This window comes from Zea mays, chromosome 9, assembly GCF_902167145.1.
Source record: "Zea mays cultivar B73 chromosome 9, Zm-B73-REFERENCE-NAM-5.0, whole genome shotgun sequence".
Lineage (NCBI taxonomy): Eukaryota > Viridiplantae > Streptophyta > Magnoliopsida > Poales > Poaceae > Zea > Zea mays.
This window is the reverse complement of record NC_050104.1, coordinates 150,199,456-150,271,544: the sequence shown is the minus strand read 5'-3', so window position 1 is coordinate 150,271,544 and position 72,089 is coordinate 150,199,456. Positions and strand designations below refer to the sequence as shown.

General features: G+C 44.8%; 3 protein-coding genes across 3 annotated transcripts; 2 read left to right on the top strand and 1 right to left on the bottom strand.

The window, feature by feature from the left end:
* Window positions 1-25,891: 25,891 nt before the first annotated feature.
* LOC103639380 (protein indeterminate-domain 16) lies at window positions 25,892-29,774 on the bottom strand. Its single transcript, XM_008662131.3, has 3 exons — window positions 29,398-29,774; window positions 28,768-29,245; window positions 25,892-26,835 (listed from the first exon to the last, which is right to left on the bottom strand). The coding sequence occupies exons 1-3, from the start codon at window positions 29,582-29,584 to the stop codon at window positions 26,154-26,156; spliced, it is 1,347 nt and encodes a 448-aa protein (XP_008660353.1). The 5' UTR covers window positions 29,585-29,774; the 3' UTR covers window positions 25,892-26,153.
* Window positions 29,775-34,247: 4,473 nt separating this feature from the next.
* Window positions 34,248-34,945, top strand: LOC118473412 (uncharacterized). Its single transcript, XM_035962710.1, has 3 exons — window positions 34,248-34,341; window positions 34,439-34,591; window positions 34,659-34,945. Exons 1-3 carry the CDS (start codon window positions 34,248-34,250, stop codon window positions 34,943-34,945), a joined length of 534 nt encoding a protein of 177 aa, XP_035818603.1.
* Window positions 34,946-36,910: 1,965 nt separating this feature from the next.
* On the top strand, window positions 36,911-37,943 carry LOC111590170 (uncharacterized). The gene is made up of 3 exons (XM_023301100.1): window positions 36,911-36,994; window positions 37,100-37,750; window positions 37,839-37,943. Exons 1-3 carry the CDS (start codon window positions 36,911-36,913, stop codon window positions 37,941-37,943), a joined length of 840 nt encoding a protein of 279 aa, XP_023156868.1.
* The last annotated feature ends 34,146 nt before the right edge of the window (window positions 37,944-72,089 follow it).

Here is a 72,089-nt window from a genome sequence, read left to right as displayed (position 1 = left end):
GCCGCCTCGCTCCTTTCCCCCCTTCGCGCTCGCCCACGCGCTCGACCCATCTGGGCTGGGACACGTGTGAAAGTCGCCTAGAGGGGGGGGGGGTGAATAGGCGAAACCTGAAAATTAAAACTTTATCCCCCAACTAGATCCCTTGATTAGTGGTTAGAACAAGATATACAAATATCGGAGAATAGAAACTAAGTTCTTTCTTGAAAAGAGTATTGCTAAATAATGCGGAAGTGATAAATCAATACAACTAGTAAGTTATAGAATAACAAAGCAAGAAGCCTTAGATGAGAAGAGCACTAGGACAAGTTCTTTCTTGCAACGAGTTGCTTCACTAAATGGGAATTTAACTTGAAGCAAAGCCAAATGATATTAGCAAATAAAGGTGCAAGAAAACTTAGAGCAAGGGAAAACAAACAAATCACAAGCAATAAAAATAATGGACACGGGTGATTTGTTTTACCGAGGTTCGGCCCTCGAAGGCCTAGTCCCCGTTGAGGAGTCCACTTAAGGACGGGTCTTTTTCAACCCTTTCCCTCTCTCCCCCGATCACACAAGGATCGGTGAGCTCTTCTTCTTCTCAAGGATCACTCTCGATCCCACAAGGACCACCACAATCTTTGGTGTCTCTTGCTAGCTTTTACAAGCCTCCAAAACTTTGGAGGAAGTTCAATGGGAGTCAAAACTCCACGCGCAAATGAACACAAAGATGAAGCACACACTATCTCTCGATGAATCTCACAAGGCACTAGTGCTAAACTCAAATGAGTAGCTCTCTTTTGCTTGCTCTCTCTTTTGTGGCACTTGTGTTGGTTGTAGTGGTCTAAATCTTGTGTATAGGATGGATCAATGAATATATGTGGTTGGAAGGGCTTGAGTATGTCAACTAGATGACTTGGAATGTTGCTTGGGCTCCCACACCTTGAAGTGGCCGGTTGGGGTGGTATTTATAGCCACCAACCAAAATCTAGCCGTTAGTGAAGGCTGTCTGTCGTATGGTGCACCGGACAGTCCGGTGCACACCGGACATGTCCGATGCGACAGCCACGTCACCCAGCCGTTGGGGTTTCGACCGTTGGAGCTCTGACTTCTGGGCCCGCCGGGATGTCCGGTGGCGCACCGGACATGTACTGTAGAGTGTCCGGTGCGCCACAACGCGCGTGCCTGACTACTGCGTGCTCTGACGCGCATTAATTGCTGTTGCAGGTGACCGTTGGCGCGAAGTAGCCGTTGCCCCGCAGTCACACCGGACAGTCCGGTGTACACCGGACATGTCCGGTGAATTATAGCGGAGCAGCCGTTGCTGTTTCCCGACGCTGGCGAGTTCAGGAGGCCGCTCTTCCTTGGAGCACCGGACACTGTCCGGTGTACACCGGACAGTCCGGTGAATTATAGCGCGCCAGCTCTGGGAATTCCCGAAGGTGAAGAGTTTGAAGTCGGTCTTCCCTGGTGCACCGGACACTGTCCGGTGGCGCACCAGACAGTCCGGTGCACCAGACCAGGGTGCCTTCGGTTGGCCCTTTGCTCCTTTGTTGAACCCAATATTTGGTCTTTTTATTGGCTAAGTGTGAACCTTTGGCACCTGTATAACTTATACACTAGAGCAAACTAGTTAGTCCAATTTATTTGTGTTGGGCAATTCAACCACCAAAATTATTTAGGAACTAGGTGTAAGCCTAATTCCCTTTCAATCTCCCCCTTTTTGGTGATTGATGCCAACACAAACCAAAGCAAATATAAAAGTGCATAAATGAACTAGTTTGCAAAATGTAAGTGCAAAGGTTGCTTGGAATTGAGCCAATATAAATACTTACAAGATATGCATGGATTGTTTCTTCATTTTTAACATTTTGGACCACGCTTGCACCACATGTTTTGTTTTTGCAAATTCTTTTGTAAATTCTTTTCAAAGTCCTTTTGCAAGATAGTCAAAGGTAAATGAATAAGATTTTGAGAAGCATTTTCAAGATTTGAAATTTTCTCCTTTTGAATGAAATGCTTTTCCTTTGACTAAACAAAACTCCCCCTCAAATAAATTCTCCTCTTAGTATTCAAGAGGGTTTTAAGATATCAAGTTTTGAAAATACTACTTGCTCCCCTTTAGAACACAAAGAGATACCAATTTTGAAATTTTCCAACCAATTGAAAATCATATTTTAAAATTAGGTGGTGGTGGTGGTGCGGTCCTTTTGCTTTGGGCTCATACTTTCTCCCCCTTTGGCATGAATCGCCAAAAACGGATACTTTGAGTGAGATATAAGCCCTTTTCCTAACTATTTTCTCTCCTTTGGCAAATAAAACATATGAGTGAAGATTATACCAAAGATGGAGAGACATTGCGGAATGATGGCGAAGGGTAGATAATACCGATAGAGTAGAGTGGAAGCTTTGTCTTCGCCGAAGACTCCAATTCCCTTTCAATGTACCTATGACTTGGTTTGAAATTCACTTGAAAACACATTTAGCCATAGCATATAAAAGAGATATGATCAAGAGGATATATCAAATTAAGCATGATCATAGTTCTATATAACATAGATTGCTCCCCCTAAGTATGTGCATGGAGAGGAACACATATTTTGGCCTTAAATGCCAATTGCACATAATTAGGTTAATGAGGACATATCTATATCATACAGATTGTGAAGTGCATTGTGTCATAGTATAAGTGTGATGCTCATGATAATTTATGCACTCATGAAAGCATGTTGTAAACAATTTAAGCATTTTCCCTTAAGGAATTCAAAAAGACTTAAGGACCATCCACCTTTGAAACAAAGGCAGCTTATCCTCGTTACAAGGTTAAGCTTTAAGCTCTTTGACAATAAAAGTACTTCATCTAGCTTTTCCAGAGATGCACTAAAGCAGGAATGAATTTTGGGAAATTTAAACTAGGTATGAAGCAGGGATAATACATGGGCATGCTTTCTCTTCCTTTCATACAAGATATGCAAAGAATGTATAGACAAGGAAGATTTAGGTACAAGTTTAAATGAAAGGAGACAGTTTTACCTTTTTGTACCTTCACATAGGGACGCTCTCTTCATTGTGCTTTATCCTTAGTCTTTAGATGCTTAAGACCTATACTCAATGACAATATATGGAAATATTTTGCACAAGAGAGAGTTCTACAACTAGTGATCTTTTCAAGTTATTGTTAGCATATATCAAATGGATCACAAGTTGCATAAATGTATCATGAATTCTCCTTTTAACTTAGTGCATATCAAGAGAGATATCGATTGATAGAATATACGACACTAAGAAATATGATTGTTGATTGAAGTTATTCAATGATCAAACAAATAATAGATGTGATCAAGAGAACAACAAACGCATGAGATTATTAATTAGGCTTAGAGTAGGAGAATCCAGCAATTATGCTACTTTAGAGTGAAAGACAAGAATTTAAAAAAAAGTAGCATACTTCATGAGAAACTCATTCTCATGCAAGAGACTATATGAAACAACTGAGATAAAGTAATAGTCTCAACATAATCAAGATAAAAAGGCTCCCCCTAAAGATATGCATCAAGTATTTGAATGAATTGAATGGATGCATTTACTTCAAAGACAAATAGAGAGAAGCATTATACATTTTGATCAAGGCTCATTAAATTTGTAATATACAACTTGAGCCTAGTATTCTCAATATGAAAGGGTTTAGAATACTCACAACCACACCATTGATTGTTTCGTAGAAGTAGGTGGTGTTGTTCTTGATGTTCTCCTCTTTCATTTGAGAGTCCTCCCTTTGCAGTGGCTTCTTTTTCCTTTCAAACTTATTGAAAATACTCAAGAAGAATGTTAGTAATACAAGGGAGTATATAATGATGGATGATTTCTTTTAGATGGGAAATAAGCATAATTCATCATCCATGAGTCACATAGACATGAAGTAAATTCCTTAACGTTAGTGCACATTAACAGAAAAGAGGAATGAGCACCTTTTTAATCATTTTTGATCAATCAAAGGAATTTTACTTTTTCATATTGAATTTAGTTAATCATTACTTGGAAGCAAATCAATATGATAATGGATATAGCAAAGGCATGAATTAGATTCTAATGAACAAGCGCATTTATGAAAATGATATTGAATGCACACTTAGTTAATTTCGGTCCAATAAAGAATCTATTCCTCACAAGGGTAGAATATGATAATTTAGATTAAATACCCATTGAGATGGGAACCAAACTTAAGAAGATGAGTTCCCATACCTTTGCTTTTACCTTTCTTTCTTTGGGTGAAAATCCACCCATGAGGCTTGCGCACTTTCTCTCTTGTAGATTTTCATAATTGAACTCAAGAGAAATGTTAGTAGCAACACAAGCACTAGATTCCATTTTTGTAATCATTTTGATAAGAAATGAGAAGCTAGATTACCAAAACATGGAAACTCCATAGCATGAACTAGATTATCCATCGATGATGTTATGCTCAATTTTAACTCATAAAACAAGCATAAATAATCCTTTGAGATTAGAGGAATAAATCTAATTCATGATTTGGAAAGCGATAAATGTAAAAGAATCATATCCAATTTGAGCAAGTAAAAATACATCATGAAACATTTGGATTGATTTTTCTTTTCATGTTAGATTACATGCTTCCAAAGAGAAACTTATTCTCTACAAGTGAGACTATTTGGGTTACTTAGATAAAATCATTAGTCTCACTATTCTAGTTATAGAGAGAGTTTTCCTTTTACAAGTGTTCTAAGGATTTGAATTCCTTACATGACACCTTATTCCTTTAAGAACATGAAATATCTCTCTATATCTAGAATCATGGCAATAACAAGATAATTAGAGGAAGAATATGCCATGACATACTAGCGATAAATTAAAGCATGTAGATTGCCATAGTATGGAAATGATGAATGTGCAATCTACCATATGAGAGGAGATTCTTCAAAGAATGGCAATATCAATTTAAAGACATTTGAAGCGCTACACATTTATTATGTAACTTCACAAGACACATAAGAGATAATGATTTAAAATACTTGCACTTAAGAGCATAGAAGTTACCATCCTTTGACTTTCCTCCATGTTGTAGGCCTTGACTTTTCACACATGTAACTTCTTTTATTTCCTACAACATCAATATCTTTCTCGAGATGATATGAGTTTAAGACATAGTAATATGAGGAATAACCTTGGGTCAATCATGGATATAGATCATTAAGGATTGATAGCTTGAGTTGATAAGAATTGAATGAACTCTCTCAAGCACCCCAAAGACTTCATATCATCTCCTTCTCCTACAAAGCTTGTCAAGCATATTTTGGTACCCATCGCTTGATGGGTCCATCACGGTTAGTCAACAAAGATCTAGGAACCCAAAAGTCCTTTGTGTTAGCACTAGGTAAACTCATTACCTTTCTAGCACAAGTTGCAATTTTGTGTTGCCTAGTTACATGAGAATCAAATGACAAGTTAGGAGTGAAATTGTTACCAGTGGGACAATCCTTGCATAGATGTCCCTTTTTTCGGCATGTGTAGCATAGGCGTTTTTCAAGTTTTGAAATTTTCTTCTTTCCTTGTTTGATGCCTGCTACATGGTTAGTAAAAACTTTCTTTTCTAACCCTATGCCTTTTTGTTTTAAATGGGGACAAGATCTAAGCAAGTGTCCCTTCTTGGAGCATTTAAAACAAAGTCTATCATCTTTGTTAATAATCAAGCCATTTTTAATGTAGGGACATGACCTAATCAAGTGCCCTTCTTCAAAGCATTCACTACACCTCTTAATGTGAAGTGTGGCTTGATCATTACCTTGGATGTTACCTTTTGTGGAGGCGTGGTTGAGGCTTTTGGAGGAGGCGTTGAATTTCATCTTTTGTTTCTTTCTCTTGGCAATCCTCAAATCCTTGACATTTTCTTCAAGGGATGTAGTGCATGCCACGGTTGTTCCCGTCTCAAGCTTCTTCACCATGTGATCACGGTTATCTTGAGAAGGTTGGGCAATGCACTTCCCTTTTAGTTGTGTCAAGCTCATTTTTAGCCTCTCATTTTCTTCTTTGAGCTTTTGATATGAATCATCATTTGTTCCTGCAAATTCTAGCTCAAAGGAAGATTTGCTTGTCGACGGACAACAAGCATTAGCACATGGTAATATAGTATCAATTTGAATACATGTGCATGAGTGAGGTTGTTGAGATTTTAAGTTTTCTATCACAACCTCATGAGCAATGTTTAATATGATATGATCATCTCTAAGATTTTCATGAGAGCATAGGAGCATATCATATTTTTCTTGAAAAACTAGATTTTCAACCTTTAGCTTTTCTACTTGGTCCTTAAGCAAGGTATTCCTATTTACTAATTGAGCGATACAATGTAAAGCGTTATCTTGCTCAATTGAAATAGTTTCATACCTTTGGACCAAATCAACATGAGAGCATTTTAGCTCCTCATGTTCTATAGTCAACTCGTCAAAGTGTTGCATCTTCATGGAGAGAATACTTTCTAGCCTTTGACGAGCTTCGCCTTGCTCTCTAGCTCTTTCTAGAAGCTTGAGCATGACTGCCTTATCTTCTTGGCTTAGGCGAGCGTAGAGTTGCACAAAGCTTCTTTCTTCCTCCTCATCCTCATTTGTGATTCCGCTATCATTTGTATTAGCCACACAACACATGTGGGAATTGAAATGGGAAGACAAACCTTTTGGAGAGGTGGATTCATCGTTTGGTCTCCACCGTTCATTTTCTTCTTCTTCCTTGCAAGGGTTAGTATCACAAATACCAAAGGAAGTAGAAGCACAAAATGAACTATCATGTTTGGACTTATTAAATTTGCTTTTAATGCTAGTCCAAATATCATGCACATCACAAATGGGTTTGTCATATTTTATTATGAAGGCATGATAATCTTCTTTGCTGAGGGATTTACTTAAGATGTCATAAGCTAGATAGTTCAAGCGTATACATCTTAAATCTTCTTCGGAGGCATTTTCCCTAGCATAGTTAGGAGGAATAATACTCTTGTCTAAAATTTGTTCTAATTGTGGGTCTACCGTTCTAAAAGCATTTATCACTCTAGTAGACCATGAATCATAATTAGAACAATCCGAAAGTAATATCTCAAGAGTTACCTCCTTGTTCTCCTGGGTCTTCTTGTTCTTTTGGGATCTTCTACGAGCCATCACTTCGAGTTGTTAGACTCAAGATGAAGTGCCTAGCTCTGATACCAATTGAAAGTCGCCTAGAGGGGGGGTGAATAGGCGAAACCTGAAAATTAAAACTTTATCCCCCAACTAGATCCCTTGATTAGTGGTTAGAACAAGATATACAAATATCGGAGAATAGAAACTAAGTTCTTTCTTGAAAAGAGTATTGCTAAATAATGCGGAAGTGATAAATCAATACAACTAGTAAGTTATAGAATAACAAAGCAAGAAGCCTTAGATGAGAAGAGCACTAGGACAAGTTCTTTCTTGCAACGAGTTGCTTCACTAAATGGGAATTTAACTTGAAGCAAAGCCAAATGATATTAGCAAATAAAGGTGCAAGAAAACTTAGAGCAAGGGAAAACAAACAAATCACAAGCAATAAAAATAATGGACACGGGTGATTTGTTTTACCGAGGTTCGGTCCTCGAAGGCCTAGTCCCCGTTGAGGAGTCCACTTAAGGACGGGTCTTTTTCAACCCTTTCCCTCTCTCCCCCGATCACACAAGGATCGGTGAGCTCTTCTTCTTCTCAAGGATCACTCTCGATCCCACAAGGACCACCATAATCTTTGGTGTCTCTTGCTAGCTTTTACAAGCCTCCAAAACTTTGGAGGAAGTTCAATGGGAGTCAAAACTCCACGCGCAAATGAACACAAAGATGAAGCACACACTATCTCTCGATGAATCTCACAAGGCACTAGTGCTAAACTCAAATGAGTAGCTCTCTTTTGCTTGCTCTCTCTTTTGTGGCACTTGTGTTGGTTGTAGTGGTCTAAATCTTGTGTATAGGATGGATCAATGAATATATGTGGTTGGGAGGGCTTGAGTATGTCAACTAGATGACTTGGAATGTTGCTTGGGCTCCCACACCTTGAAGTGGCCGGTTGGGGTGGTATTTATAGCCACCAACCAAAATCTAGCTGTTAGTGAAGGTTGTCTGTCGTATGGTGCACCGGACAGTCCGGTGCACACCGGACATGTCCGGTGCGACAGCCACGTCACCCAGCCATTGGGGTTTCGACCGTTGGAGCTCTGATTTCTGGGCCCGCCGGGATGTCCGGTGGCGCACCGGACATGTACTGTAGAGTGTCCGGTGCGCCACAACGCGCGTGCCTGACTACTGCGTGCTCTGACGCGCATTAATTGCTGTTGCAGGTGACCGTTGGCGCGAAGTAGCCGTTGCCCCGCAGTCACACCGGACAGTCCGGTGTACACCGGACATGTCCGGTGAATTATAGCGGAGCAGCCGTTGCTGTTTCCCGACGCTGGCGAGTTCAGGAGGCCGCTCTTCCTTGGAGCACCGGACACTGTCCGGTGTACACCGGACAGTCCGGTGAATTATAGCGCGCCAGCTCCGGGAATTCCCGAAGGTGAAGAGTTTGAAGTCGGTCTTCCCTGGTGCACCGGACACTGTCCGGTGGCGCACCAGACAGTCCGGTGCACCAGACCAGGGTGCCTTCGGTTGGCCCTTTGCTCCTTTGTTGAACCCAATATTTGGTCTTTTTATTGGCTAAGTGTGAACCTTTGGCACCTGTATAACTTATACACTAGAGCAAACTAGTCAGTCCAATTTATTTGTGTTGGGCAATTCAACCACCAAAATTATTTAGGAACTAGGTGTAAGCCTAATTCCCTTTCAACGTGGCACTCACTCGTCGGCCTGAGGGACCCCCCGGTCTCGAAACGCCGACACTAGCACACATGCATTCGCTAAGCATAATACCCGGTCTACTAGCACATAAATAAAGTAAAGACCCTATCATAGACCGGTATGCCTTTTGATCAACGGACTTACCTCCTTTGTTGAGGTCGACATGTCCGTCGGTTCCCATTGGAGTCTTTGCGGGCTTGGCGTCCTTCATCCCAAACCGCTTGAGCAAGTCTTGCGTGTACTTCGTTTGAGATATGAAGTTGCCGTCCTTGAGTTGCTTCACTTGAAACCCAAGAAAGTAGTTCAACTCGCCCATCATCGACATCTCGAATTTCTATGTCATCACCCTGCTAAACTCTTCACAAGACTTTTAGTTAGTAGAACCAAATATTATGTCATCGACATAAATTTGGCACACAAATAGATCACCGTCACAAATCTTAGTGAAAAGAGTTGGATCGGCTTTCCCAACCTTGAAAGCGTTAGCAATTAGAAAATCTCTAAGGCATTCATGCCATGCTCTTGGGGCTTGCTTAAGTCCATAGAGCGCCTTAGAGAGCTTACACACGTGGTCGGGGTACCATTCATCCTCAAAGCCAGGGGGTTGCTCCACGTACACCTCCTTCTTGATTGGCCCATTTAGGAAAGCGCTCTTCACGTCCATTTGGAACAACCTGAAAGAATGGTGAGCAGCATAGGCTAACAAAATACGAATCGACTCTAGCCTAGCCACAGGAGCAAAAGTCTCCTCAAAGTCCAAACCTGCGACTTGGGCATAACCTTTTGCCACAAGTTGAGCCTTGTTCCTTGTCACCACCCCGTGCTCGTCCTGTTTGTTGCGGAACACCCACTTGGTTCCCACAACGTTTTGCTTGGGACGTGGCACCAGTGTCCAAACTTCATTTCACTTGAAGTTGTTGAGCTCTTCCTGCATGGCCAACACCCAGTCCGGATCTAGCAAGGCCTCTTCTACCCTAAAAGGCTCAATAGAAGAGATAAAAGAGTAATGCTCACAAAAATTATCTAATCTAGAGCGAGTGGTTACTCCCTTGCTAATGTCACCCAAAATCTGGTCGACGGGATGATTCCTTTGAATTGTCGCTCGAACTTGAGTTGGAGGGGCCCGTGGTACTTCTTCCTCCTCATCTTGGACATCCTGTGCTCCCCCTTGATCACACGCCTCTTCTTGAGGGACATGTTCATCATCTTGAGTTGGGGAAAGCATCATCGTTGAGGAAGAAGGTTGATCTTGCACTTGGTGTTCCTGTGGTCACACATCTCCAATCGCCATGGTACGAATTGCGTCCGTTGGAACATCATCTTCATCTATATCATCAAGATCAACTTGCTCTCTTGGAGAGCTATTAGTTTCATCAAATACAACGTCGCTAGAGACTTCAACCAAACCCGATGATTTGTTGAAGACTCTATACGCCTTTGTATTTGAGTCATAACCTAACAAAAACCCTTCTACAACTTTGGGAGCAAATTTTGAATTCCTACTTTCTTCACTAGAATGTAGCATTTACTCCCAAAAACTCGAAAATATGAAACGTTGGGTTTGTTACTGGTTAGAAGTTCGTATGACGTCTTCTTGAGGAGGCGATGAAGGTAGACCCGGTTTATGGCGTGGTAAGCTGTGTTCACAGCTTCCGACCAAAACCGCTCGGGCGTCTTGAATTCTCCAAGCATCGTCCTCGCCATGTCTATAAGTTCCTGTTCTTCCTCTCTACCACACCGTTTTGCTGTGGTGTGTAGGGAGCGGAGAACTCGTGCTTGATTCCTTCCTCCTCAAGAAACTCCTCCACTTGAAGGTTCTTGAACTCGGACCCGTTGTCGCTTCTGATCTTTTTCACCTTGAGCTCAAATTCGTTTTGAGCTCGCCTTAGAAAGCGCTTGAGGGTCCCTTGGGTTTCTGATTTATCATGCAAGAAGAATACCCAAGTGAAGCGAGAAAAATCATCATCAACAACAAGACCATACTTACTTCCCCCGATGCTAAGGTAGGCGACGGGTCCAAAGAGGTCCATATGCAGTAGCTCTAGAGGTCTTGATGTAGTCATCACATTCTTGTTGTGATGAGCGCTTCCCACCTGTTTACCTGCTTGACAAGCTGCACAAGGTCTATCTTTTTCGAAAAACACATTTGTTAGACCTAACACATGTTCTCCCTTTAGAAGTTTGTGAAGGTTCTTCATCCCAACATGTGCTAGACGGCGATGCCACAGCCAGCCCATGCTAGTCTTAGCAATTAAGCATGCATCTAGACCAGCCTCCTCCTTCGAAAAATCAACTAAATAGAGTTTGTCGTCTAGTACACCCTTAAAGGCTAATGAACCATCACTCCTTCTAAAGACAGACACATCTACATTGGTAAATAAGCAATTGTAACCCATATTACACAGTTGACTAACGGACAATAAGTTATACCCAAGCGATTCAACTAAGAACACATTAGAAATGGAGTGCTCGGATGAAATAGCTATCTTCCCTAGTCCTTTAACCTTGCCTTGATTCCCGTCTCCAAAGATGATCGAATCTTGGGAATATTTGTTCTTGACGTAGGAGGTGAACATCTTCTTCTCCCTTGTCATGTGGTTTGTGCATCCGATGTCGATAATCCAGCTTGAGCCCTCGGATGCATAAACCTGCAAGGCAAATTAGGCTTGGGTTTTAGGTACCCAACTCTTGTTGGGTCCTATAAGGTTAGTAACAATAGTCTTAGGGACCCAAATGCAAGTCTTGTCTCCCTTGCATTTGGCCCCCATCTTTTTAGCAACCACCTTTTTATTTTTGCATGAAAGAACAAATGTAGTGTTGCAAGTATGAAAAACAGTGGTATGTTTATTACTAAATTTCCTAGGAGCATGAGACACAATATTTCTCCTAGGCCTACCATTGGAACTCGAAGCAATCATGGCATGTGAGTCAAAAGCATTATAATTCCTATTAGCATTTCTAGAAAATTTCCTATCACTATAGATAAAAGCATGATTCCTTTGAGCATTACTAGTCATAGGGGCCTTCCCTTTGTCCTTGGAGGAGATGGGAGCCCTTTGACTTGTTAAGTTCTTGGCTTCCCTTCGAAAGCCAAGCCCATCCTTAATAGAGGGATGTCTACCGACAGTGTAGGCACCCCTTGCAAATTTTAGTTTATCAAAGTCATTTTTGCTAGTCTTAAGTTGGGCATTAAGACTAGCCACTTCATCATTTAATCTAGTAATGGAAATTAAATGTTCACTACAAGCATCAACATTAAAATCCTTACACCTATTGCAAATCACAACATGTTCCACACAAGAACTAGATTTATTTACTATTTCTAGCTTAGCATTTAAATCATCATTAATACTCTTTAAATTAGACACAGTTTCATGACAAGTAGATAATTCACAAGAAAGCATTTCATTTCTCTTAACCTCTAAAGCAAGAGACTTTTGCACACTTACAAATTTATCATGCTCTTCATATAAGAGATCCTCTTGTTTTTCTAAAAGTCTATTCTTTTCATTTAATACATCAATCAATTCATTAATTTTTTCTATCTTGGTTCTATCTAGACCTTTAAACAAGCTAGAATAGTATACCTCATCATCACTAGACTCTTAATCACTAGAAGAAGCACATGTAGAGGTATCTCGAGCACTTACCTTCTTCTCCTTTGCCATGAGGCAGGTGTGACGCTCGTTGGGGAAGAGAGACGACTTGTTGAAGACCGAGGCAGCGAGTCCTTTGTCGTCGGAGTCGGACGAAGAGCAATCTGAATCCCACTCCTTGCCGAGGTGAGCCTCGCCCTTTGCCTTCTTGTAAGACTTCTTTTTCTCCCTCTTCCCGCCTTTTTCTTGTCTCTAGTCACTATCATTATCGGGACAGTTAGCAATAAAGTGACCAGTCTTACCACACTTGAAGCAGGAGTGCTTTCCCTTCGTCTTGCTCTTGTTGGGATGCTCCTTGCGACCCTTTAGCGCCGTCTTGAAGCGCTTGATGATGAGGGCCATTTCTTCCTCGTTAAGCCCGACCGCCTCAACTTGCGCCACCTTGCTAGGTAGCGTCTCCCTGCTACTTGTTGCCTTGAGAGCGACGGGTTGAGGCTCGTAGACGGGCATTGGGCCATTGAGAGCATCATCCACATAGCGGGCTTCTTTAATCATCATTTGCCCGCTCACAAATTTTCCGAGTATCTCCTCGGGTGTCATCTTTGTGTACCTAGGATTTTCACAAATTGAATTCACAAGATGAGGGTCAATGACAGTAAAAGACCTGAGCATAAGTCGGACGACGTCGTGGTCCATCCATCACGTGCTCCCATAGATCCTGATTTTGTTGACCAGAGTCTTGAGCCTGTTGTACGTTTGCGTTGGCTCCTCTCCCCTGATCATCGCGAACCTTCCTAGCTCGCCTTCCACCAACTCTATCTTGGTGATTATGGTGGCATCGTTCCCCTCATGCGAGATCTTGATGGTGTCCCATATTTGCTTGGCATTATCCAAGCCGCTCACCTTGTTGTATTCATCCCTGCACAACGAAGCTAACAAAACAGTGGTAGCTTGTGCATTTTTATGAATTTGTTCATTAATGAATACTGGGTTATCCGTACTATCAAATTGCATTCCATTCTCTACTATCTCCCAAATGCTAGGATGGAGAGAGAAGAGGTGACTACGCATTTTGTGACTCCAAAAAGCGTAGTCCTCTCCATCAAAGTGAGGAGGTTTACCAAGAGGAATAGAAAGCAAATGCGCATTGGAATTATACGGAATACGGGAATAATCAAAAGAAAAGTTTGAGTTGACCGGTTTCTTTTTCTCGTCATAGTCGTCGTCTCTTTGGGAAGAAGACGACTCGTCGCTGTCGTAGTAGACAATCTTCTTGATACGCCTCTTCTTCTTCCCGTCCTTCTTCTTATGACTCGAGCCAGAGTCAGTAGGTTTGTCGTCCCTTGGCTCGTTGAAGATGGACTCCTTCTCCTTATCATTGACCACCATCCCCTTTCCCTTAGGATCCATCTCTTCGGGCGATTAGTCCCTTTTATGAAGAAAACGGCTTTGATACCAATTGAGAGCACCTAGAGGGGGGGGGTGAATGGGTGATCCTATAAAAACTTAAGACTTATTGCCACAAAAACTAAGTTAAGTGTTAGTGCAATAGAATCAAGTAGCTGGAGAGGAGTACTTGTGAAACACAGAAACCACAGAGAGAAATAACACAGTAGACACAGTGGTTTATCCCGTGGTTCGGCCAAGTACAAAACTTGCCTACTCCACGTTGTGGCGTCCCAATGGACGAGGGTTGCACTCAACCCCTCTCAAGTGATCCAACGATCAACTTGAATACCACAGTGTTCCTTTTTCTTATCACTTTTCCCGTTTGCGAGGAATCTCCACAAGTTGGAGTCTCTCGCCCTTACAACAAATAGCAATGTAAAAGCACTAGAGTAAGGGAGGGAAGCAACACACACAAATCCGCAGCAATACGCACACACACAAGCCAAGACTTGAGCTCAAATGAAATGCAACAAGTTCACCACTAGAACGGAGCTCAAATCACTAAGAAAATCAATCGAGTGTGCCAAGACGGAGTGTGAGAGTCTTAGAATGTTCAAAGTATGCTTGGTGTACTCCTCCATGCGCATAGGGGTCCCTTTTATAGCCCCAAGGCAGCTAGGAGCCGTTGGAAGCAATCTGGAAAGGCAAATCTTGCCTTCTGTCGGATGGCGCACCGGACAGTCTGGTGCACCACCGGACAGGCACTGTTCACAGTCCGGTGCAGATTGCCTTCCAAAAATAGCTCAGTCGACCGTTGCAGAAATGGAGCCGTTGGCGCACCGGACACTGTCCGATGCACACCGGACAGTCCGGTGCCCCTGCCGACCGTTGGTGCGGCCACGCGTCACGCGCCGATTGCGCGGCCGACCATTGGCGCAATCGACCGTTGGCTCACCGGACAGTCCGGTGCACCATCGAACAGTCCGGTGAATTATAGCCGTACGCCGTTGAACGATTTTCGAGAGCGACGACTTCGCCGCAGACGGCTCACCGGATAGTCCGGTGAATTATAGTCGTACACCGCCGTCAGTTTCCGAGAGTGGCCTGTTCACCGGAGGCTTGCCTGGCGCACCGGACACTGTCCGGTGCACCACCGGACAGTCCGGTGTGCCAGACTGCGCTGAGTCTTGGCTGTTCCAGCCAAGATGTTTTCTTCTCCTCTTTTCTCTGATTCCAACATTTAGACAAATATGTTAGTACACAAAAACCAATGTACTAAGTCTAGAATCATACCTTTTGTTGATTTGCACTTCATCAATCATTTGGCACAAGATTACTCACTCAATACGTGTTGGGCACTTAATCACCAAAACTATACTAGAAATGGCTTAAGGGCACATTTCCCCTTCAATTATGAGAAAAAGTATTTTTTTTCTTGATGTACAATCCTGAAAAAGAGAACATATGCTGTCAGAAAAATTAGTGTAACAATCTTTTATTCTCAAAAAAAACATATAAAAAAATGGAACATTTCATATTCCATAAACCAGCAGAGCTAAGGACTTAATATGCTTCCTTGTCAAGAACAAATGGTTTTTAAAAGCAATAATATTTTTTGCAGGATTTTGTTTATTTAAAAATAACAAGCCTACCGTTGCCTGAGCTACAGACATTTGAGCATCATACCAGTAACTATGAGTCTATGACACGCAAGCTCAAATATTTTGTCATTTTCAACAAGATGCCATGAGGGGAAGTGTACAATTGGATTATAAACATGGATACAATTGTCTATATATCAATGCTACAAACTTGAGGGTTCAATGATTTGCAATGAACCTTACATATTAATGCATTTTCTCATGCCTTAGGATACAAATAACTACTAGGGCAGCATTTCTGTTTTCAGCAATAATAATTGATGACACATATTTAGACGATAAAGCCTAATACGATAATAAAGATGCCATGCTTTTCCAAATGCTGATTGATGTAGCAGCGGTGATAGGTGAAAAACACAAAGTTACTTGCATCACATAGACATTAAATAAGTGCGTTAAATAGCTAAATAAACAGACTTCTTTTATATTCTATATTTGATTTCAATTATTGATGGGTTCACCAAGGAATACAAGTGGACTGAGTTAGGATAATGTGATTGCTTCGGAAGGGAAGAATAACCGTGCAAACACAACTGCATAGATATTAACACATATATATTCTTCAACACCGAGAAAATTCTTAGCTTTAAGTGTAAATAGTGACATATACAACATAAATGTTGTTGCAATGGTCAACGAGATGTCGTGTACGACCCCCGCGTAACAGACGTGTGTGAATACAATTAATTACCGTAAGTATTGAGCCAACGTGATAGACATGGATAACTATGATACGTTGTATTCATGATTGTAAAAATCTTTAAGTTCAAGCGTAAATAGTGTTAGATGTAGCGTAAATATTGATTCACTCCCAACAAACAACCCTTATGTTCATGCGACCACCATAAATTAAGGAATTTGATTATAAAATTTATTAGACGAGTTAATCAGAGGATTTGATTTTTTATGGCAGTTATAGACACCATAAATTAAGGGATTCTTTTTTTACCGTGCATGTGGGATAACCGTGAGCGCACCCCCAGTTTGAGTATAAAAATCCCTATTTTTGAACACAAATAGTGATAGATATAACGTAAATATTATTACAGTAGTCAACGAGATATTATATACAACCCCGACGTAACATACGTGCTTGAATCCATGTTATTACTGTATATATTGAGCCAACGTGAGAGACATAGATAACTTTGAGGCTTTGTATTTATGATCTTAAAAATCAAGTTTGAGCTCATGCCTTGGCGCAACCATCCCTATGCAGCAATCTCCAGATGGAGTATGTGGACCTGTACATGCATGGTCCACTGGCCCGTGACCATGAAGGCTGGGAGGTTCACGGGCCCCCCTTCACGCCAGAGGACTTGGAGCCGTTCGACATGCGGGCCGGCGGGCCGTGTGGGAGGCCATGGCCCATGGAGGAGTGCCGCCGCCTGGGCGGCTGGGCCTCGCCAAGGCCATCGGCGTCTGCAACTTTTCATGACCCAAATTAGCACTGATCAGCGGCATTAGCCACGGCTCCTCGTGAGCAGCGACCTCACGGAGGGGCCGCCGTGGACCGGCCCAGGTCACAGTGCCTAGCTTTCAGCTTTTTGTCTCGCCAAGAGGATTAGGGACCTCCTGCTCGTTGCAGGACCAGATGTCTCTCAGTCTGTGGGGTGTTTAAATGTACTATTGGCTAACAAATTGCTAGTGGAATTAGCTAGCTAACAAATAGATAGCTAACTATTAACTAATTTACTAAAAATAGTTAATAGTTGAACTATTAGCTAGTGTGTTTTGATGTCTTCAACTAATTTTAGTCACTAACTATTATCTCTAGTGCATTTAAACACCCCTGTGCTTCAGTGTTCAGACTTGCGTGCTTGCTTTGCTTACGTTGTTGGTGCAACCAATGAAAAAACATTAAAAAAAACCCGAGAAAAACAAAAGCAAGTTTGCACAGGCCGCGACGGTGTCGTTGCGCTATCACAGCTTTCTGGAATTCCTACCGATACCGAGTATATATCGCCGAGCACCGCCAAGCATGTCAAGATGCTTGCAGCTTGTAGCCGTGTGTAGGACGTCGTCTTGTCTAGGGAATACTTGCTTTCTAGCTAGCCTGGTCAAACAGTACTGCCAATCCTATCAGGGTAACATCAATTCTTTGCCCTTGATTATGATCCTCAGGGAGAAAAGACCAAATGAACTGTACTCCAGTTTGTAATAATGCTGCCGTTTTATCTGCTTCTGATAAGGGGAAAAAATTATGCGATTTCTCTGTAGTATGTAACCCATGGTATGTAGTAAGCGCAGGTGCACTGCACAGACAGAGCATATTCTCTGCAGTAAAAAGGGTCATGGCCAGTGTGTTTTTAACAGTTGATCAGGGGATTTGATTTTTTATGGTAGTTACAGACACCATAAATTAACCGATTCCCTTTTTCTACCGTGCATGCGGTATAATGGGTAGCACACCCTGGTTTGAGTATAAAAATTCCCATTTTTTAGCTCAAATAATGATAGATATAATGTAAATGTTGTTATAGTGGTCAACGAGATGTCATATACAACCCCGACGTAAGAGATGTGCGTGAATCCAGATAGTTACCGTACATATCAACTTATCAAGCCAACGTGAGAGACATAGATAACTCTAATGCGTTGTATTTATGATCGTAAAAATCAAGTTTGAGCTCATGCCTTGGCGCAACCATCCCTATGCAGCAATCTTCAGATGGTGTATGTGGGCCTGTACATGCATGGTCCACTGGCCCGTTCACGCCCCCCTCCCCCCCCCGACCGGCGGGCCGTGTGGGAGGCCATGGAGAGTGGCACCGCCTGGGCGGCTGACACCGCCCAGGAAAGCTTGTAGTCGTTCCTCTCGAAGAACCGCATATAGGCTGTGTGCACCTCGTAGTTGTGCAGAGGATGGGCATAAACTCATGTTGTATCGGCGTTAATGCTAACTCTTGAGTTTAATAAAGTGTTCCTTAACCAAAAAAACAACAACAAGTACACAGCATATCAAACAAAACAAAACAACCAACGCGTACTCGCTTCATTCGCCGTCGGCCAACTCTAAACCCTAAACCCGCCCGATCCTCTCGCAAGCACTGATCAGCGGCATCAGCCACGGCTCCTCATGAGCAGCGACCTCACGGTCACGGAGGGGCCGCCGTGGGGTCTCGCCAGGATTAGGGACCTCCTGCTCATTGCAGGACCAGATGTCTGTCAGTCTGTGCTTCAGTGTTAAACTCCTGAGAAAAACAAAAGCAATTTTGCAAAGGCCGCGACGGTGTCATTGCGCTATCACAGCTTTCCTAAATTGCTACCGTGTATATATCGCCGAGCACCGCCAAGCATGTTTAGATGCTTCGCAGGTTGTAGCCGTGTGTAGGACGTCGTCTTGTCTAGGGAATAATACTTGCTTTTCTAGCTAGCCTGGTCAAACAGTACTGCCAATCTTATCAGAGTAACATCAATTCTTTGCCCTTGATTATGATCTAATCCTCAGGGAGAAAAGACCAAATGAACTGTACTCCACTTTGTAATAATGCTGCCGTTTTATCTGCTTCTGATAAGGGGGAAAAATATGCGATTTCTCTGTAGTAATAGTAACCCATGGTATGTAGTAAGCGCAGGTGCACTGCACAGACAGAGCATATTCTCTGCAGTAAAAAGGGACATGGCCAGTGTGTGTGTTCTCTTACCGGAGCATTCAGCGCCGGGTGAAACGGATGGCCCTGGCGGCGTGCGGTGAAAGCTGTTTCGCACGTGAAGAACGCAGGCCACGAGTAAAAGGCGTTTTTTGGTTCCTTTTGCTTAAAGGGTAGGCTGTCATCTCATCTGCTGTGCTGTGCTGTTGCAGTGCCCCCACTTTCGCGTTGCAGTTGCAGGGACGGGGAACGGAAGCATTGATGCCAAGCCCACGACACGAGTAGCATAGCAAGCAGTGCAACCTTGCCTTGCTTTGCTATACGCCACCACGCCGGTCCAGTACCGTATCGTGGGCCTCGCTATCCAATCTGAGGTTCTTTTTCTCCGCGCATAGTACTTTCCGATTCTCATAAATTCTAGATAGATATATTCTCTGAGCTTTGCCACACGTAAAGCAAAGCATGTCATTTCATCAAACAAAAAACTACAAAAAAAATCAGATTATTATTCCGTGAAATCATTCGTTTTTTTGGTCTCTTCTTTCTCGAGAACGAATCCTAGGACATTGGACCATTATACATACAGATAGCTACTTTATTCTTTTTATAAAAGGATCGATTCCCGAAGGAAAACAACGACGACATGGGACGACTTGGAAGAATGGTCAAGGTCCAACGTGTGCATATGGATATGGATGTATAGGAAACAAGATCTAAGGAGCGATTAATTTTAAGAGTAGAATCATGTATAGTTCCTAAATTTATCGTCATGTGTCATCTAGTTCTCTGAGCTCGTAATTTGGACCTCGAGTTACTTTGTGCTTCAATGTGTCAAGTCACGTTACAATGAATCCCCATGGCTCAGGCTTTGACAAGTGAGTCCTGCATGAGGGTTGCAGTGCCAGTAAAGCCCACATGTAGATCTCTCTCTCTCCCCCTAGATGTCATAAGGTTTGAGGACCCATTGATACACTACACCAAAATCATACACTTCCTACGGTTTTTTAACTTCCTACAGCTTTTATATAAAACCGTAGGAAATACATAACTTCCGAGAGGCAACTGATACCTCTAGGAAATAAACATAACTTCCTACAGTTTTTTATAAAAGCTGTCGGAAGTTACAAAACCGTAGGAACTTAACTAACTTCCTACGGCTGGCTCTAGGAAGTTAGGTTTCATCCGTTCACAAGCCAATAGAATAGCTAACTTCCTACGGCTGGCTCTAAGAAGTTAGCTGCCCAGTTAACTTCCTACGGCCTCCTCTAGGAAGTTAGGTTTCATCCGTTCACAAGCCAGTAGAATAGCTAACTTCCTACGGCTGGCTCTAGGAAGTTAGCTGCCAAAATAACTTCCTACGACCTCCTCTAGGATGTTAGCTTTGAGCTATTGACGAGTCAACCAAAAACATAACTTCCTACGGCTGGCTTTAGGAAGTTAGCTGCTTACCTAACTTCCTACGGCTTTACTCTAGGAAGTTAGGATTCATCTGTTGACCGATCAAACGAAAATCTAACTTTCTACAGCCGGCTGTAGGAAGTTAATTAACTTCCTAGAGGCAAAGCATAAACCCTAGGAAGTTACCTAACTTCCTACGGCTTTACTCTAGGAAGTTATGTTTTTAGCTTTTACCTCCCTCTTCTCTCACCTTTCACAAAATATCTTCTCTCATCTCTCAGACGCCCGCGCGCCATTCTCCTTCGCGCCGCCCCTGCCCTGCCGCCGCCCGCCCCGGCCGCCCCCGGCCACCGCCCGCCCCCGGCCGCTGCCGGCCGCGCCCGCCGTCTAGACCGCGCCCGCCGCGCCCGCCGGTCCGGCCGCGCCGGTCTGCCCGCCAGTCTGCCGCGAGGAGCCGCCGCCCGCCGGTCTCCCAACCGCGGCCGCCGTCCCGGCCTCGAGTACTCGCCGCCCGCCTGCGTCCGCCCCCGAGGAGCTTGCTCCGGCAGCGCCCGCCCCCGACAGCTTCCACCCCGCGACCGTCTCTCCCACCCCCAGCAGCGCCCGTCCACGAGGAGCCCGCCCCGGCAGCGCCCGCCCCCGGTAGTGCCTGGCGTTCGTGCGCACGGCGGCCCCGCCCCCCGTCGACCCCGCTCGTCAGCGCCCGCTGCGCAGCCACCAACCCCGCCGTGGACGTTCCCGACCCAAATCATCGATCCGCACCCGCTGCAACCGTCAGGTACCGTGTTTATACATTTTTTATTTTTTTATTTAATGTGCTAACTTCCGAGAGTTTACTCAAATAATGTCGTAGGTAGTTAGGTTAATTAACTTGATTGGCTAACCGCTGCATATAGTTTAGCTATGCTAAACTCTTGTATGTTATGGCTAAAATTAAGTTTATGTTTGATTAATAATATGGTGGGTGAGGACCTTCGATGAAAATTAATCTTGTATGTTATGTCTAAAATTAATCTTGTATGTTATGGCTAAAATTAATCTTGTATGTTATGGATAAAATTAAGTTTATGTTTGATTAATAATATGATGGGTGAGGACCTTTGATGAAAATTAATCTTGTATATTTATGGCTAAAATTATTGATTTTGACTATGCTTCTTTTTTTAGAAACATTACAAGTTGCCTGAAGGAGATACTCATACGGAACACGCACACTCTGTGTTCCATAGGAATGCGGCAAGTGTTGTTGGGGATATGATGTACTATGCTCGAATCCAGGTGATTAGTCAAGCCATGTTTGGTAGTGAAGGGTGACGTCCAGAGAGTAAGAACGAGGCGACACAGTATGGACTCGATATGACTGAGCAACAATATCTTGAGGTAATGGATGTTTTTGCTTGTGTTGAAAAAATTTCCATTGCTTCTAGATATTACAGTTACTTATAAATGAATTGTGTTCATGCAGCATTCGATTCCATGGATAGCTGCCAATGATGCTGCTTGGCATGCGTTATGTCGTTACTGGGCTTCGGCTGAATTCAAGGCAAAGTCTGTGCGACATAGTTCCAATCGTGGAACTGAGTCGTATCACAGGTATGGAGGTGATGATCACTTCCGTTTGGCAAAACGAATGGTAAGTACAGTTTAAGCCATTTTCGTTGATTGTAGTTGACTTGCTGTAATTTCTGGTTATAGTGTTTGTCAAATGTACATACAGGAAGCTAGCACTGGTGCAGTGCCCAGTGATGTTCAAATATACCTTAGGGGGCACAGAGGACCAGATCCTGCAAATCCAGATGTGTTGTGCAGCCAAAAGGCAACAGATCGTGTGGTGAGTGTTTGGAAATGTTTGGTAGGTTCTGTTTATATGGATTTTTGTATGTAAGATTGCATTGTTCTTTTGTATGAGGCTGCATATGGCGAGGCGATGACTAGTCAGCACGGACCAGACTATGACTGGAGGACCTCACCTATTGATCCTCAGGTTGTGTATGCAAGTGGTGGAAAAGCTCATGGAAGGTGAGGACTCTACATATCTTATATTGTTTCATTGGTTGAGTGCAATACATGTATTCTTAATCCTGTCGTGATGTTACTTGTTTTGTAGGTACACAATGTTTGCTAACGTCATCGACTCGAGCCAGGTTAGGGTTCAGCGTGGAGGTTCATCGAGGTCTGCTGCTCGTAGCTCCCGTCGCTCCACTCAAGATCCAGCAGAAGTGGAGCAACTGCGAGAAGAACTTAGGCGACATCAGGATTACTTGAAGCAACAAGCTGCACAACATGAATATTATGCTACACAGATTCAGCAACAACAAACACTCATACAAGTAAGTTCAAAAGATAATAGCTTTCACTTTAAGATATGTATTGATTTAAAACGCTGATGTGAATGAGTTCGACAAATTTGTAGCAACTAGCACTGACCCAAGGGATACACGTCTCGGTGCCCCCCCCACATCCCGTTCATTATCCTTGGTCTTCACCTCCACCTGTACCTACATCTCCATCTACCGAACATCAGGTATGCATATTTATCATCATTTAGTTGTTGTTAGTTATATTATGATGTAACTCAACAAATGTCATTTGTACATGTATATTAGACCCCTCCAGCTACCTTGCCGACGCATGAACAAGATAATGGGTTAGACTTTGTCGAAACCCTCTTGAATAGTGGAGGTTTCGATGGTGATCGGCGACCGTGAGCTTCCATGTTATTGCATTCTAATACTTGAGACATTTATTATGACTATGTATGAGATATTGTCTCTGGATGATGATATGTGTGAGACTTTTGTGATGATAAGACTATGGATGAGACTTTTGTGATGTAATAATTGATGAGACTATGGATTTAAATATTGTTATGTGATTGTGTGTGAGATGTTTTATGCGATAATATGTTGTGCTATATAGATGTTGATATATTTGTTATTTTCTGGAATGTGGTGTAAAATATAAACAACATTTGTAATGCTGGTCAAATTAACTTCCTAGGGGCTACAGTAAGCTGTAGGAAGTTAGCCAGCTAACTTCCTAGGGGCTGCAGTAAGCCGTAGGAAGTTAGCCAGCTAACTTCCTAGGGGCTACAGTTAGCCGTAGGAAGTTAGCCAGCTAACTTCCTAGGGGCTACATTAAGCCGTAGGAAGTTACTCGTAGGAAGTTAGTCAGCTGACGGCGCTGACGGCGTGAAACTACTAACTTCCGAGAATCTACTAACTTCCGAGAGGTTTATTAAGCCGTAGGAAGTTAGGTAACTTCCTAGAGCCCTCTAGGAAGTTAAGCTAACTTCCGACAAAAAATTTTCGAGAGCCAAACTTTCGACGGGATGGCTTAACTTCCGAGAGTTTCGCTAACTTCCTAGAGTTTAGGCCTAACTTCCTAGGGTTTAGGCTCTAGGAAGTTTACTATTTTGGTGTAGTGATAAAAGCAAACAGAGAGAGGATTTGGATTCCAGAACAACATTGTTATTGCCTTCGACATCCTCCACCTCAAATGCCACGACATCCTTAGTTGTGGAGGCAACAAGGCTAAAACTAGGGCTCCCTCTCTGTCTTTGTGTGTGTGTGACAGAGAGAGAGAGGGGGGGAGTAGAGCTGGGCGTTTGGGTTTACCCGGTATTTCGGGTCGGGTTTTTCGGGTTTTTTATATTTCGGATTTTAAACATCTAAGCCCGAACCCGTATCTATAATGTCGGGTACCCGTAATTTTGGGTACCCGTACTTTCGGGTACGGGTTCGGGTAACATCAAAATACCCGATATATTCGACCGAGAGAGGGTGTTGTCCGCTGACCGAGAGCGCTGGCCGAGGAGGGTGCTGTTGTCCACTGAGATGCTGGAGTGTTGGGCGCTAAACGCTGTCAGGCTGGGCGGCTCCGCGGCTAGGCACTGCCGCCTGCCGCTGTGGGCTGTGGCCTGGCCAAGGGCGCTGGCCTGGCCGAGGGGCGACGACGCTGCAGCAGTGCCTGATGATGAGAGAGAGGCCTTGCCTTGCCTGTGGAGTGTGGACGCTGCCGCCGAGGACGCTTTGGGCTATGGCCTTGCCTTGCCTGACGATGAGAGAGAGAGGAGAAGAACCGTAGTCCGCAGGGGCACACCGCAGACCGCACACCCACACACTGGAGCTATTTGGTTGCCAGGTGAGCTTTGCCTTGCCTTGCCGTGAGAAACTGAGAACTGGGCCGTGAGCACTGAGCAGACCGCGAGCACCTGGCGAGCTGGCGCAAGCACGCAGCTACAGTGCTTCGGGTAGTATGGGTAGTTCGGGTACCGTGGTTTAATACCCGATTAGGCCCGTACTTAATTCGGGTATTTAGTTTCGTTACCCGCTGGAGCTATTTGGGTAACGGGTTTTGGGCTATACGGGTACGGGTTCGGGTATTTTGGGTACAGGGTTTCGGGCTCGGGTTTTATGCCCAGTGCTAGGGGGGAGGGAGGGAGGGTCAATGCTATCAACCTACTTAAAGCAGAAGGAGAGAGAGGCGGTGGGGGAAAATGGAGATATATGGAGGCACTACCGTGGCATGTGACGTTGAGACACATAGCGGGTCAAGACTAGACTAGTATGACATTCTATGCCAAGTTTGGGGGACTCAGAAGATATTTAGATACACTTATGGACTTTGAAATTAGTATTTTTAGAGTTTCGAGACCCAAATTATATTACAAGATAAGTTTAGAAACATGGAAAATGTATTTTAGGAGTTTGATGACCTAAATACATAACATCTCGTAACAAAGTTTAGGGACCACGCGCTCAAGTCATCTCTATTAGATATAATATTCTTTAAATATATTTTAGTCTAAAACAATGAAAATAACTAGAGAAATATGGATCGTTGCCTCGAGCCACGGACCGGATGGCCAGGGCTTGTATCTCCCCCCCCCCCCCCCCCCCCCCCCCGCTAGATGCAATAGTTTTACTCATTGTATATCATTTTCACTTTTATTTATGTACATGCAACTGTATATGTATGTATGGTACATAACACTTCCACGGTGCCAAATTTTAAGTAGAGGAACCCCTTCTATAGTGGAATTAGCTAGTTTAGTGCTTGCGTCACTAGAATCCTCGAGCATATAGCCGACGGGCGGTGTGCTATATATGAGGAGGCAGAAAAGTGCAATATATGTTTATGGCAACCGCAAGGAAGGAAGAGATGCATCATGCATGGAATGGAAGCCTTGATGTCTAATATAACAAATTGGATTGGAATCTCGTAGGCACTTGACCAGGATCACAGAGGATTGGAGAGAATTAGGGCTGGTTCTGTGGACCGAGAAATGGAGGGTATCCATGGGTTTTGGTGGACAAGAAAATAGAGAGGATCCATGGGCTCCACTATGGATCAACTTCATTTTTCTGTCCACTAAACCAACACTAAGGGGAAATAAATCGATTCCTCTCCTAATCCCCTTTAACCCGTGATCGTTGGTCATCAAATCAGCCTTTGCCTTTGAGGTTATTTTGACGTGCATGATCTCATTCATACTTTTACTAGGCCAAACAACGTTGCAACTTGTAGCACCCTAGAAAGTAGAAACCAAGCGGGCGCATATGGTTGCATTCAATGCAGTAATGGCCACACGACACGACCGACAAGGCCGTCCTACATTACGAATTAGCTTAGCTAGATCTACAAGGCAGTGCATACGGTATATGCAATGCATGCACACGAGCACGGGTGGTGGAGCTAGATGCCTGCTTCTCCTCCTCCTCCCCTGATAATGGAGTCGCAGGCCACCGCGGGGCCGCCGGCCACGGCGAGCGAGCGCTGGCGGCACGCGTGGCAGGTGACCTGCGCGAGCAGGCGCGCGGCGTGGTCCCGCAGCGCGCACGCCTTCTCGAGGTCGGCCCGGGCGCGCTGCCTGGCGCGGCGGGCCTCGTCCAGCGCGCGCTCCGCCGCGGCGGCCTCCCCGCGCGCCCGCGCCCGCGCCGCGTCCGCTGCGGCCTTCTCCTTCATCGCGCGCCGCAGCTCCTTCGCCTCGGAGTCGTCCTCCTCGCCGACGGCGGAGGCGGTCGCCGCAGCAGCGTCGGCGCCCGGCGCGATGACGGTGGGGCCGATGGAGAGCTGCAGCTTCGTCGTCGTCGTCGCCGCCGCCGCCGCGTGGGGTTCTTGCTCCTGTGACGCGTTTGTGGTGGTGGACAGAGAGGCGGTCGGTGTGCTAGCCAGCGGCGCTGATGCCGCCGCGGAGGCGGGGAGGAGCTGGAGCTCCGGTGGCGGCGGTGCCGGTGCCACCGTGGGCTGGTGCCGCGGGACGGCGGGGCGGATGACCGGGAGCGCCGACGGCGGCGCCGGCACGGCTACCGCCACGGCCTCGCCGCGTATCCGGCTGGAGTTGCACGCGTCCTGGTGCTCGATAAAGCTCTCCACCCTGCAAGAAAGCACGCTGATCCATCATTAGTCGCCTCGTCCGCGGAGGCGCGGACGGTAATCAGATGATCACAGGAGAGGCTGCATGTCGCTGTCACGAGCAGAGGGTCGGCGAGATGGGAAAAGCCCCTTTGCACCGCCCCGCACCGCACGGCGTGCATGCATGATTGGCTGATCGCCTGCTGACTCGCGCGGGAAAGCAACGCATCGATCACGGGTAGGCGGGTAGATAGCGATGGTATGGAGACCGACTGGTGCGTGCCGATCGATCCAACGATTTTATGTTAAACTTGGTTTTAATTTATAACGACTTCTATTATTTATATAGCGTTTTATTTTTATGAATTGTAGCTCCAGTAGTCTAAACAGTTAGAGCGAACAGCCAGCGATCCGCATTAGCTCGTTTTTTTTGGATGAGTACGTGCCAGATATATACGTACATCGACCGATCGAATGAGTGAGCAAAAAACAAATGATCAATAATCCAAGGACCACACATATACTTATATGTGAATATGTCATATATGTACGAGGCACTAGCTTAGTAGCTAGCTAATTGTAACATAGATGAAAGCTACGTAATAAGTATGATATATATCAGCTAGCTAGACGAGCGATCTGTATGGAGATCGAAAGAGGCATGTCCGGGTGTGGCTGGTCAGCGACGACAAGAGAGTGTGGCTGCCATGCATGATGCATTCCGTGGTGCGCTGTGCGTGTGCGTGTCTCTACTCGATCTACCGTACCTAGAGATCCTTTGACGACCACTGGCCGAATGCTCTAGCCGGTGGCTAGTCTGGTAGTCTGGTCAGTTACCAATACTCCATCAGTACTTCAGAAGGCAAGCTTAGGTAGCTAGCTTCTAGTACACGCATATGTATATACATGTCAAGTTTGCATCTACAACATAATAATGGTACTATATTGTACCTAGTTTCCTTTGCATATATAGTTACCGACAGTGGTACTTAGTACTAACTAACTCCGTTCTTAAAATATTTATCACTAGCTATTTTATTTTTAAACTAAAACGTGATAAATAAAATGGAATCATGGATAGGGGTGAGATTTTTAACTAATAGCACGCATGTACTATTGGCGGATAGATATGCATGTCGGATTCTCTCTTGAGTTCCCGTGAGCACAACGGGGAGAGGAGAAAGGAAGAAAACGCATGCGCCAAGACAGTTTCTGGTGGATGCGCCGTCGCTGTCGCCCCGTCGCGTTTGAGTTTTCGGTCCTACCGCAACCCGCCACCGAAACGATCATATCTCCCACTGCACTATGCATGTGCATCCTCTTCTCTGTTCTTGGCAAGAGGAAAGATATATGTCGTCATTTCTTCCTGCAGCCTCCTCACCTTGCTGGTGGACATTTTTAGATACTATGGAACCCACTCGATCGTCATCAGCTATATATCTATTCGGTAGCTGAGCTGAGCTCGATAGCATAGATATCATGATTAGCTAGCATGCAAGCAAAACATATATAGCCCCACCCATGTCCGTACGCATGGACGCATGCAACTAGCTAGCTAGTGATGTGGTCAGCTTGCTATCACTAAACAAGGGATCGAATTAACCCTAATTAATTGGTGTCGGCTGCCGTGGTGACGGCACTGGCCTGGGCGCCTGGTCCAGCAAGCACACATATGCACAGGCAGAGGGCTTGGTCCTACTCAGAAGCCGGCTAGCACCAAAGCAAGCCATTTGTGATTTGTCTTATCTCCATGCAAGCCTGTCCATCTCCGATCCCACACCGGAGCGAACGAACGAACGACCACGCACACCGGGTTCATGGCCGGCCGGCCGGACAAGCCATGCTCGATCACCGCACCGATCGCGCCCGTACGCGTGTGGTTTCGTACGTGCGTGCGCATGCACGTGTGCGCGAGTATGTAGATGTACTATGTACTAGTAGTAGGCTACGTTACCGTGAGAAGACGCGGCCGCAGTCGCAGGAGTGGCCGCGGGTGCCGCAGGTCTTGAGGTGCGCCTTGTAGTCGGACTGCACGGCGTAGCCCTTGGCGCAGCGGGCGCACACCCACTGCCGCCGCCCGCCGTGCTTGCGCCGGAAGTGCTTCTTGATGCCCACCAGGTCGCCCAGCGCGTGGGCGGGGTCGTGGTGGAGGCAGCTCGGCTCGGGGCACACGAACACGCGCTTCCGGGGGCCGCCGCCGCCGCCGCCAACGCCTGTACCAGCTGTGCTACTATTATTAGCGCCGGCGCTGTCCTCGCCGCCGCCAGCAGGCGGCGGCGCCCGCTTCACGAGCCGCCACGGCACCTTGTGCCGCCGCCGGTGCATCTGCAGGTTCTGCTCGCGCTGGAACCCCTGCCCGCAGATCTCGCACACGTACCGGTCCGACTCCAGCAGCGTCCGCGGCGACAGCGCCACCACCTCCGCATCGGGGTCTGCACGCGTGTAGATAGATAGCAAGCAGGAGAAGGAGCAGGACAGGGGGGAACACAACACACACGTATCGATCTCATCAGCCATATATATACAGCAGGTGGTGCACGCATTAGCATGTAGCAAAGTGCAAGATCGATCAAATTAAACGAACCCGGCGTGCCGGGAGGGCGCCTCTTGCGCTTGGCTGGGGACGGCTGTTGCTGGTCGGTGAGGCAGGAGGAGGAGGGAGGAGGAGGTGGCGGCGGGTGCCGCTGCTGGGACGCCGACGAAGGGGACGACGAGGAGGTGGTGGAGGAGGAGACCAACATTTGCTGGTGGCTCTTGACCAGTAGTGCCATCGATCAGTGAATGCCTGGCCAAGCAAGCTAATTAAGGTGTCACACGCACACACACACTACCAAGTGTCTGGCCCTGCTGGCTCGTCTTTATGGGGTGGAAAGCTCAAGGTGCATATATCGTCGTTGTGTTTGTGTGGAAAGGCTTTGTGGGCATGGGGGGTCATATATAGCTAGCTTAGGAAGGAGAGAGAGAGAGAGAGAGAGAGAGAGAGAGAGAGAGAGAGAGAGAGAGAGGTGGTGAAAGAGAGAAACAAAGGGCTTTGTCTATATCTCTTTGCTTTTGTGCCCTGCTGCATCGGTGTGTGCGTGGGTGTGCCCCCGGCTCCGCCTCTTTTTTTTTTTTTTTTTTTTTTTGAAGGGGGAATGTGTCTCATATACTCATTGGATGGGCAGCTTTTTATCAAGCCTTTGTTTGCTTGTTTTAATTAGGGTTTCTTTGAGATCATATCGACGGACGGGATCATGAGAGATCGAGCACTATTCTCCCTATCTCGCCACACCGATTGATCTGCATGCATGCATGTGTCCCGTGATAACTGCTACCTAGCTATAGTGTCGTCTACTTGTAGAGCATTTTGTTTTCCCCTTTTCAGTTCCCTTCGTTCTTCTTGGGCAGACATGATTTAGGCACAGTGATACATTGGAAACTTCTCTCCATGCTTGCATGTGGTCTTTTTTATTTAGTGTTGTGTCGTTATACATATATGTAAATCCAAAAAAAGGTCTTGTTTTAAATATATGTGCAAAATAACATGAAAAACGACCCACATATGCATGCTCAACTTTTTTTTCTCGACATGGGGAGGCAAAAGCTCCACCTGATATATTGAGCTTTTGAAGTCTGTAACACAACCCTAGATCAGAGGCCAAAGAGATTAGGCGAGGGAGAGATCAAATGGTATAGGAAGCTAATTCTGCCAATAGATCACATGCATGCATACTGTACAAACTATGCGCACGAACAGCTCAACGCCCCTTATGACTTGTAGTGATCGCTTTGCTGAAAAAAAACATGGCACCATATACTAGCTAGCAGTAGTGACGAAGGAAGATTCTTCACACATGCATGCGATCATTTCGCCCAAGTGCTGCCCCGGCCCCTTGTTTGCTAGCTTGATCCTAACCCTTTTCGCCCTTCACGACTAAACTAAGGCACAATGAGATGGCATTGACATCTTTTTCCTCGCCCCCCCTTTCGACTTTCTGCTAAGATGGCTGCATGTGTGTAGCTCATTAATTAATCAACAATTCTAAGTAAGTTGCTCACACATGCATGTCTTTTCTGTTCTCGCGCGACGATCCGGCCGGCTAGCTAGCTGGGGTCTTTACAATATTCTTCGTAAGCAGATGCCCCTTTTGGCGAAGCTGTGCATATAGTACGCATAGATTCCAACAGGGAGAAAAGTGAGCTTGTTTTCCCGGAGCAGCAACTAAAACCTTGGGGCGCCGGCCGCCCGGGTGGGGGAGAGAACATTCCATCTTCTTTTTGAGCAGATCGAATTTCGCTTGCTTTTGGACTTTGAACTGATCTCTCCCATCACAACAGAGTGGTATTTTGGACATTAAAACGATCGATTCCTCAAGACACTACAAAAAGCTGACACTAAAATGTGCACTAAAAAATCTTATATAGCCATCAAAGTGCCTTAAATCAAATTAAACATGATTAAGAAATACTTGAATGTTACTAAGGTCCCGTTTGTTTTCTTTCATTTTGAGGAATTGAAATCTTACTAATGGAATAGGATTTTTTTAGAATGTGGTATTCCACCACTTTCCAAAGTTATTATATAAGCCTATCTCAAATTCATGGGGTGAGAGACAGAAATTGATTCTATAGATTGACATGCTATTTTTTTCGATGCACAACTTATAGCATACTCTTTTACTTGCTTCGCTATAACATAAATGTAGTATATAACTATCTCTCTCATATTATTTACGATAATATACAAATATATTACATATATAAATATATAAACTTAATTAGTTTTGTCTAAATTATAATTATTAAAATGAGATTCAATTCCAACGAAACAAATGGGCCTTAAATATTTTAAAATATAATTGGAACGTAAAACGAGAAGGATGGAAATGTTGACCGACTTAAATAGCACTACGTACAAATAGTTGGCGTCTCTTTAAAATGGCTGAAGAAATACTAGTTGCATAACATATAATAAAAATGACTTGAAATCGGTTAGAGGGTGGATGAACTTAATATATATGACAAATAATAAAAAGGGACAAAGCTGGTGCTTTTGATTGAAACCGTTTTGAGTAACATAAAAGTGACTCGCCTAATAAATTAAATATGGGACATAAAAAAAACTGTCCGGACAGAATGAGCGTACACGGACCCAATAAACGAGTTAATCACACCTATTGATTCATCGTCTCAGGTGTGTGTATATATCTCTACCCATTAAACCCACCAGTTAAAACTAAGCTAGATACACCATAGAAATTATCCCACACACTCATGCCCAGCTAAATACACCCAACGTATTAACTCCAAAATAATCCCACTGTCAAAACCAACGTACTAGATCTCTTACTGAAACGTATCAGACGGCCAGTCTTTAATGGATCATCTCAACGCACGCACTCTCCCGCAGAAACGCACTCGCACTCGCTCGTGCATTTCTCCCCAGCCCAGGCCCCGTGAAACCGCCCCATCAAACCTTCTCTGCGACGAGGCCGCCAACGACGACGGTTCAACCGCCGCCAAATCCTCCACAGACGCGCTCGCACGCCTCAGCACCTACCCACCCCGCTTGAACGCACCTACATCACGGCGACCGCCGACGCCGAGGCCGGCAAAACCTAATCCCAGGAGCTCCCCACCCCGCCCACGCCTTCGACGCGGCCGCGACTAGGGGCCTAGGGCCATCGAGGAGGCGCTCGCGCTGCTCCCCAGCCTGACGCCGGACTACGACGAAGAAGACCTTGCGCCAGTGAGATGGGGCTGTTGCGTCATGATCTGCATTCAATTGGTTCACCAGATTGTAACAACTAGGTATGGCAAGCTCGTCGTCGTCTCAAGGCCTCTCGTGGGAACATGCCGGCACTGGTGCTTCCATTGCTGACGATCTAGAAGTACAAGCATGGTATGACCCTTTTCTGTGTATTGTTCTAGCACGATTGGTTGTGTGATTTATTCCATTTACCTGGTGAAGTAGTCCCATGAATCCCTTAATTACTTTGTTTGGTGTTCGTAAGTGATTGAAAATATATAGAGATGCAAGCAACTCATGGTATTCTATTGTAGCGGATAGGAACAACCAACTTTCTGTTTTTTACATCTGAACTCCACAACATAATGGGATCTCGAGTACAGTTGTAACCCATATAAACAAGGCTCATGTATAAAACAGCAACTCAGTGTGCAGACTCTGTTAGTGTAGCAACAATACTACTAGCATGATTTCTCTGTTAGGAGTATATTAGAATTTCTTCCGTTGGACAAAAAAAGTTTTCAAAGGAGCATCTGTCTGTCATGCTTGTTCTTCTGGGACTGGAATCATAGTATACTATTGCCCCTTTTTGATTGTATATTTATGTGCATTTGCTTTTACAGTACGATGTAAAGATCTTCAGCCTGAGATCATTCAGAGACAAATGTTACATTGAGATTTTTCCTGTTGTTGAGAAATCCAGAATAGGTAATGTTTATTTTTCTAATTTAATTGTTATCAATTTAATTCTGAGTAGCCATGATATCTGCTAGCATGATGTCTGCGTTTAAAGGCCTAGAATTATTTGATGAATGTGCTACTGTTTGTTTCCAACGGGGCACAAATATTCATTTTTATTGAAGGTAGGAGGAATCTGTGTCTGTCATGTTTATATTGAATACTAGGCATATGCTTGGTTCATTTATATCTGCTAATCTTGGCTCAATGTTGTGTACTGTTGACCGGCACTTTATTCTTGCATTTAACGTGGTTTGGGAAGAAAAGATGGCTTCAGTGACACTTCTGCATTTTTTGCATGTTCTTTAGATTCCAAGATATAAGATTTCTTTGCCGTATACATTCACTTCGTTGATCTTACAACGCACTGGATATGCAAGGGTGCGCCAGCCGGATGCATTATGACTAACGGTTGATGCATTTATTCTTAACATTTAGCTTTTCAGGTTACAGGAACATTTCATATTATTACTGTTGATCACAAAATGGGACGGAGTACGCTTACAAATATAACTAATGAGAATAACAAAGGTTCATACTGCTATGTTTCCATGTTTTCGTTTAATACTGATAATATCGAGCTATTTAATTATGAAATATGTGCCCACAAACAGTGCGATCTGATGACGAAGAACGTAAGAGGAAGGAGAGGAACAGAAAACAAAGAGAATACTATGCACGAAGAAAGGCTGATGAAACCACAGAAGAAAGGGAGGCAAGAAATAAAAGGATGCGTGATTATCGCGCAAGGAAGAAGGCTGAGACAGGTATCCCCTATGAATAATATATTCTATTGTTTTTTTTGCTCGCCCGGACAGTCCCAACTTTATTGTTTTGGATCTTCGATCGTAATGCAAGCTCCTGGAGGGGATAACACACATGTGGCACGGGCTGAGACACCGTATACTACGAGATTCTTGTTGCAGACACCATGTTCAACAATTTCTCAGGCATCCGGATTGCAATACATGGACTCGACTGGTCCCATTGATCCTATGGAGTACACAATGGGAACAAGACGACAGACTGCGCTTACTGATATATCTAACCAAATTATCACAGGTTCATGCATAATCAAACCAAGTAGCATAATGTTTTCATTTATTATTTATTATTACTGATGTCGAACCTTTTTGCAAATATATGTTCCCACAACCAGGTCCGTCCGATGAACATGAGCGTCATAGGGAGGAGAGGAATAGAAAACAACGAGAATACCGTGCAAGAAGAAAGGCTGAAGAAACCAACGAAGAAAGGGAGGCGAGAAATAAAAGAATGCGTGATTATCGAGCGATGAAGAAGGCTGACACAGGTACTTCCTGCCCATAATTAACATTGTCCTATTTTTTAGTTACTAATACTCATTCTTCCTGTTGTAGTACTATACTCGCCTAGACAGACACAGGCTTATGCTACTGGATCTTCGATCGTAATACAAACCAACACACAGATGGCAGAGCCGGTAACGCCTGTTGTTGCGAGGGGCTCTTTGCACCAACTGCCAACATCAGTGGAACCATTTTCAACTAACTCACAGGTGACAGAGCCGGTAACGCCTGTTGTAGCGAGGGGCTCTTTGCACCAACTGCCAATATCAGTGGAACCATTTTCAACCATTTCTCAACCTTCAACCTATAATCAATCTGGTAGGTATTCGTTGTTATAATTACTATTTACATAATTTATTAATTTGATTTCCTTTTGTCTTCAGCAATTACTGCATCTACCATGGGCAACCTCATAATGAACCGAGCGAGGTACATCAATATGGATGATGCAGATAGAGAAATTCTACTGCATAAGCGACGTGAATACAAAAAGTTGAGACAATGTGTACAAGACGACACGATAACTGGTGAGTACAAGTGAATCATTCAAAAAATAAATGTGTCTCCTCTTAAGGCTTACCATGGCTTTCTATGATGCCAGACACTCTATCAGGTGCTCCATTATCAATCCAGACACAGCAACATATTGTTCATGACACACCTACCCATGAACCTGAATTGAGAGATTATGATACTGTATTAATTGAGCCTACACAACCAAGCCTAGAAGGCCATATGGGTATAATATTCGATCTGCACATTCGTTATTTACCTTTACATCATTAACACATTTCTAATGTTTGGTTTACACATCAGAGCATCCAATAACACCACATGATTTCAATATTGCTCAACATAATGAATATACTAGAAGTCGGGAATTTCATGGAGAAGGTAACCATAAATTATGATTTATATTATTTTACCCAGAAATGTTCATTTCTGTTTTTAATAACTGCAAATAGTGCATTTGTTTTTTAACACAGATGATGCATTTGAATCATATCGTCTGCTTGGGTACTCCAGTCATACCGAAGATCCATATGACTATGTCTACCATAAGTTGCCAGATAGACACCATGTTCTGCGAAAAATACCTGACTGTTGTTATTGCGGAGCCATGAAATTTGAATTTGAGCCACACGGAATGTGTTGCAGAAAGGGAAAGATTAAAGTGCACATACCTGATGTTCCTACTGAGTTGAAAAGGTTGTTCACCAGTCAGGGAGATGACGATGCAAAATATTTTAGAAAAAACATACGGTACTTCAACTCTCATTTCTCCTTCACCAGTCTTGGAGTTACATTGGACCGACGAGTTAGCACAGCAGCTAATACGGGTATATATACATTTCGTGTCCAAGGTGCCTTGTATCATCGTCTCGACCATTTAGTGCCCGGTTCTCAAGGCCCTCGTCATTTGCAACTTTACTTCTATGATACAGAAGATGCTACATTGGCCCACAGGGCACGGAGATCACCAGACCTTGATATTAATATCATTAAAAATATCTTGACAATATTAGAGGGAAATCCGTATGTACAAACTTTCAATAGACTTGGATCCATTCCAAATCTAGATGACTATGTTATTGAACTCAACACTAATGTAACGCCTGACCAACGAAGGTACTTGACTATGCATCACATTTCTTTGTTGTTTACTTGTAGCACATTTCTTTTTGTAATACATGATTTTAACATGTTTATTCTGCATAAATAAGGTACAATGCGCCCACTGCCTCACAAGTTGCTGCTATTTGGTTCGAAGGAAATGACCCACAAAGAAGTTTTGATAGAAGTGTGATCATATATGCTACAGGAGATCGCCCTACATGTATCAAAGCATACCATGGTTGTTACGACCCATTGGCATATCCATTATTTTTTCCTCGGGGCCAAACTGGCTGGAATCGGTTTATGCCATACAATGAAACCCCTATAGTAAATGCTACATTCAATGCTCCTGACCACAATGATACTCGATCTGTTAATAATGAACATACAGGTACGTAAATAATTGTCTTTGCACATGTCATGGATCAGGGAGGAAGTATATAGCAGTCTATAAACGTTCATGGATTATTTGGATAATGGCTAATATAATTTACAATCATGCAGCTCATTATTATTTGGATGAAGACAACCAACAAGATGACTACAACATTTCGAATGGAGGAGTGGTTCAATCTGCAAGGTTTGTGACAGCAAGGGAGTATTACTGTTTCTTGCTACAAGCTAGAGAGGGTTTTTTTAATATCTTGTTATTTGGAGGGCGACTTTTCCAACAATGGGTCGTTGACATGTATATCAAGATTGAGTCTATGAGGCTTGACTGGTACTCTAACCCTGTTAACCAGAAAATTATACGGGCTGAACTATACCAGGTGAGTGATACTTATGACTACAACTTTTATTGTTTGGAGGGCTACTCTTCTCATATTTTTTGTTTATGCTTTATTATAATTTTATATTGTGTTGCACCCTCATAGGGTCTTGTGGATGTAATTTCTGCCGGGGAGAATAGAGCTTCAGAGGTTGGTAAGAGAATTGTTTTGCCTCGTACATTCCAAGGGGGTGATCGCGATATGCAGCAAAGATTTCTTAATGCAATGGCTATTGTCCAACGTCTTGGGAAACCAGATTACTTCATCACAATGACTTGCAATCCATACTGGGAGGAGATTACAAACAATCTTCTACCTGGCCAGACACCACAAGATAGACCAGAGCTGGTTACAAGGGTATACAGGGCCAAATTACGAGACATGAAAGATCTATTGATCAAAAAAGCATATTTTGGCCAAGTTGCGGGCTATGTGCATGTTACCGAGTTTCAGAAAAGGGGATTGCCACATGAACATATTCTATTGATAATGAACCTACACAATAAGTTGACAAGCCCAGATGCATATGACAAAGTGATTTGTGCAGAGATACCAGAGAAGGATAAATACCATGTTTTGCATAATCTGGTCATCAAGCATATGCTACATGGACCTTGTGGAGTTTTAAATAAAAAGTGTCCTTGTATGGTCAATGAAGAGTGTCGTTTTCGCTATCCTCGACAATTCTGTGCTGCAACTCAACAAGGAAAGGATTCATACCCTTTGTATAGGAGAGATGATGGGCGTCGTGTAAAGGTAAGAGGATGTGTGTTAGATAACAGGTGGGTGGTTCCATACAATCCTGGATTGCTTATGAGGTATAACTGCCACATAAATGTTGAAGCTTGCTCAAGCATCAAAGCCATTAAGTACATGTGCAAATATGTTTACAAAGGCCACGATCGTGCATCATTCTCAGTTGACCCTGCTCATAAGGAAGATGGAGTAATCAATGAGATTCGGCAGTACAGGGATGCCAGATACATATCCCCACCTGAAGCTGTACATAGGATTCTTGGTTTTCCATTGTTTGGTGTCAATCCATCTGTTTTGCAACTCCAATGCCATTTACCAGGTATGCAGTCCGTTATTATTGACGAGACAGCTAAACTACAAGACATTGTCAATGAGCCAACTTCTTCTATGACAACACTCACAGAGTACTTCACTAAGAATCGTGCTGATAGTTTTGCAAGGACATTATTGTATAAAGATTTTCCAGAATACTACAGGTGGATTCATGGTAGCAAGCGCTGGCAGAGACGAAAACAAAGGGGACAGATTGGTCGAATTGTGTATGCACACCCTGCTGAAGGGGAGAGATATTTCTTGAGAGTACTTCTAAATCATGTTAGAGGTGCATACTCATTTGAGGATTTAAGATCATTGGGTGACATCACATGCTCAACTTTCAGAGAAGCATGCGAAAAAAGAGGACTCATAGAGGTTGACATGTCCCTTGATGACTGCTTGAGTGAGGCTGCAACCTTTCAAATGCCACCTGCTCTGCGAAGGTTATTTGCAACAATTCTTGTATTTTGTGAGGCCACTAATGTACGTGGACTGTGGGACAAACACAATGACTCAATGTCTGAAGATTATAACCGAGACAATCCTAAATCGACATGCGTACAACAAATGGTCCTTAAAGACATTCGGGAGTTGGTTCGGTCGATGGGGAAGGATATCAAATCTTATGATCTTCCTGAGATTAATGATACAGGTACTTTCCTCCATTGTAAGCAAATGATTGTACTTATTGCAAATTAAGGGGTATATAAATAACTGTTTCTGAACTTGGTGCCTTTAGCGAAGTTCAACTTGGTGTGCTATATAGATCAATATTCATATAATTTTTTCAATTAACCATTAAGTTTTATTATGAGTACATATTCCTTTGTGATAATTAGGTGAATTTTGCAATGATATAATGAGAGAGCTCAGAGAGGAACTTGCTATTGGTGTGGATCAAGAACATTTGGATATATATACATGTCTTAACAATGAACAGCGTGCAGGATTTGATGAAATCATAGATCACGTACTTAATAAAAAAAACCAGTTGTTTTTTTGTGGATGGTCCAGGAGGAACGAGTAAGACCTTCCTATATAAGGCACTACTTGCTAGAGTACGTTCAGAGGGATTAATAGCAATTGCTACTGCAACTTCGGGTATAGCAGCGTCCATATTGCCCGGAGGACGCACAGCACACTCAAGATTCAAAATCCCTATTAAACTCGCTGACAATAGCACATGCAACTTCACAAAGCAAAGTGGCACTGCGGAATTGAGAGCACCTAGAGGGGGGTGAATAGGTGATCCTGTAAAAATCAAACTTATAGCCAAAAAAAACTTGGTTGATTGTTAGCACAATAATTGCCAAGTGGCTAGAGAGGAGCCAAGACACAATAATCACAAGAAATCAATCACAGAGATGACACGGTGGTTATCCCGTGGTTCGGCCAAGTACAAAACTTGCCTACTCCACGTTGTGGCGTCCCAACGAACGAGAGTTGCACTCAACTCCTCTCAAGTGATCCAATGATCAACTTGAATACCACGGTGTTCTTCTTTTCTTTGATCTTTTCCCGTTTGCGAGGAATCTCCACAACTTGGAGTCTCTCGCCCTTACAATTGAATTTCACAAAGAAGCACGGAGTAAGGGAGGGAAGCAACACACACAAATCCACAGCAAAATGCGCACACACACGGCCAAGAAACGAGCTCAAGAGACTATCTCAAAGTTCACACTAGAACGAGCTCGAATCACTGAGAATGACAAACGAATGCGCAAAGACTGAGTGTGGATGATCAAGAATGCTCTAAGGTTGCTTGGTATTCTCCTCCATGCGCCTAGGGGTCCCTTTTATAGCCCCAAGGCAGCTAGGAGCCGTTGAGAACAAATCTGGAAGGCCATCCTTGCCTTCTGTCATCGGGCGCACCGGACAGTCCGGTGCACACCGGACACTGTCCGGTGCCCGATTTATTTCCTTAAACAGCGCAGCCGACCGTTGCCGACCGTTGCAGATCTGGCGCACCGGACAGTCCGGTGCACACCGGACAGTCCGGTGCTTCCTTCCGACCGTTAGCCAGACCACGTGTCGCGCGCAGATTCCGCGACCGACCGTTGGCTCGGCCGACCGTTGGCTCACCGGACAGTCCGGTGCACACCGGACAGTCCGGTGAATTTTAGCCGTACGCCGTCGGCAAATTCCCGAGAGCGGCGTCTTTAGGTCGAGGCAGCCTGGCGCACCGGACACTGTCCGGTGCACCACCGGACAGTCCGGTGCCCCAGACCGAAACAGCCTCTTGGCTGTACACAGCCAAGTCTTCTCTTCTCTTCTTCTTTCTGTTTCTACCACTTAGACAAATATATTAGTATACAAAACCAATGTACTAAGACTTAGAAACATACCTTTGCTCTAGATTTGCACTTTATTCATCCATTGTATAAATTCACATTTAAGCACTTGAGTTGGCACTCAATCACCAAAATACTTAGAAATGGCCCAAGGGCACATTTCCCTTTCAATCTCCCCCTTTTTGGTGATTTATGCCAACACAACATAAAGCAACTAGAACAAGTGCAAAATCACTTCAAATGACACTTAAATTTATTTTGATTCATTTTTGGCATATATGGATCATCCTTTGCCACCACTTGGTTTGTTTTTGCAAATCAAACTCAAATCTCTATCTCTAAGTCAAACACACATGTTGAAGCATAGGGAGAGTCATTCCAAAAGAGATTGATCAAAGATTTCAAAAACTCCCCCTATTTCCCATAATCAACACTTCTCCCCACAAGCAGCCAACTTTTGACAAGAGAGACAATAAGAGACAATAAAAGAGTTTGACAAAACAAAAACTCTATTCTACTGTTTTCAAAATCTCTCAAGTGGTAGCTGATCCATTTATTGCTTTGGCCCTTATTTTCTCCCCCTTTGGCATCAAGCACCAAAACGGGATCAATCTTGGCCCTTTAACCCCATTGCCTCACCAAAATCTTCAATTAAGAGTACAAAGGCAATAAGATCATAGAGATGAACTTGGAATAAGTTACCCTCTCATCGGAGTGCAGTGGAAGTCTTTCATGATCCAAGTCCACCTTTTCCCTTTCAATCCTCCTTCGAGACTAAATCATCAAACTCAAGCACATGGTTAGTCTCGAAAGGGTCAAGTTGTAACACATCTCCCCCTAAACATGTGCATCACTTTGCAACGGACTTGCGAGGTCCAGGGAGTGTTTGTACAACTTGAGCACCATAATAAGCAACAAAATGCAGAATGAACATGATCAAAGACATAAACACATGTATGCTACAATTCAATCTAAAAGTCGCCTAGAGGGGGGTGGATAGGCGAAACCTGAAAATTAAAACTTTATCCCCCAACTAGATCCTTTGATTTGTGGTTAGAACAAGATGAACAATTATCGGAGTATAAAAACTAAGTTCTTGCTAGTAAAGAGTATAGCTTTGGGCTCTTACTCTCTCCAAAGACGAAGTCCTTTTCTTTGATGCTCATTTCTCCCCCAAAGAATAGAGAGTTGCTTGGAGTGATGGCGAAGTATGATTTACGGAGTGGAAGCCTTTGTTTTCGCCGAAGACTCCATTTCCCTTTCAATCTACGACTTAGCATAGTGATATACTTGGAAACATATTAGTCGTAGTCATGGTACGGGAATAATAGGATATATGCATTTGTACCAAAATGAAAGAGATATGATCAAGAGATATGTTAATTAAGTATGATCATAGTTCTATACAACATAGATTGTTCCCCCTAAATATGTGCATGGAGAGGAAGAACACATGTTTTGGCCTAAAATGCCAATTGCACATAATTAGGTTAATGAGAACAAGTCTATATCATAGAGAAAGTGAAGTGCATTGTGTCATAGGATAAGTGTGATGCTCATGACAGTTTATGCACTACTGAAAGCATGTTGCAAACATTTTAAGCATTTTTTCTTTAAAGATTTCAAAGAGACTTAAGGACCATCCACCTTTGGAACAAGGTAGCTTATCCTCGTTACAAGGTTAAGCTTTAAGCTCTTTGACAATAGAACCACTTCATCTAGTTTTAGCAAAGATGCAATAATGCATGAGTGAAGTTTTAAGAGATTAAACTAGGTATGAAGCAGAGATAAATGCAAAGGACATGCTTTCTCTTCCTTATATATGGTAGATGCAAAGGATGCTTATAAGAGGAAGATTTAGGTACAAGTTTAAATGAAAGGAAGTGGTTTTACCCTTTTGTACCTTCTCATAGAGACGCTCTCTTCATTGTGCTTTGTCCTTAGTCTTAGTTGCTTAAGACCTATACTCAATGACAATATATGGAAATACTTTGCACAAGAGAGAGTTCTACAACTAGTGATCTTTTTCAAGTTATTGTTAGCATATATCAAATGGATCACAAGTTGCATAAATGAATCATGAATTCTCCTTTTTTCCTTAGTGCATATCAAGATAGATGTCAATTAATAATTACCAATTGAGATCAAATTGAAATTACATGAGGCACTAAGAAGCATAAGTGATAATTGAAGTTGTTCAATGATCAACCAATATGCGATCAAGAGAGAACAACAAAGGTATTAAGTTTTCAATTAAGCTTAAAAATAGGAGAATCCAATAAGCATGCTACTTTTAGAAATGAAAGCAACAAACCTTGGTAAAAGCGATATTACTTTAACAAGTTTGATTGATGTGAAGTAGCATACTATATGAGAAACATTATTCTCATGCAAGAGACTATATGAACTTACTAAGATAAAGCAATAGTCTCAACATAATCAAAATATAATAATGGACTCCCCCTAAAGATATGCATCAAGTAATTTAAAGAAATGATTTCGATGCATTCATTTTTAAGGACATAAAGGGGGAAGCATTATACATTTTGATCAAGGCTCATAAATTTTGCAACAAATAACTTAAGCCTGGTAACCTCATAATGAAAAAGGATTTAGAATGCTTACAACCACACCATTGATTGTTGTGAAAACCTTATTGTCCAAGTAGGTGTTGTTGTCCTTGATGTTCTTTCTTTTTCATTTGAGTGTCCTCCCTTTATATTTGTCTCTTTTTCCTTCCAAACTTATTGAAAATACTCAAGAGACATGTTAATAGCGCAAGGGAGTATATGGTGAAGAATGATTACTTTAGATAATTAGCATACAAAATTCATCATCCACAAGTCACACAGACATGAAGTAAAATCCTTAACATTAGTGCATTTCATTTGAGAAAAATGAGTGAGCACCTTTTAAGCATTTTAATAATCATTGGAGATTTTACTTTATCATATTGAAGTTAGTTAATCATCACTTGGAAGCAAATCAATATGATAACATATATATAAATATCGCAAAGGCATTAAATAGATTCTAATGGACATGAGCATTAAGAAAATGATATTTGAATGCACACTTAGTTAATTTCGGTCCAATAGCGAATCTATTCCTCACAAGGGTAGAATATGATAATTTAGATTAAATACCCATTGAGATGGGAACTAAACTTAATTAAGAAGATGAGTTCCCATACCTTTGCTTTTACCTTTCTTCTTTTGGGTGAAGATCAACCCATGAGGCTTGTGTACTTTCCCTTCTATGCATATTTATAAGTAAGCTCAAGAGATACGTTAGCAACACAAGCACTAGTTTCCATTTAGTAATCATTTTGATAAAGAATGAAAAGTGAATTACTATTGGCATGGAAATTTTATAATATGAACTAGATTATTCCATGAAGTATGCCTAGTTTTAACTCATAAAACAAGCATGGTTAAATTCTTGAGACTTAGGGGAATAAATCTAATTCATAACATGGAGAGCGATAAATGTAGAAGAATCATATCCAATTTAAGCAATAAAACATACAACCTAAATTATTGGATTGATTTTCCTTGTCATGATGGATTACGCATTTCCATAGAGAAATTTATCTCTACAAGTGAGACTACTTAAATTACTTAGATAAAAACATTAGTCTCACTTTTCTAGCTATAGAGAGAATTTTTCCTTTTATAAGTGTCCTAAGTATTTGAATTTCTTACATGACACCTTATTCTTTTAAGAACATGAAATATCTCTCTATATCTAGAACATGGCAATAATAGAATAATTAAAGTAAGGACATGCCATGAGAACTTGCAATAATTTAAAACATGTAGATTGTCATAATATAGAATTGATAAATACACAATCTACCATATGAGAGGAATTTCTTCAAAGAATGGTAACATAATTTTAACATATGCTTAAGAGCTTTCTATTTCTATGTGACTACACAAGGCACATGACAAATTAAGACAATTGCACTTAAGAATATAAATGTTACCATCCCTTGACTTTCCTCCATGTTGTAGGCTTTGATGATGATTCTTTATTTCCTACAACATTAATATCTTCCCGAGATGATATGAGTTTTGAATACAATAAATTGAAGTGACCTTGGGTCAATCTTGAATATGTAGATCATTTGAAGATTGATAGCTTGAGTTGATAAGAATTGAATTAACTCCCTCAAGCACCCCAAAGGTTCATACCATCTCCTTCTCCTATAAGGCTTGTCAAGCACATTTTGGTACCCATCGCTTGATGGGTCCGTTAAGGTTAGTAAACAAAGAACTAGGAACCCAAAAGTCCTTTGTGTTAGCACTAGGTAAACTCATTACCTTTCTAGCACAAGTTGCAATTTTGGGTTGCCTAGTTATATGAAAATTAATTGACAAGCTAGGAGTGGAATTGTTACCAATGGGACAATCCTTGCATTGATGTCCCTTTCTTCGGCATGTGTAGCATAGACGTTTTTCAAGTTTTGAAGTTTTCTTCTTTCCTTGCTTGTTGCCTGCTACATGGTTAGTAAAAACTTTCCTTTCTAACCCTATGCCTTTTTGTTTTAAATGGGGACAAGATCTAAGCAAGTGTCCCTTCTTGGAGCATTCAAAACAAAGTCTATCATCCTTGTTAATAATCAAGCCATTAATATGGGGACATGACCTAATCAAGTGCCCCTCTTCAAAGCATTCACTACACCTCTTAATGTGAAGTGTGGCTTGATCATTACCTTGGATGTTACCTTTTGTGGAGGCGTGGTTGAGGCTTTTTGAGGAGGTGTTGAATTTCATATTTTGTTCCCTCCTCATGGCAATCCTCAAATCCTTGACATTTTCTTCAAGGGATGTAGTGCATGCCACGGTTGTTCCCGTCTCAAGCTTCTTCACCATGTGATCACGGTTATCTTGAGAAGGTTGGGCAATGCATTTCCCTTTTAGTTGTGTCAAGCTCTTCTTTAGCCTCTCATTTTCTTCTTTGAGCTTTTGATATGAATCATCATTTGTTCCTGCAAATTCTGGCTCAAAGGAAGATTTGCTTATTGACAAACAACAAGCATTAGCACATGGTAATATAGTATCAATTTGAATACATGTGCATGAGTGAGGTTGTTGGGATTTTAAATTTTCTATCACAACCTCATGAGCAATGTTTAATATGATATGATCATCTCTAAGATTTTCATGAGAGCATAGGAGCATATCATATTTTTCTTGAAAAGCTAGATTTTCAATTTTTAGCTTTTCCACTTGGTCCTTAAGCAAGGTATTCCTATTTACTAATTGAGCGATACAATGTGAAGCGTTATCTTGCTCAATTGAAATAGTTTCATACCTTTGGACCAAATCAACATGAGAGCACTTTAGCTCCTCATGTTCTTTAGTCAACTCGTCAAAGTGTTGCATCTTTATGGAGAGAATATCTTCTAGCCTTTGACGAGCTTCGCTTTGCTCTCTCGCTCTTTCTAGAAGTTTGAGCATGACCGCCTTATCTTCTTGGCTTAGGCGAGCGTAGAGATGCACAAAGCTTCTTTCTTCCTCCTCATCCTCATTTGTGCTCCCGCTATCATTTTCATTAGCCACACAACATATGTGGGAATCGAAATGGGAAGACAAACCTTTTGGAGAGGTGGATTCATCGTTTGGTCTCCATCGTTCATTTTCTTCTTCTTCCTTGCAAGGGTTAGTATCACAAATACCAAGGGAAGTAGAGGCACAAAATGAACTATTATGTTTGGACTTATTAAATTTGCTTTTAATTCTAATCCAAATATCATGCACATCACAAATGGGTTTGTCATATTTTATTATGAAGGCATGATAATCTTCTTTGCTAAGGGATTTACTTAAGATGTCATAAGCTAGATAGTTTAAGCGTATACATCTTAAATCTTCTTCGGAGGCATTTTCCCTAGCATAGTTAGGAGGAATAATACTCTTGTCCAAAATTTGTTCTAATTGTGGGTCTACCGCTCTAAAGGCATTTATCACTCTAGTAGACCAAGAAACATAATTAGAACAATCGGAAAGTAATATCTCAAGAGTTACCTCCTTGTTCTCCTGGGTTTTCTTGTTCTTTTGGGATCTTCTACGAGCCATCACTTCGAGTTGTTAGACTCAAGATGAAGTGCCTAGCTCTGATACCAATTGAAAGTCGCCTAGAGGGGGGGGGTGGATAGGCGAAACCTGAAAATTAAAACTTTATCCCCCAACTAGATCCTTTGATTTGTGGTTAGAACAAGATGAACAATTATCGGAGTATAAAAACTAAGTTCTTGCTAGTAAAGAGTATAGCTTTCAAATAATGCGGAAGTGATAAATCAATACAACTAATAATTCTATGATAACAAAGCAAGAAAGCTTAGATGAAAAAGAGCACTAACTCAAGTTCTTTTCTTGCGGAGTGTTGCTTCACTTAAATGAGATTTTAACTTGAAGCAACACCAAATGATATGAGCAAAGAATAGTGCAAGAGAACTTGGAGTAAGGGAAAGCAAACAAATCACAAGCAAAAGCACAATGAACACGGGTGATTTGTTTTACCGAGGTTCGGCCCTCGAAGGCCTAGTCCCCGTTGAGGAGTCCACTTAAGGACGGGTCTTTTTCAACCCTTTCCCTCTCTCCCGATCACACAAGGATCGGCGAGCTCTTCTTCTTCTCAAGGATCACTCTCGATCCCACAAGGACCACCACAATCTTTGGTGTCTCTTGCTAGCTTTTACAAGCCTCCAACACTTTGGAGGAAGTTCGAATGGGAGTCAAAAACTCCACGCGCAAATGAACACAAAGATGTAGCACACACTATCTCTCAATGAATCTCACAAGGCGCTAGGGCTAAACTCAATTGAGTAGCTCTCAATTGCTTGCTCTCTCTTTTGTGGCACTTGTGTTGGTTGTAGTGGACTAAATCTTGTGTATAGGATGGATCAATGAATATAGGTGGTTGGGAGGGCTTGAGTATGTCAACTAGATGACTTGGAATGTTGCTTGGACTCCCACACCTTGAAGTGGTCGGTTGGGGTGGTATTTATAGCCACCATCCAATTTTGTAGCCGTTGGAGAAGCTGCTGGCGATGGGCGCACCGGACAGTCCGGTGCACACCGGACATGTCCGGTGCCCCAGCCACGTCATCCTATCCGTTGGGGTTGGAGCTGGTCGACCGTTGGAGGCTTTTGTCCTCATGTGGCACCGGACAGTCCGGTGCACACCGGACAGTCCGGTGCCTCTCTGATCCTCTGCTCTGACTTCTGACGCGTGTACTGTTCTGCACTGTTTACGTCAGAGTCGACCGTTGGCGCGAAGTAGCCGTTGCTCCGAGGTTGCACCGGACAGTCCGGTGCACACCGGACATGTCCGGTGAATTATAGCGGAGCAGTCTTCGTGAAATCCCGAGGCTGCTGAGTTCCTGAGGCCGCGTTCCGTTGGAGCACCGGACACTGTCCGGTGTACACCGGACAGTCCGGTGAATTATAGCGCGCCGGCCCTGGACTTTCCCGAAGGTGGCGAGTTTGAGTCTGAGTTCCCTGGTGCACCGGACAGGTACTGTTCACTGTCCGGTGGCACACCGGACAGTCCGGTGCGCCAGACCAGGGGTGCCTTCGGTTGCCCCTTTGCTCCTTTATTGAATCCAAAACTTGGTCTTTTTATTGGCTGAGTGTGAACCTTTTACACCTGTATAATCTACACACTTGGGAAAACTAGTTAGTCCAATTATTTGTGTTGGGCAATTCAACCACCAAAATTATTTAGGAACTAGGTGTAAGCCTAATTCCCTTTCACAATCCAAGTTCCGCGAATCTAAGACATTTAGCTCACTACGCAACCTGCAAAAGGTCTTCTCATCTAGAGGCTTAGTGAAGATATCGGCTAGCTGGTTCTCGGTGCTAACATGAAACACTTCGATATCTCCCTTTTGCTGGTGGTCTCTCAAAAAGTGATGCCGGATGTCTATGTGCTTTGTGCGGCTGTGCTCAACAGGATTCTCCGCCATGCGGATAGCACTCTCATTGTCACATAGGAGTGGGACTTTGCTCAGATTGTAGCCAAAGTCCCGGAGGGTTTGCCTCATCCAAAGTAGTTGCGCGCAACACTGACCTGCGGCAACGTACTCGGCCTCAGCGGTGGATAGGGCAACGGAGGTTTGTTTCTTAGAGTTCCATGACACCAGAGACCTTCCTAAGAATTGGCACGTCCCCGATGTACTCTTCCTATCGACCTTACATCCAGCATAGTCGGAGTCTGAGTATCCAACTAAGTCAAAGGTAGACCCCTTTGGATACCAGAGCCCGAAGCAAGGCGTAGCAACCAAATATCTAAGAATTCGCTTTACCGCCACTAAGTGACACTCCTTAGGATTGGATTGAAATCTAGCACACATGCATACGCTAAGCATAATATCTGGTCTACTAGCACATAAGTAAAGCAAAGAACCTATCATTGACCGGTATGCTTTTTGATCAACGGACTTACCTCCTTTGTTGAGGTCGGTGTGTCCGTCGGTCCCCATCGGAGTCTTTGCGGGCTTGGCGTCCTTCATCCCAAACCGCTTTAGCAGATCTTGCGTGTACTTCGTTTGGGAGATGAAGGTGCCGTCCTTGAGTTGCTTCACTTGGAACCCAAGGAAGTAGTTCAACTCGCCCATCATCGACATCTCGAATTTCTGCGTCATCACCCTGCTAAACTCTTCACAAGACTTTTGGTTAGTAGAACCAAATATTATGTCATCGACATAAATTTGGCACACAAACAAATCACCATCACATGTCTTAGTAAAAAGAGTTGGATCGGCTTTCCCAACCTTGAAAGCGTTAGTAATTAAGAAATCTCTAAGGCATTCATACCATGCTCTTGGGGCTTGCTTAAGTCCATAGAGCGCCTTAGAGAGCTTACACACATGGTCAGGGTACCGATCATCCTCGAAGCCAGGGGGTTGCTCCACGTACACCTCCTCCTTGATTGGCCCGTTGAGGAAAGCGCTCTTCACATCCATTTGGTACAGCCTGAAAGAATGGTGAGCGGCATATGCTAGCAAGATTCGAATTGACTCTAGCCTAGCCACAGGAGCAAAAGTCTCCTCGAAATCCAAACCTGCGACTTGGGCATAACCTTTTGCCACAAGTCGAGCCTTGTTTCTCGTCACCACCCCGTGCTCGTCCTGTTTGTTGCGGAACACCCACTTGGTTCCCACAACATTTTGCTTCGGACGAGGCACCAACGTCCAAACTTCATTTCTCTTGAAGTTGTTGAGCTCCTCCTGCATGGCCAACACCCAGTCCGGATCTAGCAAGGCCTCCTCTACCCTGAAAGGCTCAATAGAAGAGACAAAGGAGTAATGCTCACAAAAATTAACTAATCGAGAACGAGTAGTTACTCCCTTGCTAATGTCACCCAGAATTTGGTCGACGGGATGATCCCTTTGAATCATCGCTCGAACTTGGGTTGGAGGTGCTGGTTGCGCATCTTCCTCCATCACAAGATCATCTTGTGCTCCCCCTTGATCACACGCCTCCTGTTGATGAACCTGTTCATCGTCTTGAGTTGGGAGTAGCACCATAGTTGAGGAAGATGGTTGATCTCGTTCATCTTGTTCCTGTGGCCGTACTTCTCCAATCGCCATGGTTCGTATAGCGGCCGTCGGAACATCTTCTTCATCTATATCGTCACAATCAACAACTTGCTCTCTTGGAGAGCCATTAGTCTCATCAAATACAACGTCGCTAGAAACCTCAACCAAACCCGATGATTTGTTGAAGACTCTATACGCCTTTGTATTTGAGTCATAACCTAATAAAAACCCTTCTACAGCTTTGGGAGCAAACTTGGAATTTCTACCCTTCTTTACTAGAATGTAGCACTTGCTCCCAAATACACGAAAGTAAGATACATTGGGTTTGTTACCGGTTAGAAGCTCATACGACGTCTTCTTGAGGAGGCGGTGAAGGTAGACCCTGTTGATGGCGTGGCAAGCCGTGTTCACGGCTTCCGACCAAAAACGCTCGGGGGTCTTGAACTCTCCAAGCATAGTCCTCGCCATGTCGATTAGCGTCCTGTTCTTCCTCTCTACCACACCATTTTGCTGTGGTGTGTAGGGAGCGGAGAACTCATGCTTGATCCCTTCCTCCTCAAGGAACTCCTCCACTTGAAGGTTCTTGAACTCGGACCCGTTGTCGCTCCTTATTTTCTTCACCTTGAGCTCAAACTCATTTTGAGCTCTCCTGAGGAAGCGCTTGAGGGTCCCTTGGGTTTCAGACTTATCCTGCAAAAAGAACACCCAAGTGAAGCAGGAAAAGTCATCAACAATAACTAGACCATACTTACTTCCTCCTATACTCAAATAGGCGACGGGTCCGAAGAGGTCCATATGCAGCAGCTCCAGGGGTCTTGAAGTGGTCATCACATTCTTGCTGTGATGTGCTCCTCCCACTTGTTTACCTGCTTGACAAGCTGCACAAGGTCTATCTTTTTCGAATTGTACGTTAGTCAACCCTATCACGTGTTCTCCCTTTAGAAGCTTGTGAAGGTTCTTCATCCCCACATGTGCTAAGTGGCGATGCCACAGCCAGCCCATGCTAGTCTTAGCTATTAAGCATGCATCTAGACCGGCCTCCTCTTTTGCAAAATCAACTAAATAAAGTTTGCCGTCTAATACACCCTTAAAAGCTAGTGAACCATCACTTCTTCTAAAGACAGACACATCTACATTTGTGAATAGACAGTTATACCCCATGTTGCATAATTGACTAACAGATAGTAAATTATATCCCAAGGACTCAACTAAAAACACATTAGAAATTGAGTGCTCATTAGAAATTGCAATTTTACCTAACCCTTTTACCTTGCCTTGATTCCCATCACCGAATATAATTGAATCTTGGGAATCCTTATTCTTGACGTAGGAGGTAAACATCTTCTTCTCCCCCGTCATATGGTTTGTGCATCCGCTATCAATAATCCAGCTTGAACCCCCGGATGCATAAACCTGCAAGGCAAATTTAGGCTTGAGACTTAGGTACCCAACTCATGTTGGGTCCTACAAGGTTAGCACAAATATTCTTAGGGACCCAAATGCAAGTTTTATCTCCCTTGCATCTTGCCCCTAACTTCCTAGCAACAATTTTCTTATCCTTTCTACAAATAGCAAAGGAAGCATTTAGAGCACAATAAATTTCGGAAGGTTCATTCACTACTTTCCTAGGAGCATTATGAACTACATTTCTCCTAGGCATTTGGTGAACAACATTTCTTCTAAACACATTTCTACCATGCATAACATGAGAACTAGAAGCAGTCATAGCATAAGAGTCATAAGCATGTGAATCAAAAACATCATTACTTCTAAAAGCATTTCTAGAGTATCTCCTATCATAGTACATGAAAGCATGATTCTTCTTAACACTATTAGCCATAGGAGCCTTCCCTTTCTCCTTGGTGGAGATAGGAGTCTTATGGCTTGTTAAGTTCTTGGCTTCCCTCTTGAAGACAAGCCCATCCTTAATTGAGGGGTGTCTACCAATAGTGTAGGCATCCCTTGCAAATTTTAGTTTTTCAAATTCACTCTTGCTAGTCTTAAGTTGGGCATTAAGACTAGCTAATTCATCATTCAATTTTGAAATGGAAACTAAGTGTTCACTACAAGCATTAATATCAACATCCTTACACCTAGTGCAAATTTCAACATGTTCAACACAAGAGTTGGATTTTTGTGCTTCTACTAGTTTAGCATTTAAGTCATCATTAATGCTCTTTAATTTAGAAATTGAATCATGGCATGTAGACAATTCACAAGCAAGCATTTCATTTCTCTTAATTTCTAATGCAAGGGATTTTTGAGCCTCTACAAACTTATCATGTTCTTCGTACAAGAGATCCTCTTGCTTTTCTAGTAACCTATTCTTATCATTTAAAGCATCAATCAATTCATTAATTTTGTCAATCTTAGATCTATCTAAACCTTTAAATAAGCATGAATAGTCTATTTCATCATCACTAGATTCATCCTCACTGGAAGAAGCATAAGTAGAGTTTCGAGTACTTACTTTCTTCTCCTTAGCCATGAGGCACGTGTGATGCTCGTTGGGGAAGAGGGATGACTTGTTGAAGGCGGTGGCGGCGAGTCCTTCGTTGTCGGAGTCGGACGAGGAGCAATCCGAATCCCACTCCTTTCCAATATGAGCCTCGCCCTTTGCCTTCTTGTAATTCTTCTTCTTTTCCCATTTTCCACTCTTCTTTTCCTGGTCACTATCATTATCGGGACAATTAGCGATAAAATGACCAATCTTACCACACTTGAAGCATGAGCGCTTCCCCTTCGTCTTGGTCTTGTTGGGATGCTCCTTGCGACCCCTTAACGCCGTCTTGAAGCGCTTAATGATGAGAGCCATTTCTTCATCATTAAGCCCGGCCGCCTCAAATTGCGCCACCTTGCTTGGTAGTGCCTCCTTGCTTCTCGATGCCTTGAGAGCAATGGGTTGAGGCTCGTGGATTGGACCGTTCAACGCGTCATCGACGTATCTTGCCTCCTTGATCATCATCCGCCCGCTTACAAATTTTCCAAGAATTTCTTCGGGCGACATTTTGGTGTACCTGGGATTCTCACGAATATTATTCACCAAATGAGGATCAAGAACGGTAAAGGACCTTAGCATTAGGCGGACGACGTCGTGGTCCGTCCATCGCGTGCTTCCATAGCTCCTTATCTTGTTGACAAGGGTTTTGAGCCGGTTGTATGTTTGGGTTGGCTCCTCCCCCCTTATCATAGCAAATCTTCCAAGTTCGCCCTCCACCAACTCCATCTTGGTGAGCATGGTGACGTCGTTGCCCTCGTGAGAGATCTTGAGGGTGTCCCATATCTGCTTGGCATTGTCCAAGCCGCTCACCTTATTGTATTCTTCCCTGCACAAAGATGCTAAAAGAACAGTAGTAGCTTGTGCATTTCTATGGATTTGTTCATTTATAAGCATAGGACTATCCGAGCTATCAAATTTCATTCCATTCTCTACAATCTCCCATATGCTTGGATGAAGAGAGAATAAGTGACTACGCATTTTGTGACTCCAAAATCCGTAGTCCTCCCCATCAAAGTGTGGAGGTTTGCCGAGAGGAATGGAAAGCAAATGCGAATTCGAACTATGTGGAATACGAGAATAATCAAATGAAAAGTTCGAATTGACCGTCTTCCTGTAGTCGTTGTCGTCGTCCTTTTGGGAAGAAGAGGATTCGTCGCTGTCGTAGTAGACGATCTCCTTGATGCGCCTTGTCTTCTTCTTCTTCCCATCTTTACGTCCGTGGCCCGAGCCAGAGTCGTTGGATTTATCATCTTTTGGCTCGTTGACGAAGGACTCCTTTTCCTTGTCGTTGATCACGATTCCCTTCCCCTTAGGATCCATCTCTTCGGGCGGTTAGTCCCTTTCTTGAAGAGAACGGCTCCGATACCAATTGAGAGCACCTAGAGGGGGGGGTGAATAGGTGATCCTGTAAAAATCAAACTTATAGCCAAAAAAAACTTGGTTGATTGTTAGCACAATAATTGCCAAGTGGCTAGAGAGGAGCCAAGACACAATAATCACAAGAAATCAATCACAGAGATGACACGGTGGTTATCCCGTGGTTCGGCCAAGTACAAAACTTGCCTACTCCACGTTGTGGCGTCCCAACGAACGAGAGTTGCACTCAACTCCTCTCAAGTGATCCAATGATCAACTTGAATACCACGGTGTTCTTCTTTTCTTTGATCTTTTCCCGTTTGCGAGGAATCTCCACAACTTGGAGTCTCTCGCCCTTACAATTGAATTTCACAAAGAAGCACGGAGTAAGGGAGGGAAGCAACACACACAAATCCACAGCAAAATGCGCGCACACACGGCCAAGAAACGAGCTCAAGAGACTATCTCAAAGTTCACACTAGAACGAGCTCGAATCACTGAGAATGACAAACGAATGCGCAAAGACTGAGTGTGGATGATCAAGAATGCTCTAAGGTTGCTTGGTATTCTCCTCCATGCGCCTAGGGGTCCCTTTTATAGCCCCAAGGCAGCTAGGAGCCGTTGAGAACAAATCTGGAAGGCCATCCTTGCCTTCTGTCATCGGGCGCACCGGACAGTCCGGTGCACACCGGACACTGTCCGGTGCCCGATTTATTTCCTTAAACAGCGCAGCCGACCGTTGCCGACCGTTGCAGATCTGGCCCACCGGACAGTCCGGTGCACACCGGACAGTCCGGTGCTTCCTTCCGACCGTTGGCCAGACCACGTGTCGCGCGCAGATTCCGCGACCGACCGTTGGCTCGGCCGACCGTTGGCTCACCGGACAGTCCGGTGCACACCGGACAGTCCGGTGAATTTTAGCCGTACGCCGTCGGCAAATTCCTGAGAGCGGCGTCTTTAGGTCGAGGCAGCCTGGCGCACCGGACACTGTCCGGTGCACCACCGGACAGTCCGGTGCCCCAGACCGAAACAGCCTCTTGGCTGTACACAGCCAAGTCTTCTCTTCTCTTCTTCTTTCTGTTTCTACCACTTAGACAAATATATTAGTATACAAAACCAATGTACTAAGACTTAGAAACATACCTTTGCTCTAGATTTGCACTTTATTCATCCATTGTATAAATTCACATTTAAGCACTTGAGTTGGCACTCAATCACCAAAATACTTAGAAATGGCCCAAGGGCACATTTCCCTTTCAGGAATTACTTCGCACAGCGTCCCTAATTATCTGGGATGAAGTTGCGATGACAAAGCGTCAAGCAGTTGAGTGCCTTGATAGGTCCCTACAAGATATTATGACATGTTCTTTGCCATTTGGTGGAAAGGTTATAGTATTTGGTGGAGATTTTCGCCAGGTGCTTCCTGTAGTGACACGTGGTACAAGAGCACAAATAACGGATGCCACATTACAGAGATCTTATTTGTGGGATAGTATAAGGAAGATACGTTTGACTATGAACATGAGGGCTCAATCTGATAAATGGTTTTCGGAATATCTCCTTAGAATTGGTAATGGAACTGAGGAGACTATTGGATCTGATTATGTGCGTCTTCCAGAAGAAATTGTGATTGGCTATACAGACACTGAAGATTCAATAAACAAGCTCATTGTAGATGTCTTCCCGTCACTTGAGGAAAATGCAAGATCAATAGCTTATATGAGCACGCGTGCCATCCTTTCAACCAAAAATCAGCATGTGGACCAACTCAATGCAAAGATGATTGATAAATTTCCGGGCAATGGAAAAGTTTATCATAGTTTTGACTGTGTCGATGATGATTCTAGAAATAACTATCCTATTGAGTTTTTGAACTCCATGACTCCAAATGGTTTGCCCCCGCATGTGCTCAAAGTAAAAAACAATAGTCCAGTGATTCTTCTCCGCAATCTTGATCCTAATAATGGCTTGTGCAATGGAACAAGACTCATGGTTAGAGCATTGCAAGACAATGTAATTGATGCTGAAATTGTTGGTGGTCACAATGCGGGTACAAGGGTGTTCATTCCTCGGATTCCAATGTGTCCATCAGATGATATTTCTCTTCCGTTTAAGTTGAAGAGGAAACAATTCCCTATCCGCTTGAGTTTTGCTATGACCATAAATAAAGCACAGGGGCAAACCATCCCAAATGTTGGCATCTACTTGCCAGAGCCTGTGTTCTCGCATGGACAACTTTATGTGGCGTTGTCGAGGGGTGTGTCAAGACAAACTACTAGAATTCTGGCTAGGCCAAAGAAGGAATTAGATCCCACAGGGAAGAGCACCAAGAATATTGTGTATAAAGATGTCCTCAACTGCTGACAATTGGTAAGTCCATGCAAATAGCACATATGTTTCCTATGTTTGAATAATCCACGTGTTATATTTTTCAATGAATATTTGTGTGTTCCTGCCAATACTGACAATATTACTTTCATGGTGTCTCCACGTGTTAGCTGCATCATTTTTACATGTTATTTGGCCTTTTCTTGTGGAGCTCCAGCTGCAGAGTCTAATTGATGCTCCTTTTCCTCTCTATAGTGCAGATTACGATGTCCATACCAAGATCAGCTGGGAATGCTGAAAGATGTGCTTACATTATTGCACTCTGAAAGTTATGCATACATGACTCATGGTACAATTATATAGGTATACATATTAATCTCATGCTTTGTAACCTCTATGATTGATATAATAATTTTCACTTCTTTTTTACTGTTCATCGAATAACCTGCAGCTACTTAATAACCAGTAGTGTTTTACCTTTTTTTAAGATCACCTGGATGGTCGCTGTCTGAATATCCCAACAACTCTGAGCTATCCTCTTTTACATACCTACAGTCGTATTGTGTTGTACCAGCCACATATCTTACAATTCTTTTAATGGCAGTCCAGTGTTCAGAATTTGGTGTCTCCATAAATCTGCTCACCATTCCCACAGAATATGCTAGGTCAGGTCTGGTGTTTACAAGATATCTCAGACTCCCAACTATACTTCTGTACTTGGTAGCAGCTAACACCTTGTCAGGTTTTCCATGTATTAACTTGCATTGTTGCTCGATTGGAATGTGAACTGGATTACACCCTTTCATCCCACAGACTTCAATGATTTTATCAGCATAGGCGCTTTGACAGATAGTGATTTCACCAGGCTTTTGTTGAGTCATACAAATCTGCAATTGTTTTGTATCTCTGTGGTACCCCTGCTGAAAACTGAGGACTCTGCTCAGGAGGAGATACCCAACCTGTAGCTATTTTGTCTTCTTATTTATTACTTTTAATTTGTTTGCCAAAACTTTCAATACTGAAAATGATGTGACCCTTAGCATGAAAAATATACTCGTGTTTAGAAAACTTGAGCTTTTAGGATTGTACCCAGTCAACTTCAACACCTACTACCTTTGTGTTTATTTATTTAGCCTTTTCATGTGGTCCTCTAGCTGAATCTAATTAGTGCTTATGGTTCACCCCTCTGGTTTGTTCTATGTAAGACCTTGAACCATCGGTTAGTTTTCGTTACCAAGCTGGGTCAAATATTCTTTTCTAAGCAAACGAGTGTATTTCGAGAGTTCCCAACGACTAATACTCAATTATGTGAATGTTTATCAGATTCTAATTTAATAGACAGATTAGTGGATATCTATTTGGTATGAGTGCAAAAATTGCTAACAAGACAGAGGCCAATGATCTTCAGGTTATCAAGGATCCTCATCTTGGATGGATGATGGGGTTTATGTTTCTCGTCAACTTTGTTGGTCTTTTTGCTCTGATGTTTGTGAGAAAGGTATATGCATGCTTCACTTTACCACTCTATTTTTCAGGGACATTCGGCATCATGAGAAAGGTAGCGAAGTTCATCCCCATCCCCATGGAAGTAGGCCAGTAGCCATTCCTTTATATTGACATGTTCTTGAGCTGTACGATACTCTTCATTTGGGAAATGAAGAACAAAACTGAAGCAGACTCGTTCAGACCAGCCGTTGCATCAGGCTGCGTGTGTGGTGATTGTATTTGGGCACTACCCGAGACTATTCTTTCTCTTGCAAGTGTGAAACCTCCCATTTGCATGAAGTTTTTGTCAAGTTTCCTAGAATTGTTTATGAATATAGAATAATGCCTGTACCAACACACTCTAGCTCACTTCATCTTGCTGCAGGCTAGGGTTGCTGGTCATGGCCGCACGATGGCCATCTGCGACACCGGCAGATGACGCCACAAACAACTGGGACGACTTCTCCGTGCTACAGCATGCAATATGCTCTGCTTGTTCTAAGTCCACACAATTAAGAATGAGGTTATGTTGATTATTTAATTAGCGTTATTAAATTAGACCGTGGAGACTCATGCAAGATATAATTCTTCTCTTCTTTTTGTTGTTGAACACATAATTATTATCTCATTTTTCACGCACTAAGAAGTTTTGGTTGTTTTCAATTATAATATGTCAGATATTTAATTAGCATTACCAAATTAGGTCGTAGCGTTAGCACGGGTAACTAACTAGTATATATATATGGAAGAGGTAATGGAAGCCCTGGGCTTCCGTTAGTGGGCGAAGTCCCAGCCAGGAGGCCGATCGGGTCGCGTTCGGCCCACTGGACGCCAGCTTGCGTCAGCCATGCATAGGATAGCCACGTATCCCGGCTGAGACGCGACATGCGATATACACACGCATAAATATATATACAAATGTGCATAACTCATGCATAAATAGAATCTTTTATGCCACGAATCACGAGAACGAATATTTGCATGTGCTTGCCGGTTACGACTGCATAACGCTGTGATACATGATAGCGTAAACCATGCAAACATTTAAAATCTCCCACCGGTTTTAAGATAAGGAAAGACGTGCTCTTCGTGCGCGTAAATAAAGGCGCAGTTACAGGAGGAAAAAAATACGCACGCATAAATCATGCATAGAAGGGATCTTTTGTACCTTGACTCACGGAAACGAATATTACCATGTGCACACCGTTTACGACTGCATAACGATGTGTAACATGATAGCATAAACCATGCATTATATAAATTTTGACCGGTTTGATATAAGACGTGCTGCATAATCGCGTAAATAAAGGGACAGTTACGGTTCGAGGAGCATTAGTAGAAGGAAATAAATTTTAATTTACAGCCGCAGTTCGCGGGTTCTGCTCGGGCGGATTCCAGCGTAAAACGTGAGCTAAAACATCGTAAATGAGTGCGAAATTTAGCGTAAATCATATATCTGTTTTGTAACAGCAAACGAAGCCCAAAATTACGGCGTAAAAATCGCGTGCACCCAATCGTACGCGGGTTCTTGCTAGGGCAGATTTCGGCGTAAAACGTGAGCTAAAACATCGTAAATGAATACGAAATTTAGCGTAAATCCTATATTAGCTAAAACAGCGTAGATTGATCACGTTCGATCGTGCACGGATTTTGGCTTGGTCAAATTTCAGCGTAAAACGTGAACCAAACAGCGTAAAAGGGTACAAATTTTATCGTACATCATCAATCTATTTCGTAACAACGAATGTGGCCTAAATTACGACGTCAAAATCGCGCTTCGATCGTGCTCGGGTTCTAGGTCAGGTGGATTTAAGCGTAAGACGTGATTCGAAACAGCATAAATGGATACGAATTTTAGCGTAAATCAATGATCTGTTTTAAAACGACGAATGTGGCACTTGCTTTTTAGTGGAAGCGTAAAATACAATAAGAAAGAACCCAAGACAAAATCTTTTTTTTGCCGACCTATACATGCGACATGAGGGTGAATTAATAACTGAACGAACCCAAGACAAGAAAGAAAACGATGAAGCCATTAATTTGCTGTTCCTGAATCTTGATCCGTCACGCTCACGCCCGGCCATGGAACTGAGGTCAGAAGAGTAGCCACTAGACAATACAGAGGGCACGGCGGTCAGAAGAACAATAACTTGGACTTGGAGATGCATCTGAAGGGGAGCACGGTGTCGTTGGGCCAGAAGAAGCGGAGCTGGCACGCTAGGCGCGTCCACTGGTCGACGCCGACGATCCCCGCGACCTTCCATCGCGTCTGGGCCTCCCCATCCACCCGGAACGGCACCACACCGTCGCGGAGCGCGGCCTCCATGGCGGCGCTGCTGGCGTCGCCCAGCGGGGCGCCCTGCGCGCGCCACGTACGCCAGCGGGAGGACGCCCCTGGCGGGCACGCGGAACGGGTAGGCGCGGAGCACCGCCAGCCCGCCCGCACCGCCACGTACGGCACGCGGGGCTGCAGCAGCAGCACCACCACAAGGACGGCCACGGCGCCCAGCAGCACCACGACCGCCAGCACCATGAACAGCACCACCGCCGCCCACTCCGTCGCGCCCCGACCGGTGCCTCCTGAAGCTGTACCGCCGCAGACGCTGAGGCTCCTCCTCGCGCCCCCTCCACGACCGCCAATCCGCCGGCCGGAGAGCGCCGCGGCGGCCGGGGCTCTCGTGCTCACGGGCGCCTGCTCGCACGCCCGAGGGAACCGCCGCCGCCGCTAAAACCTAATCCCTGGCGGCGTGGGGGTGTTTTTATAGTGACGGCGTGGGCAGGATCGTGGGCCCGATTCACGTAATATGCGCAGACTATATTTGCATAAACTGATACACACATCAGCATAACTCGTATTATAATTTAGCGTAAGCACAGATAGGTACAATAAGCAAAAAAAGGGTTTGTGCGGTCTGCACACCTGGTCAGGGCTTCCTGTAGTTAAATAGAGCCCAGGTTACGTTGCTATTGACATAAACATGAGTATATATATTTTTGGGAGCCTGCCTCGTTGGCCTGCTTCATCATTTGCTTGAAACCAAAGTATGCAAAGGCAAGGAGTACTTTTACCTCTGGGTACGTTGCTCCCAGCTAGCTGCAGTTCTCGCACCATGCATCATCATGCAAAACGCAGCTAGCTCGTGCCAGCAGACGGCCGCGGGTATGCATGCAGGTGATGCATGGATGCTGTATGTACAAGCCTCGTGCTCTCGAATCCCAACCATCTCTGGTTGCCATTGCCATCCAACATGAACTAGTGCCCTGCGGCCACGTGTGTCGACCTATTATTACTACTCCTACTCGTGCGCTGTACGCCGCGCCGTCCATCGGCAGCTGGGATCTCACACAGTTCACAGACGAATGGCATGTGTCATGTGTGTGTACGTATATAGGTGTGCATTATCCGCATGTTTGGTTCACTGTTGAGATGGTGCAGCTGCATCCGCGGAACTTTAAAGCACATTTTGTTTGGTTATTGAATGAACTGATACAGGCGCCCGGTATGCAGAAAAGACAGGCGAGCCAGGCTCCGCAGAGACGCTCGTTGGCTGCGTACGCACGCGTGCAAGCACGCCTCATACAACCTTATGTTCATGCACGCAAAACCAAAAACATTTTTTGGTTTGTTTTTTTGTTATATTTCTAACTAAAAGATTTAATCACTGAACTGATTTTATATTTATGTTTTTGGTATTTTATGAATAAAACTAGACCACACATGATGTATAATACTTGAAGATTTATTTGTACACTTTTTCTAATACACGTTCTGATACAGATAACCAAACACGAGCTATATTTGTTCTGAATGTACTAATGCAGACAACCAAACACAAGTTTATGCACGTACCTAGCCTGCACATAAAGAGTCTGGCTCCATACATACGGACCAGGCTATCACTATGCAACAACCAAACATGCGGTATATATTTGTCTGTTCGTTTCATACCATTAGTCACTGATTAAGCGAGTTTATTTTCCCGTTGAGCGATCATTTCAGTGGCTCGATCTTTCGGCCAAGGAACTCAAGACGAAGATGCTCTTATTACGTGGAAAGCCGGGAGGCAAGCCTACTAGCTAGCTGAGGAATGATCTCTCTCTACGATGTTTCATAGGCCGCCGACCGGCTCGCGTGGGACGACGGGAACACTCAGATAAAACTGAGTATGGTTGCCTGTTCGTTGTCGTCTGAATAACACAACACTCCATCCATAACCAGCTTAATATTAACAACCGACTCTCTCTCTCCTGGCGTGGCGACGATCTAGTATCCTTTTGGAAAGGGATCTTTTCAGAGAATACCAGACGGCGGGGGCTAAAAAAAAATCACAGATTGGATGGAGTTGTACTTACCGCACGGTCAGCGGCAAAATCATTGGTAAAACTCAGATCAAGAGAATCGAGCGGGTACTCCATGGCCATGGCAACATCCAATATGGCATGCCAGCAGTTTTGACCTTTTTTCTTTTTTATCTGCCGCCGCTGCTGTAACTTTTCTTTTCCCTCCTCCTGTCATGTGGCTGTGCCTGTGCGACGTGCAGCCGGCCACGCACATTTCACAAAGTCTGCCACTCGCCTTTCACTCTGGCCGATGCAATCATCGTCCAGCAGCCCCCCCTGAAGACTGATGACTGAAGTGACCCATCAGCCCGGCGCGCGACGACGCTCCGTCTCCACAGGGGAAAACGTCAGGCCCTGCTCCCCCTCTGAAAAACATTCTCCACTCTGCGGGCGCCGGGCGCTGCTGCTCGTGCTCGGTATCCTCCCTGCCTGCGCGCTGCGCATTTCTCGGGCGCCGGAGCCAATCGAAACCCCTAGATAGAGTAGTACTATATATGCTATGCAAGCAAACGCAACGCAGTGCGGTTGCATTGCAACCAGGCGGGCCTGCGCGGCTACGCCCCCCCTCTCCGGCTGGCTGCCGCCTGCCGGATGCGGAGACGAGACGAAGGCCAGCTTTTGGCCAGGGACGGAAATGCGAGAGGAAAAGGAAAAGAGGGCGAGGCTTGCCATTGCCACGCTCGTGATGATTATACCAGCTAGGAGCAGTCGCCTGGAGGCTGGAGCAGGTGCAGTGCAGTGACCGGAGTAAAAGAGAGAGAGAGAGAGAGAGAGACGACCTGCTGCTGGCCTGCTCTCGTTCTCGTAGGAGCAAAAACAGCCCCCTGAACCCCTGATGCAGCTGCATGGTTGCTGCCGTCCCTGTTGCTGCTGTCTTTTCCGCGGAGAAATTACGCTGCTCCACAGTGCCGCCATTGTCACGCGACGGTCACCGCACACGTCAGCCGCCCTTCACACCCATCACCTGGCTGAATGAACCCGACCCATCGTTCCACATCCCCATGTCTTTCTTCTTTTCCCCCTTGTTTATTTTTTCACTCGTCGACCTCCTCGATGCATGCATGATAAAGAGGACATATGCCTTCAGCCAGCGTCACCAGCAACTTGCATGCTACTGCTCTCTTGTTGACTAAAAGTTTTTTTTTTTGCAGCACTCGATCGCTGTCAAAAATAGGCACATTTCATAACAAGTTAGCTAAAATTAGCTTCGCAAAATTCAGATTTACTAAATAGGATAGATTTATTCACTATTTACTACCACCCTTAGCACAACGGTTCATTTTGTTTTTTCTTCTTCCACGGTCGCTTTTCTTCTTCCTTCGTTTAATATTTCTGTTCCCGTTCGTTTTTGTATACACATTTATTCCGCTACCGTTTCTATTCTTGACTATTTCGGGCTTGATCCCGTTTTCGGTGAAAAAAAATGCGAAAACGAAAATAGTAGTGGAGTTTTTCTGTCCGTTTTTTATCTTAAGTGGTGTGGAGTGTGAGCAGTGGCATGGACAGGGTGGCAGCGTCAGCCGGTCAAGTATGCCAAGGCACTATTGGGCCTGGCCTACAGCGGCTGTCCTCTCGCCGGCCCGTTTGAACTTGTGGAGATGGGACCCACGAATCCGATAGTTGAGATCTGGGGACGGCAGGACGGGCCCGCGCTCCCCGTGCACACGTACATGGGCCTTACCCATGGGCCCTCCCGTGCCGAGCAGAGCTGCGTAATAATCCTCTCAGTCAATGATGGCTACGCGGCACGAATACGTGGCCCGCCAAGCCATCATCATGTCCCGCGCCGAATCATGCCTCCTTCTCTTCCACTTTCTCTCCTACTGCACTCAGCAGGTGCAGGTGCGAGTGCGACCGTTTCCCATCGGTTTTGCTTCTGTACTTGTGTTTCCACTTTCCAGCAATAGTCGCGTGCAGTGCAGATATATATGTGTGGCCTCTTTATATCACCCGAATCATAGTGCGTACATGGACTGTAGCAATCAATGGAGACGCGCACAGCTTTCAGCGAGCCCACGTGACCTTGGGTGCAAACTCATGCATGTCAGCAGGGCACCACAGTGTAGCGTGGCGCATAAACAACATCGGTCATGACAAGCACTTAAGCTAGTTTTCCAGCGAGCCCACGTCCCTGCCTGTCGGGTGGCCACTTTTTCTTACGATCATATCGATATAAAACTAATGCAGCTTTATTTGCTTATCCATATGCGCTTAGACTCATACATATGCATGCATGCATGATTGGTTGTACAAGAGCTACATACATGGTTTGTTTCACTACTACAAACAGGATTTTGTAGGGGGCAGTCGGGCAGCTGGTGAGCCAGCTAGCGCCACTACAAATTAAGCCGTCTTTAGGAAATAATAAGTTCAGTTTTTAAAAATCATAATTTTTTAGAGATTGTTGTTTAGCTGTCGTCTCTGAAAAAACAATTTTAATGGAACGACGGATAATGCCACTCGTCTCTACTAATCCATTTGTAGAAATCGCTAACTTAGACTTATAATGGGCCAGTATAAATGCCCAATGATTCACACTACTACATGGAGGCATTTTAGGGGCACCTTGGGGTGGTTTCTAGGGGCCGGCTCCTCTACAAATTAACAATTTCTAGGGGGACAACTAAGGAACAAGTTCGGCTATAAGGATGAAATCCTACCATGGATTTAATCCGGATCTATATTAGGTGAATCTATACCTCACATATAATTTTATGTTGGGATTAAATCCATCATTTAATCCATGTATCTCTGAAAGCTAGTTATTTTTTTGATCCATGTATTCTAATATAAACTTTTGCAATTTTTCATAGATTTATTTCATACGTAATGAGCTATAGATAGAATCCATGCTTTACATAGTTTAAAAATTATCAAACCCTTGGGGTATAATCTATGATAGGTTTAATCGAATAATTTTTTTTAAGTATGTTTGGTTTTTTTGGGTATGGATTGTGATATGGATTTAATTACAATCCATATTAATCTAGAGTTGGATTGGTGTAAACAAACAAGGCCAAAGTGTTTGTAGGGTGGCTCGAAAACGGGTCGTTCCTATAAATCATTTTTAAGAAAACATAAATCTAGGTCTAAAATAGCAAAAAAGAGTATGTAGTGGTCTGTAACCTCCGGCCTCATGCATTGGTTCCATAGTCACTTAATCCCAAACTCACTTTACTCATATGTTCACCTAAAACACTATTTGAAAACTGTAAATTGCACTATTCACAGAGTATAGCTTAAATTCAGGTATGAGGATAATTAACCTGCTGGAGATACCTTAGGTTGTCTCTAGCAACTCCTATCATATTCTGTCTAATCTCTTATTTCAAACTTTAATCTACAAACAGTGCTAAAAAGTATCACCTACAATGTCGTGTCCCTATTTTACACGATCCATTAAAGACAGTATTATTTTATCTTCATTCGGTTTTAAAATATGTATTTAAGACTAAAGCAATTTAAATAAAATTTATCAACTAGAAAGTTTTGTAACATTTCAAGATCTACAACTTTGGTTTTTATTGGAAACCCTAACCATAACAGGGGTTGAGCAATCTATTAAATAGACTGGAGTAACTGGGCCAGGCCCATTACAGAGGGGCGAGATAGTAATTACACGAGGAGAACCTCAAACCCTAATCGGGTATTCTAACACCCACCGCAGTCACAACTCTATCCTGTACAGATGTTGAGACTGGATCGGAAGTCTAAAAATACACTCGATGGTAACCCCTTGGTGAAGATGTCAGCGAACTGCAGCGTGGCGGGAACGCTGAGAACCCGAACGTCACCGGCAGCGACACGCTCGCGGACGAAGTGCAGGTCGATCTCCACGTGCTTCGTGCGCTGATGCTGCACGGGATTGGTGGAGAGGTAGACCGCGCTGACGTTGTCGCAGTAGATGAGGGTGGCGCGCTGAAGGGGACTGTGGAGCTCATGGAGGAGCTATCGCAGCCAGGAGGCCTCTGCCACGCCGTTGGCCACAGCGTGGTACTCGGCCTCAGCGCTGGAGCGAGAGACGACGGGCTGCCATTTGGCGGCCCAAGAGACGAGGTTGGCGCCTAGGAACACGGCGTAACCGGAGGTGGACCGGCGCGTGTCGAGACAACCAGCCCAGTAAGTGTCGGTGTAGACCACGAGCTCCGACGTCGGGGATGGTCGAAGTAGGAGGCCGTAGTCGAGGGAGCCGCGGAGGTAGCGCAGTATCCGCTTGAGAGTGGTGAGGTGGGGCTCCCGTGGAGTGTGCATATGTAGGCACACCTGCTGGAGAAGGTGAGGTACTGGAGCGCGCCGGTCAGGCTCCGGTAGGACGTCACATCGACGACCGGAGGCCCATCGTCCTTAGAGAGCTTTGCCTGAGTGTCGACAGGCGTGGAGCAGGGCTTGCAGTCAGACATGCCAGCCTGCTCCAGGATGTCGATGTCGTACTGACGCTGGTGGAGGAAGAGACCCTGAGGCCGGCGCTCGGCGGTGATGCCGAGGAAGTGGTGTAGGGACCCTAGGTCCTTCATCGCGAACTTCCGCTGAAGGGTGACGATCGTGCGCTGTAGAAGGTCGGCGGTGGATGCCGTGAGCACAATGTCGTCGACGTAGAGCAGGAGGTAGATGGTGTCGTCGCCACGCCGGTAGATGAATAGGGACGTGTTCGACTTGGCCTCGACGAAGCCGATGGAGGCCAAGTAGGAGGCGAAGCGACAGTACCATACCCGCGGCGCCTGCTTGAGGCCGTATAGGGATCGATTCAGCCGGTAGACCAGATCCGGACGATCGGCGTCGACGAAGCCGGTGGGCTGGCTGCAGTAAACAGTCTCCATCAGAGTGCCATGGAGGAAGGCATTCTTGACGTCGAGCTGATGGATCGCCCAGTCGTGGGAGAGGGCGAGGGAGAGGACGGCGTGGACAGTGGCGAATTTGATGATGGTGCTGAAGGTCTCATCGTAGTCTACTCCGGGGCGCCGGGTGAAGCCCCGAAGGACACAACGGGCCTTGTAGTGGTCGAGAGAGCCGTCCGAGGTCAGCTTGTGGCGAAATAGCCACTTGTCGATGATGACGTTGGTCCCTGGTGGACACGGCACCGGGTCCCAGGTGTGGTTGGCCAAGAGGGCCGCATACTCCTCCTCCATAGCACGACGCCAATGTGGGTCGGCGAGGGCAGTGCGAAAGGAGGAGGGCACCGGGGATGTGTCTGGTGGAGTGCAGGTCGTATCAGCTGCCAGGATCAGCCGGTCGACGGGGCGAAGAACGCCAGCGGCGCGTCGAGTCACCATCGGATGGACGTGCCCGGGGTCACGGTGGATGGCGACCGGGTGGTATACTGACGGCTCGGAGCGGGCCATCGGAACGTCGGGAGCGGCGGGTATGGCCGGCTCACGGCGGTGATAGACGACGGTGGGGTCGACAAAGCGGGCCGCGCTCGTCGACGGGCCCGAGTCGGCAGGCGCCGAGGTAGTGGCGTGGCCGCGACGGTGGTAGACGAGCGCGGGGTCGGCAAAGCGAGCCGGGGTCGACGGGGCCGCGCGTGGCGCAGGCAGGGCGACAGGGCTGCGCGAAGCGCAGACATGATAGACAGGGCCGCGCGTGGCGCAGGCATGATCCGCGGGGACGTGTGTGGCGCAGGCTTGATCGACAGGGCCGCGCGTGGCGTAGGCGAGATCGTCGGGGCCGCGCGTGTCGCAGGCATGATCGACGGGGCTGCGCGTGGCGCAGGTGTGGCCGACGTGGCCGCACGAGGTACAGGTAACGGCGCAAGGCGGGGCGCTGGGGGTGGGGGGAACCGGATTGGATCGAGGAGTGAGTCGAGATCGGTGGGTGGGGTGGAGCCTGCAAGGGGAAACACATCTTCGTCGAAGACGACGTGACGAGAGATGATGATGCGGTGGGAGGTGAGGTCCAGACACCGATACCCCTTGTGGTCAGGGGAGTAGCCGAGGAAGAGGCAGCGAGTGGAGTGAGGAGAAAGCTTGTTAGGGGCGATAGCGGAAGTGTTAGGGTAGCAGGCATAGCCGAACACGCGTAGGTGGTCGTAGGAAGGGGCTGTGTCGTACAGGGTGAAGTGAGGTGTAGGGTGGCTCACCGCCTTTGAGGGAAGACGGCTCACCGCCTTCGAGGGAAGACGGTTGAGGAGATGCGTGGCGGTATGAAGGGTCTCTGCCCAGTAGGTGGCAGGGAGAGATGCCTGAAAGAGAAGGCAGCGTATCATGTTGGTAGTGGTGCAAATCATGCGCTCGGCCCGGCCGTTCTGAGCAGAGGTGTAGGGACACGAGAGACGCAACTGGACGCCGTGAGTGAGGAAGAAAGAACGGGAGACATTGTTGTTGAACTCGCGGCCATTGTCGCACTGCAGGGCACGAACTGGGCACCAGAACTAGGTGGATACCCAGGCGAAGAAGTGAGTGAGGGTGGTAAACGTGTCAGACTTCAGCCGAAAGGGGAAAGTCCAAAGGAAATGGGAGTAGTCATCCAGAATGACCAGGTAGTATTTGTAGCCAGAGAGGCTAAGGACAGGAGATGTCCAGAGATCACAGTGGACAAGATCAAAGGCCTGAACAGCTCTGGACGTGGAAGTGGAAAAGGGAAGACGGGAGTGATGGCCGAGCTGACAAGCATGACAGAGGCGCTCAAAAGAGCCCTGAGTATAGGATATATCTGAGTGGCCGGAAAGCTGGGACATGACGTCAGGTCCAGGGTGCCCGAGGCGACGGTGCTAAATGGCGGAGGAGGTGGTGGTAGTAGCAAGAGCATGTGATGTGGTGGTAGTAGTAAGTGCAGGAGATGATGCTACTCTGGTGTGGGGAGTGGAGGGCAAGTGAAGAGAATAGAGGGGGCCGGAGCTGTCACAGCGAGCGAGCACAACATGTGAGGGAAGGTGGCATATGGTGAGACCCCAGGGGTCAAACTCCATAGAGCACTGGTTGTCACTAGTGAAGCGACGAACCGAGAGGAGGGGATGAAAGGGAATTAGGCTTACACCTAGTTCCTATATAATTTTGGTGGTTGAATTGCCCAACACAAATCTTTGGACTAACTAGTTTGCTCTAGTTAATAAGTTATACAGGTGTCAAAGGTTCACATCAAGCCAATTAAAAGGACCAAAGTTGGGTTCAAATAGAGAGCTAAAGGCAACCGAAGGCACCTCTGGTCTGGGGGCACCGGACTGTCCGGTGTACACCGGACAGTGTCCGGTGCACCACCGGACATGTCCGGTGCACCAGAGGACTTCAACACAAACTCGCCACCTTCGGGAATTTCCAGAGGCAACTCCGCTATAATTCACCGGACTGTCCGGTGTGCACCGGACATGTCCGGTGCTCCAAGGAAGGGCGGCCTCCGGAACTCGCCAGCCTCGGGTTTTCACTTCAGCTGCTCCGCTAAAATTCACCGGACTGTCCGGTGTACACCGGACTGTCCAGTGCATCCTCGGAGCAACGGCTACTTCGCGCCAACGGCTACCTGCGACGGCATTTAATGCGTGCGCAGCGCGCGCAGAAGTCAGAATCGCCCATGCCGGCGCACCGGACAGTGAACAGTGCATGTCCGGTGCGCCACCGGACATCAAGGCGGGCCCAGAAGTCAGAACTCCAACGGTCAATTTCCAACGGCACTGATGACGTGGCGGGGGCACCGGACTGTCCGGTGTGCACCGGACTGTCCGGTGTGCACCGGACTGTCCGGTGTGCCATCGAACAGACAGCCTCCCAACGGCCACTTTTGGTGGTTGGGGCTATAAATACCCCAACCATCCCACCATTCATTGCATCCAAGTTTCCAGCTTCCAACCACTATACAAGAGCTAGCATTCATTGCAAAGCACACCAAAAAGAGATCAAATCCTCTCCCAACTCCACACAAAGCCCTAGTGACTAGTGAGAGTGATTTGTAGTGTTCATTTGAGCTCTTGCGCTTGGATCACTTCTTTTCTTTCGCATTCTTTCTTGTGATCAAACACTCACTTGTAATTGAGGCAAGTGGCACCAATCGTGTGGTGGCCCTTGCGGGAAGTTTGATTCCCAAGTGATTTGAGAAGAGAAGCTCACTCGGTCCAAGGGACCGTTTGAGAGAGGGAAGGGTTGAAAGAGACCCGGCCTTTGTGGCCTCCTCAACGGGGAGTAGGTTTGAGAGAACCGAACCTCGGTAAAACAAATCCGCGTGTCTCAATTCATTATTTGCTTGCGATTTGTTTTCCGCCCTCTCTCGTGGACTTGATTATATTTCTAACGCTAACCCGGCTTGTAGTTGTGATTATTTTTGAGAATTTCAGTTTCGCCCTATTCACCCCCCCTCTAGGCGACTATCAATTGGTATCAGAGCCCGGTGCTTCATTAGAGCCTAACCGCTCGAAGTGATGTCGGGAGATCACGCCAAGAAGGAGATGGAGACCGGCGAAAAGCCCACTACAAGCCACGGGAGCACTTCATCGGAAGAGTCCCGCACTAAGAGGAAGGAGAAGAAGAAGGACTCCTCCAAACGGAAGGAGAAAAGATCTTCCTCTTCTCACCACAAAGAGAAGAAGGAAAAATCTTCTTCTCACAAGTCGCATCGGAAAGGCGACAAGCACAAGAGGATGAGGAAAGTGGTCTACTACGAGACCGACACTTCTACAACATCGACCTCCGACTCCGATGCGCCCTCCGTAACTTCTAAACGCCAAGAGCGTAAGAAGTTTAGTAAGATCCCCTTACACTATCCTCGTACATCTAGACATACTCCATTACTTCCCGTTCCATTAGGCAAACCGCCAACCTTTGACGGTGAAGATTATGCTAGGTGGAGTGATTTAATGAAATTTCATCTAACCTCACTCCACAAAAGTATATGGAATGTTGTTGAGTTTGGAGCACAGGTACCATCAATAGGGGATGAGGATTATGATGAGGACGAGGTGGCCCAAATCGAGCACTTCAACTCACAAGCCACAACCATACTCTTGGCCTCTCTAAATAGAGAGGAGTACAACAAGGTGCAAGGGTTGAAGAGTGCAAAGGAAATTTGGGACCTCCTCAAGACCGCGCACGAGGGTGATGAACTAACAAAGATCACCAAGCGGGAAACGATCGAGGGGGAGCTCGGTCGCTTTCGACTTCGCCAAGGGGAAGAGCCACAAGACATGTACAACCGGCTCAAGACCTTGGTGAACCAAGTGCGCAACCTCGGGAGCAAGAAGTGGGATGACCACGAGGTGGTTAAGGTTATTCTTAGATCACTCATTTTCCTTAACCCCACTCAAGTTCAATTAATTCGTGGTAATCCTAGATATACTCAAATGACCCCCGAGGAAGTTATCGGGAATTTTGTGAGCTTTGAATGTATGATCAAGGGCTCAAAGAAGATCAACGAGCTTGATGAATCCTCCACGCCCGAAGCACAACCGGTGGCATTCAAGGCGACGGAGGAAAAGAAGGAGGAGTCTACACCGAGTAGACAACCAATTGACGCCTCCAAGCTCGACAATGAGGAGATGGCTTTAATCATTAAAAGCTTTCGCCAAATCCTCAAGCAACGGAAGGGGAAGGATTACAAGTCCCGTTCCAAGAAGGTTTGCTACAAGTGTGGTAAGCCCGGTCACTTTATCGCTAAATGTCCATTATCAAGTGATAGTGACAGGGATAACGGCAAGAACGGAAAGAGGAAAGAAAAGAAGAGGTACCACAAGAAGAGGGGTGGCGATGCCCACGTGTGCCGCGAGTGGGACTCCGACGAGAGCTCCACCGAGTCCTCCTCCGACGAGGACGCCGCCAACGTCGCCGTCACCAAGGGACTCCTCTTCCCAAACGTCGGCCACAAGTGCCTCATGGCAAAGGACGGCAAAAGGAAGAAGGTAAAATCAAGATCCTCTACTAAATATGAAACCTCTAGTGATGAGGATGATGCTAGCAATGAGGAGGATAACTTGCGCGTTCTTTTTGCCAACCTTAACATGGAACAAAAGGAAAAACTTAATGAGCTAATTAGTGCCATCCATGAAAAGGATGACCTCTTGGACTCCCAAGAGGACTTCCTAATCAAGGAAAATAAAACGCATGTTAAGGTTAAAAATGCTTATGCTCTAGAGGTAGAAAAATGTGAGAAATTGTCTAGTGAGCTAAGCGCTTGCCATGAGATCATTGACAACCTTAGAAATGAAAAGGCTAGATTAAATGCTAAGGTTGATTCTCATGTTTGTGATGTTTCGAT

Bases quoted from the DNA above. Each gene is read 5' to 3' on its own strand.
- LOC103639380 (XM_008662131.3), bottom strand. From the start codon at position 29,584: ATGGCACTACTGGTCAAGAGCCACCAGCAAATGTTGGTCTCCTCCTCC. The intron at 29,246-29,397 runs GTTCGTTTAATT...ACACGCGTGCAG, and splicing joins GCGCCCTCCCGGCACGCCGG to ACCCCGATGCGGAGGTGGTG. The intron at 26,836-28,767 runs GTAACGTAGCCT...GCTTTCTTGCAG, and splicing joins TGCGGCCGCGTCTTCTCACG to GGTGGAGAGCTTTATCGAGC.
- LOC118473412 (XM_035962710.1), top strand. From the start codon at position 34,248: ATGGACTCGACTGGTCCCATTGATCCTATGGAGTACACAATGGGAACA. The intron at 34,342-34,438 runs GTTCATGCATAA...TCCCACAACCAG, and splicing joins ATCTAACCAAATTATCACAG to GTCCGTCCGATGAACATGAG. The intron at 34,592-34,658 runs GTACTTCCTGCC...TTCCTGTTGTAG, and splicing joins GATGAAGAAGGCTGACACAG to TACTATACTCGCCTAGACAG.
- LOC111590170 (XM_023301100.1), top strand. From the start codon at position 36,911: ATGTATATCAAGATTGAGTCTATGAGGCTTGACTGGTACTCTAACCCT. The intron at 36,995-37,099 runs GTGAGTGATACT...GCACCCTCATAG, and splicing joins TACGGGCTGAACTATACCAG to GGTCTTGTGGATGTAATTTC. The intron at 37,751-37,838 runs GTAAGAGGATGT...TAAATGTTGAAG, and splicing joins ATGATGGGCGTCGTGTAAAG to CTTGCTCAAGCATCAAAGCC.